Source organism: Bubalus kerabau, chromosome 4 (genome assembly GCF_029407905.1).
Source record: "Bubalus kerabau isolate K-KA32 ecotype Philippines breed swamp buffalo chromosome 4, PCC_UOA_SB_1v2, whole genome shotgun sequence".
Classification (NCBI taxonomy): Eukaryota; Metazoa; Chordata; class Mammalia; order Artiodactyla; family Bovidae; genus Bubalus; species Bubalus kerabau.
The window spans coordinates 34,718,536-34,789,592 of NC_073627.1; the positions used below are offsets into that span (position 1 = coordinate 34,718,536).

The 71,057-nt window shown below is 41.1% G+C and overlaps 3 protein-coding genes across 4 annotated transcripts in view; all 3 read left to right on the forward strand.

Moving 5' to 3' along the window:
* The first annotated feature begins 3,840 nt into the window (after positions 1–3,840).
* On the forward strand, positions 3,841–29,523 carry LOC129649272 (myosin-2). 2 transcript variants are annotated; one of them, XM_055576513.1, is made up of 40 exons: positions 3,841–3,948; positions 4,171–4,213; positions 5,660–5,883; positions 5,972–6,115; positions 7,639–7,795; positions 8,555–8,582; positions 8,666–8,774; positions 8,862–8,954; positions 9,355–9,418; positions 9,536–9,634; positions 10,088–10,191; positions 11,172–11,310; positions 11,654–11,772; positions 11,861–12,010; positions 13,611–13,781; positions 13,906–14,215; positions 14,675–14,748; positions 15,580–15,667; positions 15,756–15,873; positions 16,498–16,621; positions 16,710–16,846; positions 18,313–18,568; positions 20,412–20,654; positions 20,766–20,942; positions 21,022–21,167; positions 21,251–21,341; positions 21,428–21,817; positions 22,902–23,028; positions 23,705–23,823; positions 23,957–24,153; positions 24,863–25,046; positions 25,128–25,293; positions 25,393–25,517; positions 25,685–25,993; positions 26,080–26,283; positions 26,819–26,944; positions 27,034–27,204; positions 27,288–27,392; positions 27,512–27,607; positions 29,239–29,523. In XM_055576513.1, exons 3-40 carry the CDS (start codon positions 5,680–5,682, stop codon positions 29,389–29,391), a joined length of 5,817 nt encoding a protein of 1,938 aa, XP_055432488.1. In that variant the 5' UTR covers positions 3,841–3,948; positions 4,171–4,213; positions 5,660–5,679; the 3' UTR covers positions 29,392–29,523. The 2 variants fall into 2 exon arrangements, with proteins under 2 accessions (XP_055432488.1, XP_055432489.1); XM_055576514.1 differs by having other exon boundaries at positions 3,934–4,026.
* A 2,648-nt stretch (positions 29,524–32,171) lies between these two features.
* Positions 32,172–56,436, forward strand: LOC129649271 (myosin-1). Its single transcript, XM_055576512.1, has 40 exons — positions 32,172–32,287; positions 32,541–32,571; positions 34,266–34,509; positions 34,609–34,752; positions 34,860–35,016; positions 36,117–36,144; positions 36,913–37,027; positions 37,114–37,206; positions 37,332–37,395; positions 38,045–38,143; positions 38,237–38,340; positions 38,493–38,631; positions 38,823–38,941; positions 39,032–39,181; positions 40,265–40,435; positions 41,216–41,525; positions 41,618–41,685; positions 42,757–42,844; positions 42,924–43,041; positions 43,340–43,463; positions 43,552–43,688; positions 43,784–44,039; positions 45,852–46,094; positions 46,187–46,363; positions 46,442–46,587; positions 46,833–46,923; positions 47,018–47,407; positions 48,005–48,131; positions 49,903–50,021; positions 50,184–50,380; positions 51,088–51,271; positions 51,549–51,714; positions 51,802–51,926; positions 52,326–52,634; positions 52,721–52,924; positions 53,246–53,371; positions 53,459–53,629; positions 53,901–54,005; positions 54,124–54,219; positions 56,175–56,436. Exons 3-40 carry the CDS (start codon positions 34,306–34,308, stop codon positions 56,325–56,327), a joined length of 5,817 nt encoding a protein of 1,938 aa, XP_055432487.1. The 5' UTR covers positions 32,172–32,287; positions 32,541–32,571; positions 34,266–34,305; the 3' UTR covers positions 56,328–56,436.
* An 8,967-nt stretch (positions 56,437–65,403) lies between these two features.
* The window catches only part of LOC129649277 (myosin-4), a 22,897-nt gene continuing 17,243 nt past the window's right edge, over positions 65,404–71,057 (forward strand). The window contains exons 1-8 of the mRNA XM_055576519.1: positions 65,404–65,624; positions 65,724–65,867; positions 65,975–66,131; positions 66,889–66,916; positions 69,891–70,005; positions 70,092–70,184; positions 70,315–70,378; positions 71,007–71,057. The exon at positions 71,007–71,057 is cut by the window's right edge and continues 48 nt beyond it. Coding sequence (XP_055432494.1) covers positions 65,421–65,624; positions 65,724–65,867; positions 65,975–66,131; positions 66,889–66,916; positions 69,891–70,005; positions 70,092–70,184; positions 70,315–70,378; positions 71,007–71,057 — 856 coding nt within the window. The 5' untranslated portion in view covers positions 65,404–65,420. The remainder of the gene's footprint in view (positions 65,625–65,723; positions 65,868–65,974; positions 66,132–66,888; positions 66,917–69,890; positions 70,006–70,091; positions 70,185–70,314; positions 70,379–71,006) is intronic.

Genomic DNA, 71,057 nt, shown 5'->3' on the forward strand with positions numbered 1-71,057 from the left:
TAGACTGGATTTCCATTTCTACACAACTGTCTTCATGTAACAGTTTGTCTCTTACACCAGTTTATCTCTTTCCAGGCCAAACTACCCTTCCTCTATCAGGTAGGATAACTGAAGGAAATGTCTGGGTAAGTCCTGGGCTGGATTTCGATATACATGAGACATATGAATGATAACAAAAGAGAGTCAGACATTCCACAGTGGCAGCGGGGAGCTTACCTAAGAGCCTGACTTAGAGGAACGTTCTGAAAATGTTTAGTGAAATAATCAATGAAACGAGCATGTCTTGTCTCAGACGTGAATCAGAAAAGAAGACTACCTCACTGCAACAGAGAATTTACAATAAGAAGTAACAACAGATGGGGGACAGAGTACTCACAATTGTTAATATCCTTTGAATTAATAATGTTGCCAGACACTGTTCTAAAGTTTTAGGTATTGTATTATTTATTCTTTAAACATCTTTATGAGGTATCACTTCATTATCCATTCTATAGATCAGGAAATGGAGTCTACTGGGGAGGCTTAGTAACTGTCCAGAGACACCCAGCTTGTGTGTATTCATGGCAAATCCAGATTCCAGTTTGCTATTGGGAACAAGAATGATCAAAGAAATCTGGAATGTCAGGAGTTTGTAAGCTGGAATTGGGGGGCACTATCTATACATTTGCACCATTCTAGGTGTTGATGAAAATCAAACAGATGGCTAAAATATGGCAGCTCCTTCCCTGAAAATAACTTGTATGCTGTCTTTTTAAACCTGCCATCGCATTGTTCAGAAGGTGACCCAAGCCGCTTCATAAAGCTTTTTTTTTTTTTGGTTTCCCAGCTAGCTTGTGACTTCTGAAGACAATCAGTGCCTGACATTCGCTTTGGCTCACCTTTAAGTGCACAGGCCAGTATTCACTCTTGAATCCCCCTATTCCTGAGTTGTCACTAGATCCAAATGTGACACATATCTCAAGGGGTAAGCAATGGAAACTCAAAAGCACCTGACTTGTTAGAGCAGTGGCCAAAATATTGTTGAAATCAAGAAAAATTCCAGAAGAGAATGTATGTTTTGACTTGTTTGTAGACTGGAAAAGCAGATTATCCTGGTAGACATATTCCTTAAGCCCTAGTTCTCAGAGAACATCTACCAGGGACAAATCATGAGCCACACAGTTCCACAGGGGACAATTAGAAGTATTTCTCATCCACTGGAAATGAGGCTTTGCACTTTCTTTTTTACACTAAAATATATATTTTAGACACTTCTGTCAGTAAATACAATATTCGCCAAAGGAGTTTACAAACTGAGGAAGCATAATATAGAACCATGACAGGACTTAAAAGTGAAGGATGCTTTGTAAAGACATAAGACAGGGAGTATTTAATAAAGTATAGAGAAAATGCCCATGGGCAGCAAGAACAGAACAAGACATGTCAAAATATTGGTTTGGGCAGTAAAAATTGGTTGCTTAGTGTGGGGAAATAGAACCACAGTTCCCCTGAAAGCAGAGCTGGCAACCAGTGAGTCTCAGCCTCAAAAAGGCTACTGATGTGCCATGAAATATTGATTCCAGCAGTCACAGGGTGGCTGATGGGCAGAGGCCAGAGTCTTGGGAGGTGGCCTCTGGCTGTGAGACATTAGCCAGGGGTTCCTCAGAGGGCAGTCTGGGCTGACTTAAAGTTGCATGGACCCCGCAATCCCACTGCTGGGCATACACACCGAGGAAACCAGAATTGAAAGAGACACGTGTACCCCAATGTTCATCGCAGCACTGTTTATAATAGCCAGGACATGGAAGCAACCTAGATGTCCATCAGCAGACGAATGGGTAAGAAAGCTGTGGTACATATACACAATGGAGTATTATGCAGCCATTAAAAAGAATACATTTGAATCAGTTCTAATGAGGTGGATGAAATTGGAGCCTATTATATAGTGAAGTAAGCCAGAAAGAAAAACACCAATACAGTATACTAATGCATATATATGGAATTTAGAAAGATGGTAATGATAACCCTGTATGTGAGACAGCAAAAGAGACACAGATGTATAGAACAGTCTTTTGGACTCTGTGGGAGAGGGAGAGGGTGGGATGATTTGGAAGAATGGCATTGAAACTTGTATAATATCATATGTGAAATGAATCGCCAGTCCAGGTTTGATGCATGATACAGGATGCTTGGGGCTGGTGCACTGGGATGACCCAGAGGGATGGTATGGGGAGGGAGGTTGGAGGAGGGTTCAGGATGGGGAACACATGTACACCCGTGGCAGATTCATGTTGATGTATGACAAAACCAATACAATATTGTAAAGTAATTAGCCTCCAATTAAATACATTTATATATATTTTTTAAAAAGTTGCATGGATATTGTACCCTACAACCCTTAAAGCAGGCAAGCACAGTGATAGCATTCACCATGTGCTGAGTGGAACCAGGAAGGGCATGTACTTAAGAGCCAGCTGAGAGTGTGATGCTGCCAGTTGTAGGCAGGAGACCCCTGGAGTTTCTGGGAGGGCTGCTGTTCCAGGATGCCTGGAACAGGGCATACCGCCAGAGAGCTGCCAGCCAGCGCAGGGGTGCTGGAAGGCCAAGGGATTTTTCTGGTGGAGACAGTTCCAACTGGTAGCTCCAAATTCTGGACTTTGACTCTCTCAGGTACTTCTCTGTATTTGTGGCCGAGGTGCCCTTTCAGTGATGACCATCCTGCTACAGGATGAGTCCTCTAACACGTGAAGATTATGGCTTCATCACCTTTTGAAATACTTGACATGAAAAAGAGTTTAAGTGGATTCAGAATTTATTCTCATTATCCTTCAAATTTCAGCATTAAACTTGTCAATCAAGGAAAAAAAGCTACACATTTTTACAATTTCAACAGTTGTTAAAAAATATACACATATATGTGTGTACACACACACACACACACATAGTTTTATGTTAGCACAGCCTTTATGGGCAAAGTTACAATGGTAATTATCAGGAATGCACTTACTCCACATTCTCATTTACTATTTTTGATAAGGGAACATGTCATGGCTTCAAGTACAAGTCAGATATAAACAAGTTTGATTCATGGCATCAAGCTGAAATTTCTCCTTAAAAGATTTTTCAAAATTATTTGGAAGTTTTAGACACATTCAGTATTTAATATATTCCTTAATGCTGTGTATATTTATTCTATTCATATAACATAAAGAAGTATAAAGACATGTTCTCACCATGGCCTGTATATATTAACACATAACCAAATCACACCCCCATTTTTCTAGCACAATACCCAAACGTTATTTTTTCCCCAGTGTGTTGTCATGAAAAACACTGGGGTGTGCGCCCGAAAAGCCCTTTGAAATATTCAGCTTTTCTCTTTTTCTGCAGGCAATTCAAGTGAGTAGGTGGACAGGAAACGAGTAAGGGTACACCCCAAACTACAAGAAGACTGGAAAAGAGGACTTTCTTTTTAAATCGTTGAGGGCATGGAGCTTAATTTTACAGGGCTGGAAGGAAAGGATCAACAGGTGAAAATTAACCCTTGCAAAATTAAAATAAATATTTGTATTTTATTTCTACCATTTAATCTGTCAAATATGAAAAGTGATGCAACAAGCCCGAAAGGCATGCCCAGCAAGGCCAGGAGGAATTTAAGAGAGAAGCCAGGTATTCTGGATGCCTGGCCACTGCCTTTATCCACCAGCATGAACCTTCCTTTCAGATCATCTTCTCAAATTATCCATATGAGATTTATCCACATACTCAATAAGAAAAATATTTCTAATTATATCCAACCATTCTTAACATGAATGACAATTATGCGGGGACACAAGATTGCCAAGACTTTTTTGCCAAACAATTCCTTTTGACTTTAGAAAGAAGAGGCAGCTGCATTGTTTCCATAGCTATCCATATAAAAGAGCCCTTGGAATGAGGCTGACTCGTCCTGCTTTAAAAAGCTCCAAGGTAAGTGGGAACAAGGACCAGACTCTCAAGAGGGACGCTAGCCGCACCAGCCTGTGCCGGCTGCAGCTGCTGCCTAGGGTACTGCTCCTTCTGCACATTTTACATCCATGGCTTTGGTTGCCCTCTGTTAACAACAGCCAGTGTTGTAGCAAATGGAGTTTTTGGTTTGCTTTGTTTTCTTTTTGGTTAATTAATCAAGTGCTTTTCCTTTTTCTTTTATAGAACCGTCTCATTTCCGGGCTGCGTCTTCTCACTTGCTAACAAGGTAAGATTTGGATTAACCAGTCCCTGGAGAAGGCAAGAGCCTCTGGGATGGATGTGTGTCACTTAGCAACCTTTGAGAAAGTGCTTGTCTCAGTAAATACCTAACAACTGTATTTCAGGAAAGATGCAGGAGAGGGAGAAGGGGACGGAGGGCTTGCCTTTTAGAACAATGCACATAGTCTTAGGACTCTGGCACTGGTAGGATGACATTTTAGCAAGGAAAAGTTTGTGAAAAGAATATCATTTCCGTAGGGGAAAAAAACATCTGCACTGATTCCCTGGTTAAAAATCTCAAATTTGTAAAAATGTGTCCTGCTTTTAGAATTCATTTAGCAAACATCGATATCTAACAAGTAAGAAAAGAAGAACCTAGGAAAGCGGGCTGCTTTTACTTCTGTGAAGAGTTTTAAAAAGTCACCTTACCCAACGCTAGGTGTTATATGAAACCAGAACACTGAAATTTTTGTTACATAAATAATGAAGGTATTAGTCTGCCCACTACTACACACTGCATTTCTAAAGGGAGAGGCTGGTGGGTAGATGATTAAAGTGAGTTTCAAGTAACTCGATCACTTAATGACTGAAGTAGCATCCTCTGCCAAGCCTTTCATTCTACTGATGTCGCCGGTGATCTGCAGACAACACTGAATGGAACAGCCTGAGCCTGTGTCCTTCGGAAGGAGATGTGGAACAGGAAAGTGAGCCTTCAGTGCAGAAGAATGAGGATAATGTTTGCTTTTATCCTCAATTAGTTTAACTGGGTTAAGCCGATTAACTGGATTTAATATGCAAAGAAATTATGCTAGAGAATTCTACTAAGCACCTAACTCAAAAAAAAAAAAAGATAAACAAAATTATAACGTGACCTCCTGCCAAATCCACTGAACATGAACACTTACAGCTGAACACCTAAAGGAGGAAATAAAGTTCTCATATTATACGGCAAAAAATGGAATTCTCTTACATTATAATAAATGACATTTTCTATCTTAGTCATAGCCTGAACTTTTTCAAATTGCTTTCTTACTCAAATTTTAACTTTTTTCTCAAACTGTCTTCACGCTGTCTCATGGGCTGTGGATACAAAAGGCAATATTGTGATCCCTAAAGATGGAGATGCTGAGGCACAGAGGATCAAGGGCAACCCATGGTCACAAGCTCCTTAGTAGCTTGTGAGGCTACCCATCAGCTCTCTTATTAGAACAGCAGTCTTGAAGGATGAAAGAAGGTAGCCCTAAGTCCACTGCTGGGTGCACAGTGACCCCAGATGCCTTTGAGTCCTGGTGATTTCTTGTGATTATGTTTGCTTCAATAACTACAGCGTGGAGTACAGTGCATCTGCCTGGTGAAATTTCCAACTGGGTCCATGAAATATCATCAAGGTAGAGATTTATGTGTATAGATGACAATTCAGAATCTCTAGTAAGAAATGCTTCATCGCCTTTAGGACCTCTGAGTTCAGCAGCCATGAGTTCAGACCAGGAAATGGCCGTCTTTGGGGAGGCTGCTCCTTACCTCCGAAAGTCCGAAAAGGAGCGCATTGAAGCCCAGAATAAGCCTTTTGATGCCAAGACATCTGTCTTTGTGGCCGAGCCCAAGGAATCTTTTGTCAAAGGGACTATCCAGAGCAGAGAAGGTGGGAAAGTGACAGTGAAGACTGAAGGAGGAGCGGTGAGTAGTCCAGGAGCTGACCACATGCTACTGATTATTTTGTTTGGCCACTTGGTTGACATAAGCAGTTATCCTTCCTGTTTACTAGACTCTGACAGTGAAAGAGGATCAAATCTTCCCCATGAATCCTCCCAAATTCGACAAGATCGAGGACATGGCCATGATGACCCACCTTCACGAGCCCGCTGTGCTGTACAACCTCAAAGAGCGTTATGCAGCCTGGATGATCTACGTGAGTGCTCCCCAAACCCCAAAGTGGTTTTGATCACTGGACCCTGTCAGCTCACTGTACTACAAATTGGTCACAGATAGTGATTCACTGTACTTTCACTAGTGATGTAACTAACTAAGAGGTTCACGATTGCTACTGTAAGGCCCAACCCAACAGCTGGCACATAATCTTTTGTCTTCCCAGGCAAAGCCAGGCAAAGCCACTGTCCACATGGACTGGGTTTGCCACAGATCCCCTGAACAAACACGGTAGCAGCTACTGTTTACATCTCAACCACATGCCTGCGTCTCCCCTCATCCCCATTCCTGCTGCAGAATCATCCAGAGGAAAAATATAAACTTATGTTTCAAAGACCAATTTTCAATCCTCCAAAATAACAGCAATTTGTATCTCTGTGTTCTGGTCCCTTCTGCGTGGAGCACTTCCTTGATGGAATCTTGCCAACTTCCCCAGGCAGAGTTCAACCTTGTGTCCTGGTGTTTCTGCCCTGCAATAATGCTGACGATGTTTTTTCAGCATGAATCATTTACATGTCCATCTCCTACACAGACTGGGAGTTCCTCAAGGAACAGTATCATATGTTCAAAGAAAGATAACGTTTATATTTCATTCTTAGGGCCTTGCAGAGACTTTTCACATAACACAAACTCAGTAATACTAATTGAATTTACTACGTTAGGTTGACATTTCTGTACAGTTTTGTGGTTGCTGCTTTGGCCCCACCACACAGCTTACAGGACCTTAGTTCCCCAACCAGGGATTGAACTCATGCCCCCTGCATTGGGAGTTCAAAGACCTAACCATGGGACCATCAGGGAATTCTCATCATTTCTGAATGGTGTAGTCACTGCTGCTATTCAGCTGGACAACACCTACCCAAGTGCACCTGTGATTAGTGTCAGAATCCCTTCTGTTTGGTTGGCAGTTATCCTAGACCAGATGTCAAAAATATTGGAAATCCAGCTGTTGTAATTGTAATGTATTCCCATCATTCTGTGTTCTGTTTCTTCACAATTCAGGAGTAGTTTACAAATATTTCCCCAGTATTGCTGCGTACCTTCATGTTTGCCTTTTTAAATGTCTGGATCATACTATCTTAAGAAGATTTTCCATAGTTCACCTACCTATTTCATGCTGTTGAGTACTTAGGTACCATACATTCATTTTCCTAGATCATAAATTCATTTTCATGAATTTGAACTATCTTAAATATACTCCTATTTTCTAAACTACGGTAAAAATGTATTAAACATTTTTTAAAAACCCACAATTTTGGAGCTTCTACTATGTGAAAAATCACTGTGACAAATCCCAAGAGGAATAAGGATCTAAACTGTATTCCTCACCCTCAAGATTTTGCTATCTTGTTGAACCTTTCAACTAGTTTCCATGCTGATGCCTTGAAGATGTATAGACCACTTACTTAGACTGTTCTTTTTCTGTTAAAATTCATTAAATAACTGAGCTGTGCAAATAACAGGAAAGGTGTCTGGTTAGTTATTCTTTCTTATTCGCTTGCATAGACCTACTCAGGCCTCTTCTGCGTCACCGTCAACCCCTACAAGTGGCTGCCGGTGTACAACCCTGAGGTGGTCACGGCCTACCGAGGCAAAAAGCGCCAGGAGGCCCCGCCCCACATCTTCTCCATCTCTGACAATGCCTATCAATTCATGCTGACTGGTGAGTTGGATGTTTTCCATGTGCATCTTTTTAGGAGATGAGACTCTAGGAGAGAGAGACTAACCACAGGAGAAAGAGATTCTACTCATCTCAACACACTCTTTGAGGTGGTCCCCGAAATGCCATTGCCCTTTTCCCAGAACCAACCAAAACATACTCCAGATTATAAGGTGTATCTGGAATTAGAGCAGTCAAACTATGAATCTTCTTCCTGGAATGCTGTCTCAGCTAGACCATTCTAAGGCACAACGGCACCTTGGGGAAAGGACTGAGAGATTTCCTCTTCAGAGAGAGCAGAATATCAACATGAGCCTTTAGTTTTCCCTGAAAATACGACTAAGGCTATGATTACTTCCAAAGCTACCACCTTTACTATACTGACTCCTTCTCCCACACTAAAAATATCTCTAATGCCTTTTTTTTTTCATTACTTCTTGTACTTAAAATAAACATGCTACTAACTTGTCATCTAAATCCACCTGAAAACCCAAATCCACTTGGCGTGCATTTAGTGTGGAGTATAAAAAGAGAAAGTCTGCTGCTTCCTTGCAGTGTTCTGTTTGAGCAGTGGTCTGTAAGCTGATGCGATGAGGGGAGCCTCAGGGAGCAGGAGAGAGGGGAGCTGGAAAAGATGCTGGGCCTGGGGACCACCAAGCCCTCAGGATGCTGAAAAATACTAGCTTCATACCATTTTATTAATTTATCATTTACAAATATATTAGAAAACAATATTGACTGCTTATAATTTCTCTTTTATAGACCGAGAGAATCAGTCAATCCTGATCACGTAAGTAGACTTGATGCTTTGTTTTCACGACTGCTATAGCTGCTGGCTTTGGGACCTCTACTGACTTGGTTTTTATTTGACAGCGGAGAATCCGGGGCAGGAAAGACTGTGAACACGAAACGTGTCATCCAGTACTTTGCAACAATTGCAGTCACTGGGGAGAAGAAGAAGGAGGAACCTGGCAAATTGCAGGTGGGTCTGATGGGCATGTCAGAATCATGACGGAAAGGGTGCTCAAGAAGCCCCACATGTGAGCACTGCTCTTGTGTTTCTCTGCAGGGGACTCTGGAGGATCAGATCATCAGTGCCAATCCTCTGCTGGAGGCCTTTGGCAACGCCAAGACCGTGAGGAATGACAACTCCTCTCGCTTTGTAAGTCTCTTGGACATAACCATGGACACTACTCACTGGTCAAGATTTATGGGATGTTTGTGAATACATTCTCTGAGTCTTTTTCATTCCCATTATACCAGGGTTCTTTCCTTTTCCTCTAACCACGTAGTAACATGGATCCAAGCCTTGTCTAAAAAGAAATGTGACCCTATATCTGAGTTCTTATCTTTCATTACCTACAATTATTCACAGATTTTTAAATTAAAATTATTTTATCTACAAAATAGGAGATACAGCTTTTTGTAAACCTGATACCAATAGTGTCTGAATTGATTTACTATTAAAACTTTAGCACTTAGTGCGATTGTTAGTGTTTTGAGTTTCTCAAAGATTTGATATGATTCAAGAACGAAGTAGTAATATTAACTTTTCCTTCAAGGGTAAATTCATTAGAATCCACTTTGGCACTACAGGAAAACTGGCCTCTGCTGATATTGAAACATGTAAGTGCCTGGATAGTCTTTACCATCATTTCTATTTCTTATGACCTACAACACTGAACAGAAATAAAATTTGCATTTCATATGAATTTTTCTTGTTTGTTATTAATTTCTTTTCAGATCTGTTAGAGAAGTCTAGAGTTACTTTCCAGCTGAAGGCTGAAAGGAGCTATCATATTTTTTACCAGATCACATCAAACAGGAAACCAGAACTAATTGGTAAGAAATGTCATCCTTTCTTTACAAAATTTACCTCACCTACACCTATTGATGCCTGGTCAACTTGGTATTCCATGATGGAATTTTGTTAACTGTATACATTATCATTATTTTGAAAATTGCTTTATAAGTTTGATAGAAATTTATGTGTGCTCTTCATAAAAATTCAAAGTGAAAACTGAAAACACCTCCAAATCTTATCACTATGAAATAACCACTATGAACACTTGGATGAATATAATTGTAGTCATTTTCTGTACATATATCTTTAAATATATACATACATACAATATCTAGAATCAGAGTTACATGCTCTTCCATCATCTGCCTTTTTTACTGATCAATAATATATCATGGCTTTTTCCATTCTAGTGCCTTAGAATTTGTCTCATAATCTCTCATTTTAATGAAGAGGATATTTCTGCTTACTTTTGCTTTCTTCCATTTACTTAGAGATGCTTCTGATTACCACCAACCCATATGACTACCCATTCATCAGTCAAGGGGAGATCAGTGTGGCCAGTATTGATGATCAGGAAGAACTGATAGCCACAGATGTAAGTAAAACACAAGAAAATTAGAATAATTATTTTGGACGGAATGATGGTCCCTCTAGATAAACATTCAGTTTCCAGTAGAAATCACAAAACTTCAAAGATGGGCATGACCTGGAGTCCACTGAAAAGACTGGCGTGTGCTCCTACAACATCTCACTTTCCCTTAATAGTCTTAATGATCTATCCTTTCTGAATTTCCCTAAACCATTTTTTAAAATCTGTGTGTGTGTGCTCAGTTGCTCAGTCATTCCAACACTTTTGTGACCCCACAGACTGTAGCCTGCCAGGTTCCTCTCTCCATGGGATTATCCTGGCAAGAATACTGGAGCAGGTTGCCATTTTCTCCTCCAGGGGATCTTCCCAACCCAGTGATAAAACCTATGGGTCCTGCATTGGCAGGTGGGTTCTCTATTGCTGAGCCACCTGGGAAGCCTCGTAACAGTAATAAGTGCTCTTTTATTGGAGCACCCAATAAAAGAGCACCCCCCCCACCCCTCCAGTGCCCTGCTATGGTTGCTTATTTTTCCTTTTCTTGTCTATCAGTCATTTTGAAACTGGCAATTTGATTCAAGTTAAACAATTTTCCTTTGAATCCAGAAAATAAGTTAAATGCAGGGTCATTATTCTCCCATTCTATATTTCCACTTACTCGAAGAATTTAGAAACAATCATTTGGATGACTTTATGTTATCTTACAAGAATCTGTTCCACCTCTCAAAACAACAAGTTAAATAACTATCCGTGTTCTCTATTTTAAATCTACTTTTGGCATCTTTAGAAGGTATGCACCTGGGATTCGCATGCTCTGTGCTGGCCTCTGACTGACCAGCTCCCTAGGTCTCGAATCTAAGGAGTTTCTTGCTCTGCATCAGTACTGGTAGTTTCCTCGGTTTGACCAAAAACCCAGGAATCCAAATGTGAAGTATTGATAGTACACATGTGGATCTAACTTGACAGTTATTCTACGGTTGTATTGGCAGAGTGCTATTGATATTTTGGGCTTTACTAATGAAGAGAAGGTCTCCATCTACAAGCTCACGGGGGCTGTGATGCATTATGGGAACCTGAAATTCAAGCAAAAGCAGCGGGAGGAGCAAGCAGAGCCAGATGGCACCGAAGGTACCAACCCAGTCACCCGCCTGACTTCACGTCTGCTTGAAAATCATGTTCTTAACTTGCTACTCTTGAGCTCTCCCAGAAGACAAATTCATTTCCAAGAATTGCATTCAAAAGTATACCTAGATAAGATATATGTGGCATGGGTATTAGACACATGTTGCTTTGGGGAACACTACCCATAATCAAGATCTTGAACTTATTGGGGGGTGAGTGGAGAAGGTAAGAATACTCAAAAGATATTCTTAAAACACTGCACAAAATGCCTGTAGCTTATTTTTTTTTTTTTGTTAAGGAAGTGGACTGCTGTGGGCAATAACATCATTCTATCCTTTCTTCCTTTCAGTGGCTGACAAGGCTGCCTACCTCCAGAGTCTGAACTCTGCTGACCTACTCAAAGCCCTTTGCTACCCCAGGGTCAAGGTTGGCAATGAGTATGTCACCAAAGGCCAGACTGTAGAGCAGGTAGGTACATAATTCAAATTCACCACCAGGGATGCAGGCATTTTGCAGTCCTCTATTAACCTCAAGAAATACTCCTTTCTTTTTCAAGGTAACCAATGCAGTGGGTGCTCTGGCCAAAGCCGTCTATGATAAGATGTTCCTGTGGATGGTCGCCCGCATCAACCAGCAGCTGGACACCAAGCAGCCCAGGCAGTACTTCATCGGGGTCTTGGACATCGCTGGCTTTGAGATCTTTGATGTGAGTTGGTAATCAGTTCATAAGGGGTTTTTACAATAAAGCAATGGATACTTAGTAAGAAGAAATTTGTGAATATTACAACCTTTTATTACCACTGTCACGAAGTTATGCTAAAATTTAAAAGAGAGTGAATGGGTAGCTACTAATTATTTATTGTAGTGGCAATTCCACTACTCTGAGAAATAATCCGCTTAATGAGGATGCTTTAACTCACTACATGATCTAAAGGGAGTCAGGAATTAGGTTGGTGTAATGAGAAGTCTAAAAATCCCACAATGCAAAGTGAAGTTAATATAAAACATCAAAATAAATCTGTGCAATGTATAATATGCTCTCAATATATGGTAGAGAAACCACTCAGAAACATATAGGCAGATGATAAGAGCTGAGAAAGTGTCAGTAATTTAGAAATAGCATTAATAAATTCAAAGCAAGGAACTCTTAATTCTCAATGTGATATGGGGTAAAAATTCGAGTTTGATTATAAAATACATTTTTTCTTCCTTATAATTTTAAAGAAGCTTATTTTCTTCTAATTATAGACACAACACTTAGGCATGGCAGAAATCATTGAAAATCAAAGAAAAGAATTCCACACTGATTCCACTATATGTGAAAGTCATTCAGTCGTGTCTGACTCTTTGCAACCTCATGGACTACAGTCCATGGAATTCTCCAGTCCAGAATAGTGGAGTGGGCAGCCTTTCCCTTCTCCAGGGGTTTTTCCCAACCCAGAGATCGAACCCAGGACTCCCACATTGTAGGCAGATTCTTTACCAGCTGAGCTACCAGGGATTCCACTATATATATCCACTTAATGTCAACATTTTGGCTTTTCTTTTCCAAAAAAATATGAGTGTGTGTTAATATATTGTACATGATATTAGATACTTGATTTTTTTAAATCTCACATTAAAAAATAAAGGTGGTGATTATTGCTCCCTCGCAATGTTGACTATGACCGCTTCCACACAACAGAGAGAACATTCCAGTCAGCTTCTAATAGGTTGCAAACTAGCTGCTAAGTGAGTCAATAGATGGAGAAGGCAATGGCACCCCACTCCAGTACTCTTGCCTGGAAAATCCCATGGATGGAGGAGCCTGGTAGGCTACAGTCCATGGGGTCGCTAGGAGTCAGATACGACTGAGCGACTTCACTTTATTTTTTCACTTTCATGCATTGGAGAAGGAAATGGCAACCCACTCCAGTGTTCTTGCCTGGAGAATCCCAGGGACGGTGGAGCTTGGTGGGCTGCCGTCTATGGGGTCGCACAGAGTCGGACACGACTGAAGCGACTTAGCAGCAGCAGCAGCAGAGTCAATAGAAAATGCAAAAGATAGGGGAAATAAGTACAGAATGATTAAGCAGGAACTCAGAAAAACACCTGAGTCAATTTAAGCAAGTACAAGAAAAAAGAATTACTAATGATTTAAGATTTTGGATAAAATGACCGCAGAGAAACAGTAGATTTCATAGGTCCCCAAGGATTTTGGTATCTATAATCTAAAGGCTATTCGATATACATTTTTAAATTAAAAAGTCCTATATTTTAAAACGCCCAATATGCTGAGAGAAAAGTAAACCCATCTGTTTATTTAGTTCAACAGCCTGGAGCAGCTGTGCATCAACTTCACCAATGAGAAACTGCAACAGTTTTTCAACCACCACATGTTCGTGCTGGAGCAGGAGGAGTACAAGAGAGAAGGCATCGAGTGGACGTTCATTGACTTTGGGATGGACCTGGCTGCCTGCATCGAGCTCATTGAGAAGGTCTGTTTCAAGTTTCAGAAACTATGTTTTGTGATGACTATATTATTCATGCATCTTTTTAAGTCTATAGACAGAGAAAAATGCTTACATAGAGTTGTAACATTGTGTTGCGGGCTGCTTCCAGCCTATGGGCATCTTCTCCATCCTGGAAGAGGAGTGCATGTTCCCCAAGGCCACGGACACCTCCTTCAAGAACAAGCTGTATGACCAGCACCTGGGCAAGTCTGCCAATTTCCAGAAGCCCAAGGTGGTCAAGGGCAAGCCTGAGGCCCATTTTGCCCTGATCCACTATGCGGGTGTCGTGGACTACAACATTACTGGCTGGCTGGAGAAGAACAAGGACCCCCTGAACGATACTGTGGTTGGGCTGTACCAGAAGTCTGCGTTGAAAACTCTAGCTTTACTTTTCTCTGGGACTCCAACTGGTGAATCAGGTAATGTTCAAAAAAATCCCAATGTTTTCTCCTGATATTACAAAACGTGGTGTTAGACTGAAGCTAGTGATACCGCAGCCCAGGATGAAGTGTTGTGGCCAAATCCACTGTGCCTCCAAGTTCTGAGGAAGCAGGCTGCATCATGACATTCACTCCAGCACTGATGAAGGCCCTGCTGCCAAGAGCCAGAAAGGAACTTTCAACATCTTAAGCAATGAAAAGGCTTGGCTTCTATCATTCTCTCCTGCTTCTTCCTCCATATCTGCTGCTTACTGAGTATCACTGAAAAATGGATATGAACTTAATTGACATATAAGATTCATTAAGGCTCAAACAGACAGGCCAACTGCATTGAAAAAAATGCTCCATCTGAACACAGAAAACAACAAATGGGCAACATATAGCCCTGTCAATTTAAAATTATATCTGAATGACATCTTTTCTGATTTTTTTCTGCAGAGGCAAGTGGTGGAACTAAGAAAGGTGGTAAGAAGAAGGGCTCTTCTTTCCAGACGGTGTCTGCACTTTTCAGGGTAAGGAGGAAATTGTTTTTGACACTCTCTTGTTACTTTGTGAATTTGTTTTCAAAAGCACAAGTCATTTAGGACAGGATTGACCTTAGCTAATGATTTCTGTTAATCGAGTTTTGGAGAGAAGAGCTTTAAATTACTTGGAAATTATTAGGTCATCTTTTGTGCTAAGCCAAATAGTAAAAAATATTTTATATGTTATAAAACGTAGTGCTCTGCTATTCATAATCTAATTGAGTTGTGGAAATAAGCAATGGTACATACCCAAAAAACTAAGTCCTCAGTAGCTCTAATGAAAATCTGACAGCTAGTCTTTAAGGAACCTAATGTGGTATCCTTGCTCTTAATCTAGTCAATTCTCAATTGTAACTGGTAGGTTCCCCTTACAGATAATCTTTATGCCCCCAAAGCTGACAGAGTTGAAAAGGGGAAGCTATATTTATGAGAAGTAGACCAAATGCAGTGCAGGCATGTTTCCTTACTGGAGAACCATAGAGTTTAGCAGAAGAAGGGTGACCGTCTAGGATGGGAAGCTAATGGCTTTGTGAAGGCTTGTGGGTGGCCAGGGGCCAGGGCTAAGAGGACGATAGTGCTTGGATACTGAAAAGATTCAGCTGTCAAGACTGCTTTATATGTGTAACTCCTGCAAACTCGAGTGGAACAAGAGGTACTAAGAAGGAAACTGCCTCTCAGGAGAAGCTTACCAAGGTGCTATCTTAAGTGAAAATGGTCCACAAGGGTCATTCAACTCAGATGGACACTGATTTTATCGACATTGCCAAGCTTTCATAAGCATGTCTAAAACTCAGATAACAGGGTTTCCTGATTTTACAGGAAAATCTGAACAAACTGATGACCAACCTCAGGAGTACCCATCCTCACTTTGTGCGCTGCATCATCCCCAATGAAACGAAGACCCCTGGTAAGACGTTCCAGAGACGAAGAACAAATCATGACTGCCATACCTCCCTTTAATAAAACTCTGCAATGACATGAACATGTATTTGTAGGGGCCATGGAGCACGAGCTGGTCCTGCACCAGCTGAGGTGTAACGGCGTGCTGGAGGGCATCCGCATCTGCAGGAAGGGCTTCCCCAGCAGAATCCTGTATGCGGACTTCAAACAGAGGTCAGCCTCTCCTAATTATGGGGTATCCTGGAGTTCAGTATACATATACTTAGTGCAAGCAAAGCAATTTAGTAAAAAACATGCCTCTATTTGTTATTTTTAATTTGCCACAAAAAGTGTAAAAAGTTATAAGCCTCAAAGCACCTTTAAAATAAAGATACACCATATGGTGGGTACTTTGTGGACTTTTCACTGGATTTACCATGCTCCTAGCTTAGCTCACGGATGTCCACTGTAACTTCAATAATTAGGGAACATCATTTCTGAGTGCTTAATATATTTGGGTTATTTCATTTAATCCTTCCAAAACCATAGTAGAGATTAAGCACTACCAATAGCAAATGCATTTATTGGTCATCTACACATTAATGTGAACCAGATTATAGAATCCTTTCCTGAGAACAGGGTCTGATGAGGCAGAATGGAAAGTTGCAACTGCACAGAAAGGTAAAATGGAATAAAAAGACAGCAGGTAACTAGATTGGCCATCTATGTATACAATGTCCTTCTTGTGAAGAAAATAATTGTTTTAAAGCTCTGACTTTTAAAAATCAATCATTTATGTTAGCTACTTCTAGTCTCATCAATAAACCAAGTTTTAGAAAACTATATTTACTTTATCAGATACAAGGTATTAAATGCAAGTGCGATCCCTGAAGGACAATACATCGACAGCAAGAAGGCTTCTGAGAAGCTCCTTGCATCCATTGACATCGACCACACCCAGTATAAATTTGGTCACACCAAGGTAATGGTCTCTAAGGCCCACCTGGCACTGTGTCTGTCCCTTTGGAGTCTGTGTAAAGTTTCTGATCTGCAACTCTGGCCATACACAGGTCTTTTTCAAAGCTGGTCTTCTGGGGCTTCTAGAGGAGATGCGAGATGAAAAGCTAGCCCAGCTGATGACCCGAACCCAGGCCAGGTGCAGAGGATTCTTGGCAAGAGTGGAGTACCAGAAGATGGTGGAGAGGAGGTATACAAGCATATTGCTTATTTAGTCATACTTTCCTTCTTCAGAAACACATTTGAGGTGGCTTACAATTAAGACTCAAATATCATAAGTCTACCAGAGTAAGAGGAATGAATAAGAGTCTGATACTGAACTGGAGATACACATATACCAAAGTACTTAAGGTAGCAATCACCATAAATAAATAAACTGAATGAATAAACTGAATGCTCGGGTAAAAAAGAAAAAGTAAGAAAATTAAAAAGAGAGAAAAGCATAATAAAAAAGAGAGAGAGATGTGTCAGTCTCATCTAACGAGAAAACATACCATTGAGCAAGCAGAGGCAAAATGTTGCCCCAGCATTTGGTTCTAATATGAATTTACTGGGTCGATAATTAAATAATATATTGAACTGCAGAGCACATGTTTATTTTCAACAGCAGTTTTACATAAAGTGCAGAAACAACTTCTCTGTCTGATCACTTATATTATTGAATTATTATGATTTAAAGTATTAAGGGCAAAATAGGTGAAAGAACTTTTTCAATAAGTTAATACAGTTTCACCAAGGTATCTCACTTTTTAGTGATCTACTCTGATGCAGTGACAGCGCTCTAGGGCTACAGGTCAGGTGTCTCAAACTGTAGGACACATATGAATAGGATCCACAGAGAGAAATGTATTTTACACTGATCCCTGTATATGCATGCATACCTGTGTGTGTAAATACATAATTTACGTGAAACAGATTTTCTATCACCTGTAGTTCTGTTAATATTTTCTACTATATTCTATTTCATTAAAAATAAGTTTGGTATAACCCCCCTATACACACACACACACACACACACACACACATACATATATATATACACTTGGGCAATTGACTATATATGAAGGCAATTTTTAAGAATAATTATATTAAAACAAATGTAATGATATTAAAGAATAGCATGCAAAAATCATACAACATTAAAATATAAAACCAGAGATTTTTCAAAGAAACTGAGTTTTTAATGAGTCTCTTTATCCTGCGCCTCACACCTGGCAGGGGTCTGGTTTCCCCTTCGCTGCTCTCAGCGGTGTTCACATAGGAAAGTTTGCAAAGCACTGAAGCAGAGCAGTACTTCTCAAAGGGTGGTCCTTGGACCTGTATCATCAGCATCTCTTACAAACTTGTTAAAAATGCACATTTTTGGCCCCATCTCATATCTGCTGAATCTGAATCTCTAGGGAAATAGCCCAGGAATCAGTGTTTTAACAAGGTCTTAGCTGATTCTTATGCACACCAAAGTTTGAGAAGCACCAGTGAAGAGAAATGAATGACTGATGAGTCCTTGATCACCATCCCCAAATACAATTTATTTCGTTTGTGTTTTTGAAAGTGGTGAGGAACATGGTGGAAGGCAGAACCTCCAACTCTCATTACCAAGATTTCATCTCATTCCATCATCCACACAGCATCTAATTTGCATTGGTTAAATTTCAGGGAGTCCATCTTCTGCATCCAATACAACATCCGAGCCTTCATGAATGTCAAGCACTGGCCCTGGATGAAACTGTTCTTCAGGATCAAGCCCCTGCTGAAGAGTGCAGAGACAGAGAAGGAGATGGCCACCATGAAGGAAGAGTTCCAGAAAACCAAGGATGAACTGGCCAAGTCAGAGGCCAAAAGGAAGGAACTGGAAGAAAAGATGGTGTCATTATTGAAAGAAAAAAATGACCTGCAGCTCCAAGTTCAGGCTGTAAGTAGTGGTATCAGCCTATGTACTGCTGCTAATCATGCAAACGTACAACTCTAGTCACTAGCAGCAGTGAGCTGAGTAGTCAGCATGAGAGACATGCGCTGGCAGGAGAAGGTTAAAGTGCCCTGATGGTGTTAATAAAGTCCATATTCCTTCATCACCCAGTAAATGCCCCCAAACCAGAACCAAGGCAATGAGTTAGAACTGGCCACTGTCTTCTATTCTGTACAGTTTCATCAAACTACAGTGTTAATGACTTCTTTTTCCTTTGAAAACAGTCTTTGAAAGGGATTTTACCATGAAACTAGCCCAAATATGGAGAAGGCAATGGCACCCCACTCCAGTACTCTTGCCTGGAAAATCCCATGGGCGGAAGAGCCTGGTAGGCTGCAGGCCATGGGATCACTAAGAGTTGGACATGACTAAGCGACTTCACTTTCACTTTTCACTTTCATGCACTGGAGAAGGCAATGGCAACCCACTCCAGTGTTCTTGCCTGGAGAATCCCAGGGACGGGGGAGCCTGGTGGGCTGCTGTCTATGGGGTCGTACAGAGTCGGACACGACTGAAGCGACTTAGCAGCAGAAGCAACAGCCCAAATACAAAGGGGGAGAACAGCATGGAGAAAGCGATTTGTTTTCTCTGAAACTTCCTTGAACTTCTAGATGTTTATGGATCTTAAATCACAGTGTGTACAGCTGATAAAGGACAGTACTCTACATCAGTTTTTACTGAATTATTGTTTGTTATTGATCTCTAAAATGAGACTTGCTCTTTCCAATCCATCTCCATAGTCAGTGCACATCATATAATGTGCGGGTTCCTGCATCAGCACCTAACTTGCTCTACCTGCCCCCAATTCTCTCCCTCCATCCAGCCTGCTCATTGCTATGCCTGAACCAATCATTTTACAACTGCTTTCATCAACTCTGAAATGTAATTTATGAGACTGTCTTTCATTTGACGTGAACTGAATTGGTTTGGTATAATTTACTCATCACAAAATCATATATTTTTTCCTGCTGATTAAGATTGGTCTCTTCTGTCAAGTTGGGGTGGTGTAATAACTCCTTCCTTTAGATTACAGAAGGGAAGAGAGCTGTTTTTCTGTCCCCATTCCCTTCAAAGCTATCCTGAATTCTCTTCTCTTGTCCCTAGAGAATCACTTAGATACTGTCCTATATTACCATGCTCACTACCTGTCTATGTGCAGCACATTTTCTTCTTTTATGTATCCAAAGACTGATATGGAGGCTCACTGATACATGTATCTATCAATTTCTCTCTCCTTTCCATCCACCCCCAACCCTCTTAAGTAGAAACATAGGTTGCTAGGAATTTGATTACTTAATGCCTCAATTAGAATTTAAAGTATCATAACCAGGATCATCCTCCAAGACTACAAAGGGAAATAATTTGCTAATAGTGGCTACATCTGGAAACTTCTGAATGCTTTCCCTTCTCCTGATCCTTCCCCCAATAAGTTCATTTCTACAAAACCAAGTCCTACCCATCTCTCAAAGCCCAACTCAAATGCCACTTCATTCATTAAATCATATCTGAAACAACTTCTCTGATCTTTTATGTCACTAATTGCTTTCTGAATTAATCGTAGCTTGTGGGGGTTAAGCTTTCTAACCTACTGTAGACTATACTCTTCTAAATGAACAGGACAATACCTGATACATTTTGTTTTTCCCAAAATGTGGAGCATCTGGCAATCACACATGGCAAGTGGTTCATAAGAGTTTAATCCAAAGAATTAATGGGGGAGATTTATACCATTATCATTGTATAATATTTCATTCTTACTTCCCAATTTTGATTTTGCTTTCAACTCAAGGAAGCTGAAGGCTTGGCTGATGCAGAGGAAAGATGTGACCAGCTGATCAAAACCAAAATCCAGCTGGAGGCTAAGATCAAGGAGGTGACTGAGAGAGCAGAGGATGAGGAAGAGATCAATGCTGAGCTGACGGCCAAGAAGAGGAAACTGGAGGATGAATGTTCGGAACTGAAGAAAGACATAGATGACCTTGAGCTGACACTGGCCAAGGTTGAGAAGGAGAAACACGCCACAGAAAATAAGGTATGAAACATACAAAGAAAGTTTACGTTTTTATCATTACTAGGCAATACAAGCGAAAAATGGAAGCCACCAAAATGTAACATGTAATGCAAAGTGTTTTTACTTCCAAAGGTGAAAAACCTCACAGAAGAGATGGCAGGTCTGGATGAAACCATCGCCAAGCTGACCAAGGAGAAAAAGGCCCTCCAGGAGGCCCACCAGCAGACCCTGGATGACCTGCAGGCAGAAGAGGACAAAGTCAACACTCTGACCAAAGCTAAGACCAAGCTAGAGCAGCAAGTGGATGACGTAAGTCTAGGATTGTCAAGGAAATTTTCTTTGAAAGGAAGCTAAGCAATTCTTTTGACTCAGCATTATCTGTATTTAGCTTGAGGGGTCCTTGGAGCAAGAAAAGAAACTTCGCATGGACCTAGAGAGAGCCAAGAGGAAACTTGAAGGTGATCTCAAGTTGGCCCAAGAGTCCATAATGGACATTGAAAATGAAAAACAACAACTTGATGAAAAGCTCAAAAAGTAAGTATGAAAGAATTGTTTATGGACTTGCTTCCAATGTTGACTATGGACTCAACTGTTATCCTTTACTACTTTTCAAAAAGGAAAGAGTTTGAAATCAGCAATTTGCAAAGCAAGATTGAAGATGAACAAGCACTTGGCATTCAACTGCAGAAGAAGATCAAAGAGTTGCAGGTAAGTTCATATTTCTATCAGTCTGGCTCAAAGAGCCATAGTTATGAGCATAAAGGAGCTCACAATGAGCTTCTCCCCACTGCCAGGCCCGCATCGAGGAGCTGGAGGAGGAGATCGAGGCCGAGCGGGCCTCCCGCGCCAAAGCAGAGAAGCAGCGCTCAGACCTCTCCCGGGAACTGGAGGAGATCAGTGAGCGGCTGGAAGAAGCCGGCGGGGCCACTTCCGCCCAGATTGAGATGAACAAGAAGCGGGAGGCCGAGTTCCAGAAGATGCGCAGGGACCTGGAGGAGGCCACCCTGCAGCACGAGGCCACGGCGGCTGCTCTTCGCAAGAAGCACGCGGACAGTGTGGCTGAGCTGGGGGAGCAGATTGACAACCTGCAGAGGGTCAAGCAGAAGCTGGAGAAGGAGAAGAGCGAGATGAAGATGGAGATTGACGACCTTGCTAGCAATGTGGAAACAATCTCTAAAGCCAAGGTACTGCAGAGTCTGAGAAACTGTTATTAACAGCAATGACCCATTATGTGCACAGTCTGCATAGGGCCTTTACACACAGGTGATTTGTTCTTGGCAGGAATCCAGGCGGTAAACAAGAAAGATACCAGTATTATATTATTTCCACTCAATCATAGGAAGAAACTAAAATTCAAAGAAGCTGAGCATATTAACCCCACCACACTATTAACATATGACAACATCTGCAGCGAACCAGGCTGTCCGTGTTCTCTAGCACTCCAACTGGGGAACACAGGTCTCCAAAATTCTCAACTATCCAACATGCAATTTCACTGTACATAAGTAGGCAGTGAAGTATTTATAAATGCTTTTTGAAAATATGTCACTACATTTTTCACAAAATCTTTAGTACATGATCTTTAATTTTTTTTTTATCACAGGCAGACCTCAGAGATATTGCAGGTTTGGTTCCAGACCACCACAATGAAGCAAATATCAAAATAAAGCAAGCCACTCAAATTCCCTGGTTTCCCAATGCATATAAAAATGATGTTTACACTATAATGTAGTCTATTAAGTGTGCAACAGCATTATGCCTAAAAAAATGCATCCCTTCATTTAAAAATGCTTTTTCTTGCTTAAAAAAAAATGCTAACCATCAGTGAGTCACAGTGCCAACACCAAAGATCACAGATCACTGAAACAAATATAATAATGAAGAAAAGCTTGAATATTGTGAGAATTACCAAAATGTGACACAGAGGCATGAAGTGGGCCAATACTATTGGAAAAATAGTGCTGATAGACTTACTGGATACAGGGTTGCCCAAACCCTAAATTTGTTTTTCAAAAAAAGTGATATCTGTGAAGAGCGATAATACAACGAATGCCTGGAATAATGAATGAGGCGTCACAATGAGCTTTTTAAAACTCCCAATGTGTGTCTTCACCTTAGGACAGCAATATTATAAAAGATAAAGAAAAAATTCCTATATATTACATACAAGATAATTTACTTTATATGTCAAAATAAATCTTTTTCTATTTTAGAAGAAATGGTAGCTGTCAATGTCTGCACTTGCTTCTTCCACTTTTCCTCTCACAGGGAAACCTAGAGAAGATGTGCCGAACTCTGGAGGACCAACTGAGCGAGCTGAAATCCAAGGAGGAGGAGCAGCAGCGGCTGATCAATGACCTGACAGCCCAGAGGGGACGCTTGCAGACTGAATCTGGTAAGTCTCTCCTCCTCCATGAGGCCTAAAAGTGGAAATGATGCGGTCTAAAACAACTGATATGTGAGAGCCTAATAAAAGCAACTGAGAACATGTGATTCACCGGACAGCTCAGACTCTCCCCCACGTACAAGGTTACTTAGGGACGATGCTGAGGTGAAGACTTCCATAGGACTGGGCCAAGCTCTGCTCCACAAAGGCCTTGAGGATTTGGCCACATAGAAGGGATGCCTGGGGCCAAGGGTCTTTCCATCATGGGTCCAGGGCTTCTGTGTTAGATCGTGCTTCGTTTTAGCTAAACCAGAATGAACCAAATTCCTGCATAGGGCAATGGATAACCCAGTCTCTCAAAAGTCTTATGAAACAGGGCCACTGTGGAATTAAAAAGTTTAACTCCCTTCTTTGACAGTTATTAACAGGTTTTGCACAATAATGTAACCCGAAAGAATCAGTTATGGAGAAGACAAAGAGAAGTTAAGCTGTATTTATTCGTTTAGGTTATTTTCACCATAAAAATCAGAAATTTGACGTCAAGCATGACACTGTCAATAGAGAATTCAACCACCCGAGCACTCAACTGAAAAGGGGGTGTTGAGATTTTCAACTTATTTCTCATACGGTCTTGCAAAACCTTTTCTTCACTTTAACAAGTGGTGCCATATCATTTGCCTATCAGGTGAATTTTCACGTCAGCTAGATGAGAAAGAAGCTCTGGTGTCTCAGTTGTCAAGGGGCAAACAAGCATTTACTCAACAGATTGAGGAATTAAAGAGGCAACTTGAAGAGGAGATAAAGGTAACTAGATAAGACTCATTTCCCCCTAACCTGATCCTAATTGGAGTCCATTATACCAACTTTTACAGGGTTTTGAAACTTAAGAATTAAACACTAAGTATTCAGTAAAATGAACATATAACTCTCTTTGCAGGCCAAGAATGCCCTGGCCCACGCCCTGCAGTCCGCCCGCCACGACTGTGACCTGCTGCGCGAACAGTATGAGGAGGAGCAGGAATCCAAGGCCGAGCTGCAGAGGGCGCTGTCCAAGGCCAACAGCGAGGTGGCCCAGTGGAGGACCAAGTACGAGACGGACGCCATCCAGCGCACGGAGGAGCTGGAGGAGGCCAAGTATGTGCTCAGATATAAGAGAATGTGCAGAGAATGTAGAACATTGAATCACAGAAACAGAACCTTTGAGGATTCAGTGAGTTAACTCACAAACATTCATTAATTAGCTCCTATCTGCAAGGCATTATCAGCCCCTGAGAACAGGATATGAATAAAGCAAATACCATCACTGACCTCTGAGCCTAAAATCTAGTTAAAAAGAATAACAAGCACTCACACAGATAATCAGCCTTATTGCTGGCTGTCAGGCACACCAAGCTCATTGATGCTTCAGGAATTTGTTAGCCCCTCTTGTGTCTGGAACAATCTCCCCCAGCCAGATCTCCCTCTGGCTCTCTCTGACTTCTTTTAGATCTTGACTCAAACATTACCTCCTCAGAAAGGATTTCCCTGAATATCTAAGAATAGCTGCCCACTCCTTACTCCATTTTATCTTCCTTCACTGCACTTTACATCTGCAATAAGTTGCTATGCATTTTCTGACTTGCTTATTGTTTCTCTCTCTTGTTTGGAAGCTTCATGAGGCAGGGACCTTTTCTGTCCTATTTGCTGCGGTGTACTCAGCATCTGGTTCATAAAAGGAGCTCATAAATATTTTTTTGAATGAAGGAGATTTTTAATATGAAGTTCCCCACACTTTTCAGCATGGTAACAGTTCATAATTCTCGGTTTGGTTTCCCTCTCTCTACAACCATGTGTAATCTTCAAGGAAGAAACTGGCCCAGCGTCTGCAGGCTGCTGAGGAACACGTGGAAGCTGTGAACGCCAAATGCGCCTCCCTTGAGAAGACCAAGCAGAGGCTCCAGAATGAGGTTGAGGACCTCATGCTCGATGTGGAGAGGACAAATGCTGCCTGCGCGGCCCTGGACAAAAAGCAAAGGAACTTCGACAAGGTAACTTCTGCACAGCCTCTGGCTTCCACCGCTGTCCTCTGTCCTTTCCAGCCAGATAACCTCTTTTGGTGCGTGTTTCAGATCCTGGCAGAATGGAAACAGAAGTATGAGGAAACCCACGCCGAGCTCGAGGCAGCTCAGAAGGAGGCCCGCTCTCTGGGCACCGAGCTGTTCAAGATGAAGAATGCCTATGAAGAGTCCTTGGATCAGCTAGAAACTTTGAAACGAGAGAACAAAAACTTGCAGCGTGAGTCCCTTTCACTTTGAATAGTTTTCATGCCTTGGAGGTACCTTTCTCTTGTGTTTTCTGTCTGATCAAGTCTCTTCCTGTCTTTCACCCAAACAGAGGAGATCTCTGACCTCACGGAGCAGATCGCAGAAGGAGGGAAACGTATGCATGAACTGGAGAAAATAAAGAAGCAAGTGGAACAAGAAAAGTCTGAAATTCAGGCTGCTTTAGAGGAGGCAGAGGTATGAGTCAAAAATGTACATTGTAAACAAATTCAGAAAAGAATTAGGACTAGCCACATACACTGAACAGAAGAATAAATGGCACAAAATTAGCGGAAGGAAAGGTATGCAGAAAAGCTGCTAAATGTGTGCATTCCCTGCTAACATCATCTCTTGCTGTTGTTAAGGCATCTCTTGAACACGAAGAGGGAAAGATCCTGCGTATCCAGCTGGAGCTGAACCAGGTCAAGTCTGAAATTGACAGGAAAATTGCTGAAAAGGATGAGGAAATTGACCAGCTGAAGAGGAACCATGTTAGAGTCGTGGAGTCCATGCAGAGCATGTTGGATGCTGAGATCAGGAGCAGGAATGATGCCATCAGGCTCAAGAAGAAGATGGAAGGAGACCTCAATGAAATGGAGATCCAGCTGAACCATGCCAACCGCATGGCTGCTGAGGCCCTGAAGAACTACAGGAACACCCAAGCCATCCTCAAGGTAAATGGGTTCAGGAGATGGTCCCAGTACAGGTGGGTGACTTCAGCCCTGAGAACAAGGTGTCTCAATGATCGTTCATTCCACAGGATACCCAGATCCACCTGGATGATGCTCTGCGGGGCCAGGAGGACCTGAAGGAGCAGCTGGCCATGGTGGAGCGCAGAGCCAACCTGCTGCAGGCTGAGATTGAGGAGCTGAGGGCCACCCTGGAGCAGACAGAGAGGAGCAGGAAGATCGCAGAGCAGGAGCTCCTGGATGCCAGTGAGCGCGTCCAGCTCCTGCACACGCAGGTAAGATTCAGCACAAAGAATTCACCTTCAGTAAATGCCTAGGTCCCAGAAAAGATAAACTTGAATTTTTTATATAACAGTCAGGTTTTATACTTCTACCAAATTTTCACTGCATTATTGAGAAATCTTTCGCTATTTCATCTTGCAGGTATTATTAGTGATTAACTTCTTAAAATATGCTAAGACTTGCCATATTCTTTTGTGTTAGTATCTTTATTGACCCTGGCTATCAATATTGACATTTTTATTGTGGTAAAAGAAATACTTGAACATGTTATAATTTTATCCTTGTGAGTGGTTTCACTGGTAAATGGCAGTTATAAAATTATAGAGATATTTGGTCTAATTATAAGAAATGTATAAAGATGCTAAATATTCTATAACATTTCTATTTTAATTAACTGTACTACATAACAGAATAATATTCAAGGGCATTTGACTTCCAAATTTTTATCTGAAATTTTTTTCAAACAGTGGCTATCACTAAGTACTTTGGTAACATGATTAAAAGAGCATATAACTTACTTTCAAACAGAACACCAGCCTAATAAACACCAAGAAGAAGCTAGAGACAGACATCACGCAAATCCAGGGAGAGATGGAGGACATTCTCCAGGAAGCTCGAAACGCAGAAGAGAAAGCCAAGAAGGCCATCACTGATGTGAGCAGAGGGCCATCCTGGGTGCTCAAGCTAGAATCTTGATGGGCTGTCTCACCTTTCTCAACTAGTTTTATTTTACTGCTAATTAGGCGGCTATGATGGCTGAGGAGCTGAAGAAGGAGCAGGACACCAGCGCCCACCTGGAGCGGATGAAGAAGAACATGGAGCAGACGGTGAAGGACCTGCAGAACCGTCTGGATGAGGCTGAGCAGCTGGCCCTGAAGGGTGGGAAGAAGCAAATCCAGAAACTGGAGGCCAGGGTGGGTCTCCCAGTATCTATCTATTTCCATTTATTCCCAGTGCCTTAGTGGATCAAAGTTCTTAAGTGCCTACTCCTTTGCAGGTGCGTGAGCTGGAAGGAGAGGTAGAGAGTGAGCAGAAGCGCAATGCGGAAGCTGTCAAGGGTCTGCGCAAACACGAGAGGAGAGTGAAGGAACTCACTTACCAGGTGCAGCAACAGTTTCCATCAGCTAAGCACTCCTTGTATATATAGGAAATGCTCCCATGTAATGATACAACAGTAGTGTGCTTTTGAACTAAGACTCTGTGGTTTTTATCATCTTTCAGACGGAAGAAGATCGGAAAAATATTCTCAGACTTCAGGACTTGGTAGACAAACTTCAGGCGAAAGTGAAATCTTACAAGAGACAAGCTGAGGAGGCTGTAAGTATTCTTAAGACAAAGGGAAGAAAGTCCTCTGTTAAGAAAAACTCATAAATAATTAGATTTACTATCTACTTGTAGTAAATAAGCTGTCTGCATTATAGAAGACTGAGTACTTCTTAAAAATATTTGTACTTTTTTTTTAATTTTTAAAGTTAACCTTCTATCCACAAAGAAACCTCAAAAAAATCTCAAAGCAGAAATAATACAGGCTACATTCTCTAGCCCTAGTGTGATAAAGTTGTAAAGTGATGAGAAAATATAAAGAAAAATTTCCAAGCATTTAAATGTTAAAAAACTGACTTTCCTAAAAAATTTTTGGATTAACTTGAAATAAAAACACAATTACTGAATAGTTTTTAACTGTAAATAAAATTTCATGGAAGATGAGACTTTTATAAACCTTGAACGTAGTCTGAGCTGTCCTTGAAGGACAATTCATTTCTTTATATGCTTTCATTATGAATCAAAAATAAAAATAAATGAAGAAACTGACAGTCCAATAAAGAAGTTAAAAATAATAGTAAAATAATGAAGAGGTACTGTTAAAGGTAATGTAGAAATGAATGAATTAGTATATCCTATTTTCAACAGCTAATCTCAGTAATATCTTGGGAATTAATAAAAATAAATATATAATCAAAGAAAAAGTGAGTGAAAGTAAAAACTCACAACATTACAAATGAGAAAGGGGACAAACCATATGAGGAAGAGGATTATTTTTTTAAATGCAAAATATGTATCTATCAAGGTGGTTGAAATCTTAAATAAGAGAATATAAATTATTAAATTGGCTGAATAAGTTACTTCAGAATTCCTTCTGAAAATGAACTCATTCCAGATAAGTCTTTCAAATTTTGAAGGAACAGATAATCCCTGAGCTATGTAAGCCACTTCAGAGCATGGGAAAAGATGAAAAGCTTTCCAAATCATTTTAAGAAGCTCGCATAACCCTCATACCAAAACCTGTCCAAAAGAGAACAGGGGTGGGGAAAGACACTAAAGGCAGTTTTATTCATGAGTATAGTTGTAGTGAAGATAAATTACTAGGTCACTGAAACTCGTACTTTATTAAGGAAATTGTCCATCAGTGATTAAATATATTTAATTCCTACAAACTAAGGATTACTTAATATTAAGGAGTCTGTCAACAGAATCATTACATACAAAATAGGAGGGAAAAAGTGATTGCTTTGAAATGTGCCAAAATAACATATGATAAAATCCAACATTTATTTCCACTTAAAGAAGCTATTAAGAAATGCATCCTTAGTGATGAAGAATATCTAACTCAAGCGAACAGTCATCATCTTCCAGCAAGCATTAACAAGCATGATTTTATCCTTGCCTTCTTTCCTGCTTTTATATTATTTCTTGCTTTACTTGTGGTACATATTTGTTACCCTGTTTTGGTTGCAAAAGTAGAGCTGCAATTCTTTATGAAACATAAAGCCCCAGATAAATCTTAAAGTTAATTTCAATGATAAGCAAAGTCCAGGAGGTGGTAGGATAATAATGTCTCCTGTTGAGTATTCTAACTTTGTAGATGCCAAGTCCTTTCTTTCCTTAGGCCTACAGAGTCTACGAAGATGCTCAGTATGCGTTCCTTACAATTCCATTTTTATTCTCAGGAGGAACAATCCAATACAAATCTATCTAAATTCCGCAAGCTCCAGCATGAGCTGGAGGAAGCCGAGGAAAGGGCTGACATTGCTGAATCCCAGGTCAACAAGCTGCGGGTGAAGAGCCGGGAGGTTCACACAAAAATCATCAGTGAAGAGTGATCATGTCCTGATGCTATGGAATGACTGAAGAGAGGCACAAAATGTGAAGTCTTTGGTCATTTCTCTCTGTAATTATCATCTATCCTACCCTACTGCAAAGGAAATAAAGAGCATAGGGCACTGTATAAGCAATACCCTTAGACTGGTCTTTTCTTTCTCTCCTGAAGCAAAGTCAAAACTGAAATAATCATAGGCTATAAACAATCCCATTTGATCTGCCGCTAAGAAGTAATTATGCACTTGCTTTTATTTTAGGTCTATAGTCATACTTTGGGGCTTCCCTGGTGGCTCAGCAGTAAAGAATCTACCTGCAATGCAGGAGATGTGTGTTCGATCCCTGAGTTGGGAAGATCCCCTGGAGAAGGAAATGGCAAACCACTCCAGTATTCATGCCTGGAGAATCCCATGGATAGAGGAGCCTGGCAAGCTACAGTCCATGGGGTCGCAAAGAGTCAGACACGACTGAAGCAACTTAGGGGGAATAGTCATACTTTAAGACCATAAGGTTGTCACTGATCAGGGAAGCCTGTTCTGATGAACAGAAATATGGAAATTACTTTTATTTCTTCCTAATCTTTCCTTGATACTGGGGTCTAGTAGGAACTCGGAAAGCTCCTACTTCCCCTAACATGAATCTACTTTCCAGGTCTATGTAAGGAATGGCCCTAGTTATATTCTCACACAGGGGTTCCTCCTGAAGCATATCATGAATTCTCCTTGCTAATTCTCCTTGAATTCATAGCTAAATGAATTCCAAGTATGGGTATTATTCCAAGTATGAATTCCAAGTATGGGTATTATTAGCACAGAAAGATTTTCATCATTAATACTAGTACACAATATATTCATAGTATATGTGCTGGATAATAGGCAACCATATGAAACAGTGAGATGAGACTTTTCTCTCTATGAAAGCCAAAGTCTGGAGTCAAAATATTATTCTATACATTATGTAATATCAATAGGCTGTTTATTAGCCTATGTTTCCAGACTTTATGGCCTCCTATAATTATGTAAAGAGTCAAAATAAATGATTACAAGTATCAATAAAATATGATCCCAAATAAATTATTCAAATGTATATTAAACCCACAGAAAGATAAGAATTTGGTGCAAAAGCTAGATATAGTAGCAACCTGAATTATTTAGAGGAGTTTCCCAAGAGAATCAAGATTTTTTTTAAGCTGGATTTAATTGCGATGCATAGCCAAAAATATAACCTTCTTGGACAGCATAAAGTAAAGACTAAATGATGATTTCCCATCTGAATAAAAAGCACATCAGTCTAAATGGCCCTGCGAGAGAACTGACTTAATCATATGTGCGGAAGTAGTTGCACAAGTAATTTGGATCCACACTGTCACACTGGCTCAGGAAGGATGTGGAATCACTTCTCACTGCCCTGGCCCCTTTCACTGTGTTCCCACACCACCTGTAAATACTTGCGTGCCTCAGAACTTGGCAGTAATGACCAAAACCAACGTCTATTTTCTACTTATTGGAAACTCTATCCAGAGTAGTCCAAAGGCTGTCTTAAAATTCCCACAGAACTCTATTGAGAGCATTATTAAAATGTTCTCTCTTCCTGAAAATACTCAACATTTTCCTGATAAAGTGTGTAAAAAAGCAAAATGATACACCCATGGTTACAAAGTAGATGAAGGGTAGCCTAGGGAAGCCCCTCTCAGACTCAAGTCTCCAAAGACCCTTCCTGAAGTCACCGGACTGCGAATCAGGTGCCCGGTGTCTACACTGCTGTGTCATTTGTGAACTCTCTTCTGTTCTTGGAATCTCAGTTACATTATTAGTGAAGTAAGGAATAGCGGTTAGATAGTCCATTACAGCAATAAAATCATGTGACTGTTACAAACAGTATCTCCAGATATCTGCTTTCATAAGGCAGCCTCTTTGCACTGAATCAACTGAAATATCAGTACAATAATACAGGAATGGTTGCCAAGCAGGGTATATTAAGCAAATTTTGTCTCAGTCCCAGATAAACAATGCTGACATAAGAGATGCAAGACCACAGAGACGATAAGCCAAATTTTTAAAATTAAAAACCAAAATAGAAAATAATGTACCGGTATTGTTTGTAAGCAAAATGTGAAATATATACCATGGATAAGTGATAGAGAAGTCACAGATGTTACATATTTAGACAGAGAAATGCCCTGTTTTCTAGTGTTTTCTATGGTGAGTTTCATAGAGGAAAACAGATTGCAGAAAGCAACTTGCATTTAAAAAATAAAAGTGAAGGAAAATGATTTTGCTGGCTTGGCAAAAATGATTTGACAATGAATCAGAAGTGACTAACCAAAGGAAAAAAAAGAAGCTGTGTATCTTTGGCTGCTCTTCATGAAGAAAATTGTAAAATTAAATTTCCAAGCATCCTTGAAAAAGTACAATAAATTGGGAGAAAAAAACCATGGCTTCTTGGGAGAAACTATCTTTTTCTGATGTTCTGGTAAAGAGCAGAAACTTTGCTCCCTAGTATAATATCTGCAATTGTGCAGGCAAGTTGAAAAGACTCACACAGGCGATTCAGTGAAATACAAGAGCAGCAGGCAACAAAGTCCAGGGAATCCAGCTCATAGCTAACTCTGAAACAACACCTTACATTATTCCAAAGGCAGTCACTTTCAGGTTGCCAACAACTCAACTTATTTATAGGAGATTGATTTATACACTTAACCCAATGTGAGAGGAAATATTTCTAATTATATCCAAACATCTTTAATATGAAGGGAATTATGCTTGGAGACCTTCATTGCCAAAAACACGTTTTGCCAAATATGATTTAAGAAAGAGGAGGAGGCGACGTGTTTTCCATATTTGACCCTATAAAAGTACCCTGGGGATGAGTATGACTTGTCTTTCCTCATAAAGCTTCAAGGTAAGTGTGTGTGAGGACAGGGCTCTGTCTGAAGGGCCAGCAGGGATGCCTGGCTGCCCGCATGCATGCCACGCATCCTGGCTCCTGCTGCCCCTGGGAGCCCTTCCAGTGATGCACCAACTTACTCCACAGCAATTTTAATTAGATGTTTTAGTGTTCCCAGTCATTTCCTGCTTCTCAATTCAGAATCATTCTTGCTACTATTGGGAATTGTTCACATTTAATCAGAGGACATTTGCTCTTTTTCTTACAGTTCTGACCCACTTCAAGGTTGCATCTCCAAGGTAAGGCACTGGCTTGTTTTTCACATTCCTTGCAAGGAGTAGGAAACCTTCTGCAGTGGTTTGGAGAGTGGTTGAGGGTAAGGGCTACAAAATAAAAGCATTTCAATTTCATGGCTGTTCATGAAAAACTCAGAGGGAGACTTTAGAAACTGGTTCTCATTAATCAGTATCTTTTGCAATAAATACAATGCTTCAGGAGTTTTTAGATACATTGTTTTTTCTATTTCCAGCATTGCAGATTATCTTTTAAATAATTCAATTACAATATGCAACATAGCATTTCACACCATTATTGCTCATTTACAGAGAAAATGTAAATGTCGCATACTACAGCTCTTACCACTGTATATAATATAAAAACCCTTGAGATGCAGCATTACTGGATTAATAAAATGAAGTGAATCTTTGACTTGGAAAAGTGGTTGAAATCTGCATGCTGTTTCACACTCTGTAAAATGAACATTTAAAAAAATATATGATACGAAAAATGATTGTGAGCATTTTTAGTAGGACAAAGGATTTTTAAAATATACGTTTTGCTGTGGACCATTTTTAAAGTCTTACTGAATTTGTTACAATATTGCTTCAGTTTCATGCTTTGGGTTTTTGGTCCTGAGGCATTTGGCATCTTAGTTCCCCGACCAGGGATCGAACCTGCATCCCCTGCCCTGGAAGGTGAACTCCCAACCACTGCACTGCCAGGAAAGTCTAGACAATGGACTTTAATTGTGCTATCCAAACCACTGTGGTTTGAATAGAAAAATATTTGGAAGACGACTCAAGTGCTTTGAGTTTTCCTCAATAAAATATCTTTTTAAAATTATAAAATAGGTTATATATGATCCTTATTGACAGGATTAATGAATGTTAAAGTGACAAGAGACAGATTTTGAAAAGAAAAAATTTCCTGAAATTTTTATGAGAATACTAGTAATAAAGCAAGAAAACTTAAGTAATAACTAATGTCTTTGAGAAATACTAAAGACAGGTGAAGAAACTGAGTTTCTCAAAATTATGGCACTAGAACAAGAGTAGTGGATGTAAAAACAGGATTTTTTAACTGAACAATGCAAAACAAAGCTCCTCACATTTATGCTTTCCTTTATTATTATGTGGTCCTTGTAAATTCCAAATCTATAATGAAAAGGTTTTCACCATGCACTAAATAGTTCATATAACTTTAGCAACATAGTTGTATTGATCTTTTAATATATAAAGCCAACTCTGGTCCTTACCCACACCCAGCATGTGTTCTAAGAGGTGTGGAGGATGCTGTAAAAGGAACATACTCCCAGTCTGCAAGGTCCCTGTAATCTGATTGGAAGACAAGAACTACAGGTGAAAGAGCTCGAGAAATCCTGCTGTCATCTTAGCATTGTGTCTGTATAAGCTGATGATAAGCGGCTTTCTTTTATGCAAAAGAAACAGAGAAAAGAGTTATAATATCGTATAGAAGATGAGCCAGAACCAACAGTCTCTTGCCAAATAAGTATCTGTCAGCAATGGTACAGAACACAGAGGCTGCCATTTCACCTCCAGGCAAGCCAGGGAGGTAGTCATACCCAACAAGATGCTAGCGCTCAACTTGTCAAGGAATAAGGTTGGGTGTTTTTTTTTTAAAAAAAAAAAAAACCAAACATGAATCTAATGATCCAGTTTCTGAATTTCTGTAATATGTTTTCTTCCTCTGCCAGGCAGGGTCTTTGATTGGGCTGCCATCAATAAACTGCAGCCATGAGTTCAGACCAGGAAATGGCTGTTTTTGGGGAGGCCGCTCCTTACCTCCGAAAGTCTGAAAAGGAGCGCATCGAGGCCCAGAATAAGCCTTTCGATGCCAAGACCTCAGTCTTCGTGGCGGACCCTAAGGAGTCCTTCGTGAAAGCGGTTGTGCAGAGCAGGGAAGGGGGGAAGGTGACAGCCAAGACTGAAGCTGGGGCGGTGAGTAGAGCATCTGGAGGGGATGCAATGGGGCCCCACTACCCATTAGGAGAGCTGACACTTCTTTACTAACCTGGCTCCTCTTGTTTGACCTGACAGACAGTAACTGTGAAAGAAGACCAAGTCTTCCCCATGAACCCTCCCAAGTTTGACAAGATCGAGGACATGGCCATGATGACCCACCTGCACGAGCCTGCTGTGCTGTACAACCTCAAAGAGCGTTATGCAGCCTGGATGATCTATGTGAGTTTGTTCTCATGGCCCCTATTCATGCAGGCGGTTAACATTTTGAAAACCAGTATTAATGTCCTCATGAAACAATTATATTCCTTTTTTCCTTTGTGGTGCAGACTTACTCAGGCCTCTTCTGTGTCACCGTCAACCCCTACAAGTGGCTGCCCGTGTACAATGCAGAGGTGGTCACGGCCTACCGAGGCAAAAAGCGCCAGGAGGCCCCGCCCCACATCTTCTCCATCTCTGACAACGCCTATCAGTTCATGCTGACTGGTACGAGCCTTGACCGTTTTTCATACAAATTTTTTCACCATCTATAATCACCAAATGGGGAAGGTAAAACATAAAAAGATCCTTAGAAATAACCAAATCCAAATCCAAGCCCACTAGTTGCACACCACAAGAGAGGACAGAAGAGGCATACACACACTGTCAAGTGGGGAAAAAAGCTCGGTTCTCCTGATTCCACCTCCACAACTTCACCAGACCACACTGCTGCTCCAACCCAATTAAGCTTAATTTGTTTACAGTCTCCTTGCTGAGAAATATGTGATTCATTTTATATATTCAAGTCACAAAAAAGGTTAAGTTAGAGCTGAATAGTATTGTCTGAACCGAAATGAAAAATATATGTTCAATCATTTTAGTACCCAAGTTTCTTGTTGATTTTGAATTCGATGGTTAAGAAGTGTTGTTATGTCTTTAAAGTTATCAGAACCCATTTCAGAGATGGCAGCCTCTCTCTGAATGAAATGGTATTGGGGGACTGCAGCATTCAAATGGAAGCTGTTACTGGCCCCTCTCCAAAAGACTTTATTCCGATTAAGGCATCCTCTCTGATCCGTCTTGGACCCAATGGCCTGCTCTGGGAAGCCTGATCAGAGTTAGGGTTGCAGTCTAGGATCTTGAGACAGATAGATGTGTGTATGTGTGTGTGTGTGTCTGTGTGAGATTGATCCATAGAAACTAAATCTCAGTCTTGGCCTAATTAACACTATTTGGAACTATGAAATACAGTCCACATCCTTAGTGTACTGTGCATTTCTCAGTTATATGCATTTGTCCATGAAGAGCAGGCCATTGGAGCCTAGAGATAACAACGAACAGCTGTGCCTCTGCAAAGACCTGCTCTTTCCTTCAAACTAGAAGGACACACTTTCTGTGGAGTTCAAGGAGTTTAAAACGTGACAACATTTTAATGTTTCTCTTCCCCAACTTGAGAGATATAACAACATCGCATGCACCTTTATAATAATATACTGAAAAATTCTCCTGAATATGACATTTACAGTCAATGCCCTCAGTGTTTCCCTGTAGGAAGTTCTGTGTAAGTAGCTGGTAGATAATCTGATTGTCCACTGTTTTTCTTCTAGATCGGGAGAATCAGTCTATCTTGATCACGTATGTATTATTATTCTGACACTCCAATTTTATTTTCACTGGGAAAATGACTAATCAAAGGAATAAATTAGTTCATGCCCCCGTATTAAAGCAATGGCAAATCAGCCAGGAACTAAATACCGTTATTGTTTATTATAGGGTTCGGATTGCATCCGAATGTAAAATAGCAATGTCCTAAATTACATCATTTGCTAGACCAACCTTAAAAGTCCCAGAGCTTTCCAGGGATTAGATGTAAAACACTATGTCCACACGTGGCCAGAACCCAGTACTGGACAGCAAGCATATATACCTTCTAAAGGCTGGACACTTTGTGAATAGTACCAGTGGTTCATTTTCAAGGCTTACTGGAGGAATGTCTAGTCCTTCAAAGACCTAACTTGGGAGTATCTTTAGTCTAAGGAAGCAAAAGAACGCATGCATTGCTTCAGAGAGTTTTTACTAATCGTTTCATTTACTACATAATGGTTGAGTTAGTTGCTTCTCGGACTCCTCAAGTCCTGGCCTCAGTACATAGAAGAGAGTCTGACACATTTTAAGCACTCAAGAAACAAGTGCTGCATGATTAATGATTGAATGTCTCAGCTTTTCATCAATGCAAAGCAACAGAAATAATACGAGCTAAACACGGGCTGAAGAGAAAAACCTAGGGGGCTCTGACAAAGACATATAAAGACAGGCACATTGGCTAGTCAAGGGTAATAAAGGAAGCAGTTTCACTTGTCATAGAGCTTAAATTCTCACATATATTTGATAACTGTCTGACAGCGGAGAATCCGGGGCAGGAAAGACTGTGAACACGAAACGTGTCATCCAGTACTTTGCAACAATTGCAGTCACTGGGGAGAAGAAGAAGGAGGAACCAACTTCAGGCAAAATGCAGGTGGGTCTGGTTGCCAGGTCAGCGTGTGGGCTGTCAGGTGAGAAACTCCCAAGCCCCAGATGTGAGCACTGCTCTTGCCTTGGCAGGGGACTCTGGAGGATCAGATCATCAGTGCCAACCCCCTGCTGGAGGCTTTTGGCAACGCCAAGACCGTGAGGAATGACAACTCCTCTCGCTTTGTGAGTCTCTGGTCACGGAAGGGTGTTCTTTTAGATGCCAGAGAGGGCTGTCTGTGTTATTATTTCAATCTCTTTTACTGTGTGCTTCCAGTTTTATATATACCATCATCTTTTTCACTTGCAAGGGTAAATTCATCAGGATCCACTTCGGTACCACAGGGAAACTGGCTTCTGCTGACATTGAAACATGTGAGTAACAGGACCTCCTAAACAGCATCCAGAGTGACAGTGATGGATTGGAGGAACATCTTACAGCTCATACTGGGCCTGGAGCCTGTGCAACACCACTCACTGCCAAACACACCCCTCGGAAATGCCAGTCTAACTAGATCCAACGGTGTGCTTCACCCACTTCAGTCAGGGGCTGCAGAAACTGCCAGGAGTTGCTGGGCTTGTCAGAAGAATTCCAGCCTCACAAGACATTTCAAACTTTTCCAAGAAAAGACTAAGATTAGGGGTGCATTAGTTGGGTTTAGTGTATGAGATTTCTTCCTTAGTGTGAGCTTGATAAATGTTGCTCTTAGTAATAACCCCTCTGTTATAAAGTGAGCAGAGATGCTGAGGAGGAACAGGTTATCAAGAATCAATTATACCCAAAATGTCAAGGATCCTCTGCATGAGAGGTGAATATGTCTTGAGCCAGAGAACATGAGTTTCCTTCAAGAGGTGGTAAGAGTAACCACAGTGGTAGAGACAAAATTACGTGGTACCTCATGGGACCATTCAGCTGAAATCACAAGGGGCCAATGAAATTTTTAGTTCATGACCCCAAGAACCAAAGTCACTCCCAGAACTTTATCAGTTTTCCCTCTAATCCCGTATCCACTTGCCATTGCAGATCTTCTGGAGAAGTCTAGAGTCACTTTCCAGCTGAAGGCAGAAAGAAGCTACCATATTTTTTATCAGATCATGTCTAACAAGAAGCCAGAGCTAATTGGTATGCAAGACCTTAAATGTATTAAGTTAAAAGCTAACATCTTTATTAGTCCCTTCTAATGCAAAACATACACCCTAAATTCTATGTACCCAGAAATGCTCCTAATCACCACCAACCCATATGACTACGCCTACGTGAGTCAAGGGGAGATCACAGTCCCTAGCATCGATGACCAAGAAGAGTTGATGGCCACAGATGTAAGTTTCACATGCAGTTTTTAAAACGAATCAGTATATATGGGAACGACAGTGACAACCCTGCTGTAGGTGTGGTTCAGGACACAGAACAAAGTCTCCTAAATAAGTTAGTGTCTTATGTCCTAATTCTGTCCTCTCATCTCTCATGGCAGAGTGCCATTGAAATCCTGGGCTTCACTTCTGATGAAAGAGTGTCCATCTACAAGCTCACGGGGGCAGTAATGCATTATGGGAACCTAAAATTCAAGCAAAAGCAGCGTGAGGAGCAAGCAGAACCAGATGGCACTGAAGGTACCAATGAACCCCCAACTGGGTTGAATGAGAGAAAATAGGCAACTCCAAGCTCATGTCTCCTTTACACCTGAGCAACTGATGAACACACAAATCAAACTCCACATAGCAGTGATTCCCTCCTTACTCTGCCCCTAGGTGTTGTGGGGCCACAGTAAGTCATGATGGATGTCTGAATTGTGTCTCTGCAGTTGCTGACAAGGCTGCCTACCTCCAGGGTCTGAACTCTGCTGATCTGCTCAAAGCCCTCTGCTACCCCAGGGTCAAGGTTGGCAATGAGTTTGTCACCAAAGGCCAGACTGTAGAGCAGGTAAGTGCACAACCTCTGTGAATCACATCCTTCCCAGGCCTTCACATCATGCCTTTATTAATGGCAATGATCATTACTTTGTCCATGAAGGTATATAATGCAGTGGGTGCTCTTGCCAAAGCCGTCTATGATAAGATGTTCCTGTGGATGGTCGCCCGCATCAACCAGCAGCTGGACACCAAGCAGCCCAGGCAGTACTTCATCGGGGTCTTGGACATTGCTGGCTTTGAGATCTTTGATGTGAGTAAGCAGAAACTTAGCAGGAGGAAAACTTACAAATCTTGCTGCCACAGTAAATGTTTAAAAGATCCATGAAAATAACTACACTACAAACTGAACCAACACATGAAAGGACATCAAAAGTCCATGAACGGACATCAGCTTTGGGATGAGACAGATCTGGGCTCAAACTGCACCTCTGTGAACTTAGATAATGAAAATGGTATTGACCCCAAACAGGGTAAATTCATCTAGGACCTGTATAGAAAGCTCCAGATAACACACTTATTTCTGTAAATCTTTTGCCATTGTAAGATTTCTGGATTTAAAGACCTAAGCACTGTCCCCCAGCACATAGTTTAGCATTTAGTAAATGATAAAGAACGTGATAAGGGTGACAATGGCAGAAAAGATGGCCATGGGGAAGATAATGACAAATTCAAAGCAGATTCTCACCTGCCCTCCATGGCCAGTAGAGGGGATGGAAATGGCATGGTAAAGAAGCTCAAATTCATTTGCCTGAGACAGAATACCTCCCATACAGTTTACCCAAGTATTCTCCCCAACAACAGTGTCTCAGTGTCTGATCCAGAGGTCTGATTTCCACACCTTTCTCTATGAGTGCATTCATGGACACTGGATGAGATTTTCTGGGTTTAGGAACAAAAGTATTTCCAGAAATCCTCAACCCAACATGGGAAGAAAGGAATAATCTGGTACCAAGCAATAATATGAAGAGTAATCCACAAGCTTTCAAATAAGAGTGCTAAGGACAGTGCAAACCTGCAACCTCTTTCTCATTTCCCTCTTACTTCACCCCCTAGAAATCTGTTTCCTGTCTGTAAGGATATGCTTAATCTGGACATTTCATGTAAATGACATCATACACTACGTAGAGCTTTGAACCCGGCTTCCTTCACTCAGCCTAGTGTTTGCAAGGTTCACCCGTGTCTTAGAACCTCTTTGGCTTCTGTGTATGGGGACATCGCTCTGAGTCAGGTTGTGTTTTCATGCAGGGAGCAGTTAGGCTATGTCAGAAGAGTCCTTTCAAAGAGAAGCTGTTATCACAAGAAGAATGTTCACTTGTATTTTCTACTTATTTAGTTCAACAGCCTGGAGCAGCTGTGCATCAACTTCACCAATGAGAAACTGCAACAGTTTTTCAACCACCACATGTTCGTGCTGGAGCAGGAGGAGTACAAGAGAGAAGGCATCGAGTGGACGTTCATCGACTTCGGGATGGACCTGGCCGCCTGCATCGAGCTCATCGAGAAGGTTCGCCTCCCTTTCTCAGACCACAGGTCACACTGCTGACCCGTATTTAGAGGAAAATCACAAATCTCACTGCACACTCTGGTAAAAGGTTTCTATTGGTAACTAAGATCAGGGAAGGTCCTTTGGCCAACTCTGAGGTAGATGATCTGATGAAAGGAGACTGAGTCTTTTCTAGAGTCCAGAACTCGACCCTTCCTCATAGTCTGATGACAAGTCTGATTCTTAAACCATCTTTCCTTATTAAAGAGCTCTGAGGAGAGCATGATTCACTTATTTCTCTGTCAGTTTTGGAGCCATTCCTGCTGGCATTTGAAGGTGGAGTTCCTAGTACTTGAAAGCAGGGGCTCTCAGTTGTGCCAAAGACCCCACAGGTACTGAGTAAACCTGCACATTCCCCTAGGCTCGCTCCCAGAAACATTTTGGGGGAACGGTGGCGTAGAGCCTCGGGATCTGCATTTTTACCAGGTGTTTCTGACACAACCCATTTGCAAGTCACACTCGGAGAAACATTGCTCCAAGGCTTTGGGGCAAAGACACAAACTCCACCGGAGGTCCTTCCTTGTTCATCTTACTCTCCATCATATCCCAGAGCCCAGCACACGCCTGGGTGTTGATAGACACCCAAGTAATCCTTGCCATTTAACAACTTCTGACCAAAGAAATGAGTTTTCACTAACTGTAAAGAATGATATGATGTATTTACTCAAGTAGGATCAGAATGCTACCCATTATTTCTGCAGGCAGACAATTCAAGTGGCATGTTGCTTTTCATTCTCTCAGCCTATGGGCATCTTCTCCATCCTGGAAGAGGAGTGCATGTTCCCCAAGGCCACAGACACCTCCTTCAAGAACAAGCTTTATGAACAGCATCTTGGAAAGTCCAACAACTTCCAGAAACCCAAACCTACCAAGGGCAAGGCTGAGGCCCACTTCTCCCTCATTCACTATGCGGGCACCGTGGACTACAACATTACAGGCTGGCTGGACAAGAACAAGGACCCCCTGAATGAGACGGTGGTTGGGCTGTACCAGAAGTCTTCAGTGAAGACTCTGGCTTTGCTGTTCTCTGGCCCAACATCTGGTGAAGCAGGTAATTACCAACAGAATTCATGTCTACTTAAGGTATAAAATGAGACAAAGCAAGCCTGTACTATGAGTGCCTGTGGTTTATCTTCCCCTCAGAGGGCGGTGGTGGAAAGAAAGGCAAGAAGAAGGGTTCTTCTTTCCAGACCGTGTCTGCTCTTTTCAGGGTATGGACCTCATTTTCTCTCTCTCATTAGATTCAGGAAATTCCATCTGAATTTACTGTGTGGGGAAGGGGAAGTAGTCTTGCAAGTATTCTAGAACTGAATGTAACTTAAGGAACCAGGGCAGCAGAGGTAGTGGTGCTGAGTCTCTCAGGAAGGTTTGGGGCAACTTGGAAGAGACAGTCAGCAGGTAGGAAATACAGGTGCCAGAAGGTCGGACTCAGTATAAGATGGTAACACTCAACATTGGGGCTGGGAAATATAGTCATTTGCAACATAAAAGGTTCTTCTTGGAAAAGCAAATCAGGAGATTTTCTTGAGTTTCTGGGGGCATCTAACTGAGGTAGAGGCTTAGGTGCATCTTGGCACAGAACTAAAATGAGTGGATTTTGAAAGGTGAGGGTAGAAAAATAGTGGCAGGACTTGGAGGCTGTTCTAAAAGAAGAGAATAAGAAATCAGAGAAGGTGTGCTAAGAAACACCTCTTAAGGAAAATTTATTTATCTTTTAAGAATTCTATCTATAATAACTGAAGTTCCAGTTATTCTGAAAACTCAGGATTTCCATAGGGTGAATGATTTCTCACACTTGGTAATATGGCTGTCCATTTTCTGCCAATTCCCAGAAGCAGGCATTATAAGAGCCCTTTCTATGAAACCAGCAGGAGGGCACAGCTATGTAATTATAAAGAATAAATTGTGCTAGAGAAGCAGATACAATTGAAAAGTTGGGAAAAGAAAGAAAGGGGTGAGTTGGAGGAAGACTCTGAATTTGTAAATCAGGCTCCGAACCTCGGTAAACCATAATGGGTTGAGTATTTCCATATGTTAATATGCCATAAATTTACACAATAAACTAGGAAATTCAACAGGAATGAACAACCACTTCAACAGCAAGTTTCTAATGCACAAAGATAGGGAAAATAGAGCTATTTTCAGAGACAACCCTTGGCAAATTCAATCTAGATACTATTCACTGGAATTAAACAAATGTCATGGATGGTGACAATTATGTCTATAAATATGAATATATAAAAATGCTGCATTTTTAACCAGATATGCATATGGGTCCACAGGAGAACCTGAATAAGCTGATGACCAACCTGAGGAGCACTCACCCCCACTTTGTACGCTGCATCATCCCCAATGAAACCAAAACTCCTGGTAAGGCACATCTGATACCCAGACAAGCTCCAGCATGACTTCTCAGGAGATTATTCTATGGAAAACATCTTTTTTTTAGGGGCCATGGAGCACGAGCTGGTCCTGCACCAGCTGAGGTGTAACGGCGTGCTGGAGGGCATCCGCATCTGCAGGAAGGGCTTCCCCAGCAGAATCCTGTACGCAGACTTCAAACAAAGGTCAGACTTTCTCACTGTGAATTATTTTACAAGGTTCTTGTTATTGAATTTTTCAATGAAATAAGCCTATCCTTTATACCTTCTATTAAAACTGGAAAAAGCAACAAATTTAACAAATTCCATATTGATATACCAAAAGTTTGACACCCTTTGAATATACAAAGAATAGATAGAGAGGTAGATATGATTACTTGGTTATGTGTTAGACTACTCAACCTTTCAACTGTTTCTGTAGTAAGGCAGGAAGAGTTCTTGTTGGTGACAATAGCTATATCACTTATTTGTTTGGCTCAAACAGATACAAGGTATTAAATGCAAGTGCGATCCCTGAAGGACAATTCATTGACAGCAAGAAGGCTTCTGAGAAGCTCCTTGCATCCATTGACGTTGATCACACCCAGTATAAATTTGGTCACACCAAGGTAATGGTCTCTAAGGCCCACCTGGCACTATGTCTGTCCCTTTGGAGTCTGTGTCAAGTTTTTGATCTGCAACTCTGGCCATACACAGGTCTTTTTCAAAGCTGGTCTTCTGGGGCTCCTAGAGGAGATGCGAGATGAAAAGCTAGCCCAGCTGATGACCCGAACCCAGGCCAGGTGCAGAGGGTTCTTGGCAAGAGTGGAGTACCAGAAGATGGTGGAGAGGAGGTACTATATGGGAAACTTTCTAACCCCATCAGCCTATGCCCTGTAATTCCGTTTCCTGTTATACCTGACTTTGAACATTTCTGCTCCTATCACAGAGAGTCCATCTTCTGCATCCAGTACAATATCCGTGCTTTCATGAACGTCAAGCACTGGCCTTGGATGAAGCTGTATTTCAAGATCAAGCCCCTCCTCAAGAGTGCAGAGACAGAGAAGGAGATGGCCAACATGAAGGAAGAATTTGAGAAGACCAAAGAAGAGCTGGCTAAGTCAGAGGCGAAAAGGAAAGAACTGGAAGAGAAAATGGTGACTCTGACGCAAGAGAAAAACGACCTGCAGCTCCAGGTTCAGTCTGTGAGTGTCAGAAGCCATTGTCTACTATCTGATGCTAAAATTCCAATTCAGCAGCTACTAGGGGAGAGTCTAGATGGCACCTTATTGAGGGACTGATCACCAGTCTTTCCTAATTCCCATCCTCAAAGTGTTCCATAAAATTTCATATGCACTATTATGAACAGCTCTGTTGGAGGATTCTGTGCTGTTGAGAAGAGAATAATAAAAGTGATTTTCCTTTGCCCCTGGTGTTTTTCCTAGCAGAATACGGGCAGGAAATAAAGTGATCTTTGTTCCCTAAGATTCTCCCCACTGAAAAATGCAAATAAGAACAGTGAAGAAAGAACAATATAGACAGTAAAGAGGGTGGAGACTTTATGATGAAAATGTACCAACTGGAAACCAATATTGTGAATTTTTAAATCTATGGCCTCCTGGCAACTTCCCTCTCAACTATCTCTTTAGGAATCCTCCAGTACCTGAAAATATAAGATCGTTGCCAAGACAATGGCAGCACTTTCTATAAATAGTGTCAATTAGGCAAAGCATGAGTTGATGCTCTTGTTCTGATGTCCTAAGAAATCTCCAGAGGCTTGGGAAGAGATATTTGATGAACATCGCTGTCTATCCCATTTCTGTGACTCAAATGACAAGAAAATTTCAGCTGCTACCAATAAAATCAACAACAGAAATATTAAAAGTTACTCTCTAGTTCTCTGAATTCAGAAGGGAATCTACATTGCTTCTAGGGAGTGCACACATTTTAGACACATAACTAGAAAAAATAAAAATGAATTACAAATACTTGGGTTGGCACTGTGACTTCCCTTGTGGTTTATGGAGTTCAAGATTTTTCAAACTGAGGACGGATTTATCATACCTTCAAAAATCAAGGGATAACTACATGGGAATTAATTCCTCTCAGTATAATATGCTCCAACCTTTTCCTTTTTTTTCATTTACTAAACCTTTCTGGAAAACAATACTAAATAAAGACAGCTAACTGAAATTATGGGAATCAGGTTTGGGCTTCCCTGGTGGCTCAGATGGTAAAGAATCTGACTGCAAACACGGGGAGTTATCATGTAGGGGAGTAAAAAAATTTCATTGACCCTTTTAGGGTTCCTTGGCTCGGTCTGAAAATTAAACTCACAAAGATAGATTGATAGGAGAAAAACATACAAACTTTATTTAATTTTTATGTATATATGTAAGCCTTCATAAGAGAATGAAGACTCAAAGAAGTGACCAGAGCATGAAGCTTTAATACCTTGAGACAAAGAAATGATAAATACGTGAAGAACTGACAAGACAAGGGGGCCTGGACTGGGGTAGTAAGTGATGAAGAAACAGAAAGATAAGAGTTAGTTTAACAAGATTTGTTTATACAGCCTTCTCAGCTCTTGTAATAAGAATGCCTTCTTTCCTCCCAGTACAGAGAGGGAACCTTCCACGTAGAAGGTTAATGGCTTGTTTCAGGGAAAAGGGGCAAGAGGAATAGTTCAGAGTGGTCTTCCTGTTTCTGCTTTTTTCTCAAACTCCTTTAGCTTAAGATATTCATTGTGCCAAGGTACCATATTTTGGGACAGTGTATCCTGAAACTCATCATTAATAAGTTTATTTTATTACAATTTCACCAAGAATTGTAACTTAAATTCCTTTTAAAAATCTCCAGTGCCTTAAATACCCAATAAATATTTCCTAAATGATGGAAAACTAATAAAAATTAACCTAAAGCTTTAAAGTACAATTTATTTATTTGGTTTCAATTCTTAATAAAATCTGAAAAGGTCCACAGAACAAGACCTAAAAGTGTCTACCATCCCTTCTCAGGAAGCTGATGCCTTGGCTGATGCAGAGGAAAGATGTGACCAGCTGATTAAAACCAAAATCCATCTGGAGGCTAAGATCAAGGAGGTGACTGAGAGAGCCGAGGATGAGGAAGAGATCAATGCTGAGCTGACGGCCAAGAAGAGGAAACTGGAGGACGAATGTTCAGAACTAAAGAAAGATATAGATGACCTTGAGCTGACACTGGCCAAGGTTGAGAAGGAGAAACACGCCACAGAGAATAAGGTATGAAATATACTTCTATACCGCATATAGAGACTCTGCCATCTAATTAGGCTGCTTTACAGCAGAGATCATCTCTTTCTTAACCTTTCTAGGTGAAAAACCTCACAGAAGAGATGGCAGGTCTGGATGAAACCATTGCCAAGCTGACCAAGGAAAAGAAGGCCCTCCAGGAGGCCCACCAGCAGACCCTGGATGACCTGCAGGCAGAAGAGGACAAAGTCAACACTCTGACCAAAGCTAAGACCAAGCTAGAGCAGCAAGTGGATGACGTAAGTCTAGGACTGTCAAGGAAATTTTCTTTGAAAGTAAGCTAAGCAATTCTTTGACTCAACATTATTTACATTCAGCTTGAGGGGTCCTTGGAGCAAGAAAAGAAACTTCGCATGGACCTAGAGAGAGCCAAGAGGAAACTGGAGGGTGATCTAAAACTGGCCCAAGAATCCACAATGGATATAGAAAATGATAAGCAGCAACTGGATGAGAAACTCAAAAAGTGAGTATGAGAGAATACAATTGTAACCCACTCATTGTCTGGATCTCAAAAATATTACTTCACAGCACACAGAAAAAAAAAATAACACTTTGACTTTTGATTTAAAGAAAATGGTACATTTCTGACTTGTAAAACACCCACTTAGCACTTCCTCATCACCAGCCATACAAAAATGTTCAGTTACACAAAGAAAAGAAGACTGGCAAGAGGACACGGCGTGCGCTAACATGCTGCTCTCCTAACAGGAAGGAGTTTGAAATGAGCAATCTGCAAAGCAAGATTGAAGATGAACAGGCCCTCGCGATGCAGCTGCAGAAGAAGATCAAGGAGTTACAGGTAAGTCCGTGGTTTCTGTCAGTCTCATCCATCATGACAAAATTACCAATTAGCTTAAAAAAGGAGCTCACAATGAGCTTCTCCCCACCTCCAGGCCCGCATCGAGGAGCTGGAGGAGGAGATCGAGGCTGAGCGGGCCTCCCGCGCCAAAGCAGAGAAGCAGCGCTCAGACCTCTCCCGGGAACTGGAGGAGATCAGTGAGCGGCTGGAAGAAGCCGGCGGGGCCACTTCCGCCCAGATTGAGATGAACAAGAAGCGGGAGGCCGAGTTCCAGAAGATGCGCAGGGACCTGGAGGAGGCCACCCTGCAGCACGAGGCCACGGCGGCTGCTCTTCGCAAGAAGCACGCGGACAGTGTGGCTGAGCTAGGGGAGCAGATTGACAACCTGCAGAGGGTCAAGCAGAAGCTGGAGAAGGAGAAGAGCGAGATGAAGATGGAGATCGACGACCTGGCCAGCAACATGGAGACTGTCTCCAAAGCCAAGGTACAATCATGATTTAAGTCTTAAAAGAAATTTCTGTGGGACAGGTGAGAGCAAGCCTTTCAGAAATTATCAACTGGCAGGATGAGACTATGACAGGAGGCTAGTGGCAGGAGGGGCTAACCCCAGTGTGATGGGGCCGAGTGTTCCCTCTTACACGAGATTAGCTGTACCCCAAGACTGTGCATCCTGAAAACTCAAGTTCTTTCCAATAAAAAAATACAATTCAATGGTATATTTTGAAAATTTAAAAACACCTCACTTTGAATAGGCTCTTTGTTTTCCCCTTAAGCACAAATACATAATTTGTTTCTCAAAAAAATTTCATGAGCTGAATCATTGACTATCACTATTCTCATATCACAGATAAGCCAACTGAGTAAAGGTTTTGAGTCACAAGGCAATTTCATGGCAGTAGGTTTAGACTGTTACATTTTGACTCTTTCCATCACAGTCTAAGGCCTCAGTTGGTTTTGTTTGTAAAGATAGCTTATTCTCGAAGGAAATGAGTAGAGCAGCTCCTATGGAATCCTGGGATTCCTGCAGATTTCCATGATCCAAATACTTGAGATGATGCCATCTACCACTTTTTGAATGCAGGGAAACCTCGAAAAGATGTGCCGCGCTCTAGAGGATCAACTGAGTGAACTTAAGGCAAAAGAGGATGAGCAGCAGCGGCTGATCAACGACCTAACGACGCAGAGAGCGCGTCTGCAGACAGAATCAGGTGGGCATCTACCAGTCCTGACTTTGAATGACCAGTTTACCTGGGATTCTCAACTGGCTAATAAACCCTGCACTGAGTTACTTGAGCTCATGGGAGGTGCTGCTAATATGAACACCTTAGCTACCACTGGCTTGGACATGTATTCACCAATGCAATGGACATGAACTTGGACAAACTTTGGGAGATTGTGAGGGACAGGGAGGCCTGGCATGCTGCAATCCACGGGGTCACAAAGAGTCAGACATAACTGAACAACAACAGTATTTACTTTCACTTTTTAAAATGCTTCCACACGTTAATTACTTTTTTACCCTCATTAGTCTGTGTAATGTTATCCCCATTTTAATGATGTCAGATTACGGTTGCAGAGAAATGACCTGTCCAAGAATGCTTACTCCAGTCTTTTCCCTGAAGTCTTGACAATTTCTGGTAACACCACATTTAAGTAGGGAACTATTCAGGACCATGATCTAACCAGGAGCTTGCAAGTGAGATTCAAAGAGTTCTGATTATCCAAACTGGAGAGTCTCTGCATTTACTCCTCCCCGTACATACCAACTTGTCCAACTTTCTTCCAAAGTTCTGCCTCCCCAAATGAGAGGTAACAGGTGGAAATTGCTTTATGGGTCATTTGAACCAGTAAAGCAATGGGTAGATCAAATTGTTGGAGAACCAGTTTTACTCTTTCATATTCATTCAAATAGTGTTCTTTGTAGAACAAAACTCAAGTAAGGCTTGTTATTACTGTTATATAGGTGGTAAGTACATTTCATGAAAAGAAAAAATTGTCTTCTCAAAGAATCAAAATGCCCCTTGTAGTTTCTTTTCCTCATTACATGTTTGTTCCTAGTAATCCAGTGGTATGAAAAAAATTGGAAGTTGTGATTCTTATTAAATGTTAAACAGATAAGGCTTCCAGGTTATCTGTTCAAAAATGGTGCTGAAAGGGTTTTCCCTCTTTTTAACATAATACATTTGACCCTTGAACAACATGGGTTTGAAGAGTGTGGGTCCACTTATACGTGAATTATTTCCAATAAAAATGCACTATAATACTAGATTATCCACAGTTGGTTGAGTCCATGGGTGTGGACAGAGAGGGCTGACTGTAAAGTTATATCTGGATTTCTAACTGCTGAAAGGGCTGAAATCCCTTGGTTGTTCAAGGGTCAACTGTATAGTATATTTTCAAATTATGGTGCTTAAAGAATGGAAGACAAACTTAAATGACACTTAGTTTAGGAACTGATTTGTTATCCACAAACCAACTCATTCTTGGGGTGGAAGGACACTTGACTGTCTTGATATAAAAATTCTTCCAGGATTTCTCTTTGAACATCAGTTCAAAGGGTGCTGCTCAAAGTCTCCTATTTTCCACAGAATAAATTCTGTTTCAGTCAAGTTTCAGTGGAAGGTAAACTAGTACAACACCGTTGGCGTAGACAAAAAACACTGGAATGCTTTTTGTTAGTCTGATTTATATTTCTTTTCACATATTTCTTCATCTATTTCTACTGTGATCAAACAATTTTAAATATCTCCTGAAATCTTTTCTGTTGTTCAGAAGAGTGTAATCTGCCTTAAGGTCTTCCCTACTTCTCATTTTCACATGGATGTGCTCACCAGGGTTGAAGTAGAAATTCGTGGTTTGCTGTAATCCACACTCTGCATCATGTTTCAACCCCAGCTCCCTTTCCCCTGCTCCAGTTTGTAACTTGGGAGTTTTAATTTCCACAGTAAGGTTGAGTTTTCTGTTTCTTGGTCTTTACAGGTGAATTCTCACGCCAGCTAGATGAAAAGGACGCACTCGTTTCTCAGCTCTCAAGGGGCAAACAAGCATTCACACAACAGATTGAAGAACTGAAAAGGCAGCTGGAAGAGGAGATAAAGGTTAGCCCTACTTATTACTGTTGTTGTTTCTGTCATTGTACTTGATTTTAAGGTTGTTTTCTGCTTACTTCTACAGATTTTCTTCTTGTGGCCTACAGGAGCTTAGGGACTAAACATCACTTTAAAGATGATAGATTAAGTCACCAATTGCTATGTTCTCAGGCCAAGAGTGCCCTGGCCCATGCCCTGCAGTCAGCCCGTCATGACTGTGACCTGCTGCGGGAACAGTATGAGGAGGAGCAGGAGGGCAAGGCCGAGCTGCAGAGGGCAATGTCCAAGGCCAACAGCGAGGTGGCCCAGTGGAGGACCAAGTACGAAACAGATGCCATCCAGCGCACGGAGGAGCTGGAGGAGGCCAAGTATGTTCTAGACTTACTTAAAATGGAAATAGAGATAACAATCAAAGTGCCCTTATATTAAGTTCCATATGAACAAATGTCCATTGCTCCCCAAACAAAAACTTAGGAATAGATCATACATGATATAAACTTAAGCAAGTAAAACAAATACTCTAGGTTATCTGGGGAAAAAATTAAGTTAGAGGGTAGAAGGAAGAAGGACATGAGCAACAGGAAGCTGAAAGATTATTTTTTAAAAAGGAAACTTTTGATGTCATCTTATATAGAGTAAGAGTCAATTATACTGTCCTGAGCTTCTCCTTCTTAGCCACTAATGAAAAAATTGATCCAAAGTGATAGGTATGTAAGAGAAAAAAACATCTGGCTTTAAACCACAGGTCCTCCTTTTGAGATGTAAAAGTACAGCTACTTGTAGAAGGAAAAAGAAATCTATTATTAAAGACTAAAAAGTAGACATTAAATTCTGCAATAAGAAAGAAAACATTCTTATATAAAGATTTAAATGCAATCAAAAGTTCAAGACTGAACTTAACAGGGAGAATCTTATTCTACAGAAAGTTTAAGGAAGGGACCTGCTTATTCAAGAGAAAACTTAAGCAGAGATCTAGTCATTTATCCTGTGAATAATGTACAGCCAGACAGGAATGATAATGTTTTAGTGGATGCCTTAGAAGAGTATCTGTGTGAGCCTTTATTTCACATTTTAGGAAGAAGCTTGCCCAGCGTCTGCAGGATGCTGAGGAACATGTAGAAGCTGCGAACGCCAAATGTGCCTCCCTTGAGAAGACCAAGCAGCGGCTCCAGAATGAGGTTGAGGACCTCATGATTGACGTGGAGAGGACAAATGCTGCCTGTGCAGCCCTGGACAAAAAGCAAAGGAACTTTGACAAGGTAACTTCTGCACCAATTTCTGCCTCAGCATTCACATGTGGCTGAGGACAGCTAGTCACCTTCTGTGTGCCTATTCAAACCATCCACGGGCTGTGCTCAGCAGCTCCTGCCATAAGTAGGTGGGGAGGAGGGGGCACTCCTGTGGTTTCTACTTTTCTCATTCATAAGTATTTTTCAGTCCCCAACCATCTCAACTCTGTTTGAAAGCTGCCAGAAAAAATGGTTTCATCCCATCCAACTTTCTCCACCAATTTCCTGACCATTCCTTGCCCCTCAGATCCTATCAGAATGGAAACAGAAGTATGAAGAGACTCATGCTGAACTTGAAGCCTCCCAGAAGGAGTCTCGCTCCCTTAGCACAGAGCTGTTCAAGATCAAGAATGCCTATGAGGAGTCCTTAGACCAACTGGAAACCTTGAAGCGGGAAAATAAGAACTTGCAACGTGAGTACACTTTACCTTTTCTCCAACAAGGAATTTGAAAGAATGTTTTCCTCAGTGAATGAATTTTTTAATTTTTTTCACCAACAGAGGAGATCTCTGACCTCACGGAGCAGATTGCAGAAGGAGGGAAACGTATCCATGAACTGGAGAAAGTAAAGAAGCAAGTGGAACAAGAGAAGTCTGAAATTCAGGCTGCTTTAGAGGAGGCAGAGGTACACATTTTACTGTAGACTCTAAAACCATTTTGAAAGCAACTGAGATCGAATACATGCAATAACAGGTGAATCAAGATAAAAGAAAAATAATTTTCACTCTGTAATAATAAATATGAGGATGGAAAATTGACCATGCATACAACAAACATAACTGGAAATCAGTAAGTATGTGCTAGACACTGAGAAAACAAAGATGAGGTCAGGGCCCTGAACTCAAGGGCATGAGCTAGCTGGGAAGATAGAATTATACAAAACCAACAACTCCACATCGCAGAAATTTCTGTAACAGTGGAATAAAGATGCATTATGGTAGCACAAAGGTAGGAGCTAATTCCTATCTCCAGAATACTAAACACTTCCACTCCCTGCTAATGTCACCCCCTTGCTGTTGTTAAGGCATCTCTTGAACACGAAGAGGGAAAGATCCTGCGTATCCAGCTGGAGCTGAACCAGGTCAAGTCTGAAATTGACAGGAAAATTGCTGAAAAGGATGAGGAAATTGACCAGCTGAAGAGGAACCATGTTAGAGTCGTGGAGTCCATGCAGAGCATGTTGGATGCTGAGATCAGGAGCAGGAATGATGCCATCAGGCTCAAGAAGAAGATGGAAGGAGACCTCAATGAAATGGAGATCCAGCTGAACCATGCCAACCGCATGGCTGCTGAGGCCCTGAAGAACTACAGGAACACCCAAGCCATCCTCAAGGTAAATGGGTTCAGGAGATGGTCCCAGTACAGGTGGGTGACTGCAGCCCTGAGAACAAGGTGTCTCAATGATCATTCATTCCACAGGATACCCAGATCCACCTGGATGATGCTCTGCGGAGCCAGGAGGACCTGAAGGAGCAGCTGGCCATGGTGGAGCGCAGAGCCAACCTGCTGCAGGCTGAGATTGAGGAGCTGAGGGCCACCCTGGAGCAGACGGAGAGGAGCAGGAAGATCGCAGAGCAGGAGCTCCTGGATGCCAGTGAGCGCGTCCAGCTCCTGCACACCCAGGTGGGCATAACAGAACAGCAAAAGATACTGGAAATGAAAATCTTGCTCAAATCTTCATATTATTTAAAAATTTATTCACAGTGTTATATGGGGGCTTAAAGTTTAAAATATGTAATATTTTTTAATTAACATTTTTATTAATATGAACTATGACATTCAGAGTTGACTGTCTTGTAAAAATATATTGTCAACTCAGATAATTTATGGAACAAGAAGGGATACTAATTAGTTATCTTAATTAATTAGCTTGTGGGTTCATTAGAACATTGGACTGATTTTGCTCTCATGTATTAATATTTCTAAATTTGGTATTTTAACCAGAACACCAGCCTGATCAACACCAAGAAGAAGCTAGAGACAGACATCACGCAAATCCAGGGAGAGATGGAGGACATTATCCAGGAAGCTCGCAACGCTGAAGAGAAAGCCAAGAAGGCCATCACTGATGTGAGCAGAGGGCCACCCTGGGTGCTCAAGCTAGAATCTTGATGGGCTGTCAGCTCTCTCAACTGGTTTTGTTTTACTGTTAATCAGGCAGCCATGATGGCTGAGGAGCTGAAGAAGGAGCAGGACACCAGTGCCCACCTGGAGCGGATGAAGAAGAACCTGGAGCAGACGGTGAAGGACCTGCAGCACCGTCTGGATGAGGCTGAGCAGCTGGCCCTGAAGGGCGGGAAGAAGCAGATCCAGAAGCTGGAGGCCAGGGTGGGTCTTCTGATCAGCCTATTCCCATCTCATTCTAATCTAATGCGCGATTTTTTTTTTTAGAACCTCCCACTGTTAGATGATGTGGGGCATACAAAGATTCAGAAGAGATATTCTTTGTAAGAGCTTATAAAGGGGGTGACTAGACTAGGACATCGTATACTACATATAAAGCAGAGTAAAAGCAGCATTACGGTTCATCTGAAGAAGGAGAAATCCACTGAGTGAATGGACCAGAGTAAACATCTCTAAAATACTCATCTTCTTGCAGGTACGTGAACTGGAAGGAGAAGTTGAGAGTGAACAGAAACGCAATGTTGAAACTGTCAAGGGTTTACGCAAACACGAGAGAAGAGTGAAGGAGCTCACTTACCAGGTAAGGAAAATATCCTGTCTTTGTTTTCCCCTCGGCTACAAGGGATCAAAAACCAAATAAACAACAAAATGGGATGGTATCTGTGCTTTCAAGAAACTCACTCTTGGAAATATTTCAGACTGAGGAGGACCGCAAGAACATTCTCAGGCTCCAGGATTTGGTGGATAAACTACAAGCAAAGGTGAAATCTTACAAGAGACAAGCTGAGGAAGCGGTGAGTTCAGACCCCCTCGGGGTGATGGGGCTGCCTCCTGTTCTCAGATACATCCAAGCCAATTTAGTTCAAGGGGTGAAAGAAATAAGGGTAAAATAAGGAAGGATCAATGAAAGATGATTCAATGAAGATGTGAAGAATGAACAGAAACCAACCACTTGACAAGAGAGTGGAGAGTGTTCTAGGAAGGAGGAACAGAAATGCAAATCTGTTGAGTGGGAAAGAGCCTGGTCTGAGAGGTGGAAAGAATAGGGGAACAGCAATAGAGACCCCACCCCCCCCCCCGCAGGGGGTGGGTCATGGGGTCTTCTAGGCAATGATAAGAAGTCTGGTTTTTATTCGAGGTACAGTGGAACACTGGGGAAGCCACAGCAGAGTTTAAGCTGGTTTGGTCATGCCTTGATTTATATTTTTTAAAAAAGAATTCTGACTACTATTGGAGAATGGATAGTGAGACAACACTATTAGGTATAAGAAGACGTTTTAGGAGGATTTTCAAGTGGTCCAGTGGTTTGTGGAGAAAACAGAAGTAGAGAGATTCAAGATATATTTTGGAGGTCAAAACTAGAAGATATACTAATAGGTTTTGCTTGGAAAGACAGAGAAAGGAAAACAAAGATAATTAATCAGATTTATGATTTGAGTAACTAGGTACATGACATAAATTTACTAAAATGAGAAACTAAGGAAGGAACATATGTAGGCCAAGAAGGAAACAGGAATTCTGTTTTGGAAACATTGTTTGAGATACCATTATATATACACAGTGAAGGTGTCAAGTAAGCCTTTAAATATCAAGTCTCAGAAGGTCTTGGTTATATTCCAACCACTAGATCCTCAGCACTCCACCTCATCTCATTTCTTCAGCCTGTGAATTATCTGAAATAATAATAAAAATATGAATTTCCAAGGTATAGAAGTATAAATAGATACATACCTAAATATCTCAAATTGGTTCCTCTGACCATCTCTGGTTTTGTTTTTCCCCTGATCTAAGGTCTGAGAGAGACAGAACATTTCTCTGGCTCCTACTCTTTCATTTATAAGAGGACCATCTGGGGTTTTTCTCAAGTTCTATTTTTTAATGACTCAAAGTTTTCTAAACGTTCTAAATTGGAAAGCCTTACTTTGGACAGTTCTTAATGAGCCTTTAAAAAAAGAATGACTACTAGAGACTAAACTAGAACTGGCCTTCTCAGATTTACTGCTATGTGTTCAAATATTCATATAATCAGGGAACACGTAGACTGTTTTGGCAAACAACTTCCTGTTTAATTTTTAAACTGCATTAAGTGGCAATAATTTATACTCAAGTGACAATAATAATTTATGGGGCTTCCCTGGTGGCTCAGTGGTAAAGAATCCACCTGCAATGCAGGAGTCACAGGAGATGAAGGTTTGATCCCTGGGTCAGGAAGATCTCTTGGAGAAGGGCATGGCAACCCACTCTAGTATTCTTGTCTGGAGAATCCCATGGACAGAGGAGCCTGGCAGGCTACAGTCCATAGGGTCGCAGAGTTGGACATGACTGAAGTGACTTAGCATGACAATAATTTATAGTCAAGAGTACTAGCTTGGTATAGTACAAATTGTATACATGTATTTTTAAAAGGTCTGGTTCCATTCTCAGAATTCTGGGAGGTAAGCGGAAAGAATAAGAGTCTGGAAAGCTGGCATATTTAGCAGTAGTTCTAAGATGTTTAAATGTTATAAAAAGAGAACTTTTAGTTAGAACAACTTGGAGACAAATGTCACCTGTCCTTCCTTGCTACCCATGACTTCAGAAGCATGAGAGAAGTTAATTTTTTTTTTAATGCAAGAGCATTTCTCTAAGCTAAAAAAAGGTGTACTAGAGTGAACTGTTTTTAAGTAATAAGAAATTCAAGACCCACTGATCTAAGAAACTAGAAATTTTGAACTTTCCCCCTCTTAAATGCATTTCCATTTATTCTCAGGAGGAACAATCCAATGTCAACCTCTCCAAATTCCGCAAGCTCCAGCACGAGCTGGAAGAGGCTGAGGAACGGGCTGACATTGCCGAGTCCCAGGTCAACAAGCTGCGGGTGAAGAGCCGGGAGGTTCACACAAAAATCATCAGTGAAGAGTAACTCACCCAAATGCTAAGAAGTGACCAAAGAAATGCACAAAATGTGAAAATCTTTGTCACTCTGTTTTGTACTTATGATTTTTGCAGATAAAAAATTTATCTGCAAAGAACTTGTGAGTCTCTTTTTTACACTGTGTCAGTTTATCTTTTGGTGCCACAAGAAACAAAACATATTACTTATAACTTATGGAGAAGTATTTAGTCACCAAAAATAAAACATGGAACGAGCAGCCAAGCCAGTCCCTGTTAGGAAGAGCCCTAAACACCCCATGGCCCTGTGGGAAGAGCAGGTGAAGCCTAGAGGCAGATCTCAGACATACAAAACAAGAGTATGCAGAGCTGAGTGTAAATCGCAGCCAGCAAAGCATCAGCTAGTTATCAGGAGAAAAGGATTTCTCTTCGTGAATTTACTGACCTTCTTCATAAAATGGTAGGAAATCCTTGATCCTAAGACTGAGAACAAATAAAACAGCAATTACCTACATACAAGAAAAAAGTTGAAAAAAAATTGGAATAGACACGCAAAAGTATTTAAAATGCAAACTTTATATCCACTAAGTTGGGACTAGGACCCCTTGAGAGGGAAATATGTTTTATAGATTTTCTGGAATTGTTAGTTTTTTTGCTACCTACAGATGTTCTGTTGTTTGTTTTACTGAGTCTTCTCACTTGTTAAGAATGAATATATTTTCAGTAGTTCTGTCTCTTTGGAAATTTCTGTGCTTTTTATAAGGCTTTCTCCTAGTACTTCTACTAGCAACAGAAGGTCAATTGATATTTCCAAAAAGTCAGTTCCCTACCGTCATTATTTGATCTTTCGTTCCCACACTGTGCCTCTCTACAGTGCACGGCAATTACTATCACTACTCTAACTGGTATTACTGCTACAGATTTACATGTGCTGAGGCCAGCATGGGCCTTCCCCTTATTTTTCACAGGCAGGGAGCAGGTTAAACAGCATTATCTTGTCTATTAGGAATATATACAACAAAGGTCTTACAAGAACATTACACACCTATTTAAAAGGAACAATACAAAATTAAATGTTTTTAATTACATTATCTAGTAGGTTAAGTTATCCAACTGCACCCTCTGGATCTCAGCTCCTGGGGACGATTCCCTCTGGGGTATTACACACCTCCATCTGCTTTCTACCAATCATTAGAGACAACTGTTTAATGCTACACCTCGAGTTGTACTTTAAAATACTTTATAAAGCAGTTTTTAACAGTCCTTAATATATTATTCAATTCTCTGCTAGTGGTTACAACCTAATATTCCAATCTCACATTGCCATTTCATTTGGCTACTGACTTAATGAGAAAACTGAATAGGAAAATGGACAAATGTTAAGCAGAGACACAGGAAAGAGAGGCAGGCTCTGACAATGGCAGCCAGTCTTAGTGGGACCTCACTGAATACTGACTCTCCTGGAAAACATGAGATTCCTCATGCCTCTTGGAACATGCTCCACCTCTCGGCTTGAACTAAGATCTGCTACCCACCAAGATCAGTGCTTCTCCGGAAGCTCTTGTAAGAGCTGACCATTATTCCCTAATGCCTTAAGAATGCCTTAGTCCTAAGCTAGAAATGATAACCCCCTTGACCCCCACTGCTGTTTATCCTCTTACAGAAAGCTCTTCCTTGAGAATCATGCTATCCCTTTATTCAGCATACCTATTGATGACACCTAATGACTTCTCATTCATTGAAGATTTTGGCACCTCTCCTCTCTCCATGCAATTTGCACTACATTCCTGGTAGATGTCAGTGCCCACATGGATGGTTCGTCCAATACACTGACTCCTGCCTCCATTCCATCTCTTCCACAGCCTTACTCTAGAAAATGCCTAACCTTCTAAGTCACCAAATCAAGCATCTCTCTCCTGATTTTCTAGCTTGCTTGTTGGACTATTCTCAACATAACAATTCTTCAACTCCATTGACATCTCCAATATTTTGACTTTTTGTTTCTTCCATATCCATCAGCCCCTATTTCATCTTTATTTCTCCCCCAACTAAGCAAATATTCATAATTTGGCTTTTTGTCTATTCTACTGACAGAGTCCTAAACGTCCTTGCCATCTCCTATCCCCTGTCACACTTGAGAGCCAAGACACTAATGAATCAAACAACTCATTACTCCACACTTCAGAGAAACTCCCAATCACTTACCCCAGTGAGCCTTCAGTGCGGGAGTTACGTAGTCAGCTTGATCACTCTTATTTCTCTCTACTTCAAATCTTCCCACTCTCCTCAAATTTCCATTTCCCTCTTTGCCTGACAAAATGATCTCACATCCTGATTAAAAGAAAAAAGAAACTGGATGTCAGCAGATGTAAAAGGCCACCCATTTTTACTGCAAAACTGCTTCTAATGTGGAGGTCTCTCCACCAATTCAGGGCCCTCTCCTCTGCCTGGCTCTGAGTCTCATCCCTTCCCCCTACTTAGAATATTTCTACGATGGACTATCCTTTTCTTTCAGTTTTATTTCCAATCTCTCCCACTCTACTATATCCTTCCTTAAACTCTCCCTTGACTCTATTTTTTTCTCCAGCTATTGAGTCATTTCTCTGCTTTTCTTGACACAGATTCTCAAAAGTGTTATATATACAAACCGACTCTACTTCCTCACCTTCCACCTACTCCTTGCTTTAGACTTTTTAAGAACTGCATGATCAATCTATCTACAACTGGGCAAAGCTGTGACTTTTAGGTAGAGAATCCCCAATAGCTCTACCTGTATCAGATCAGATCAGTTGCTCAGTCGTGTCCTACTCTTTGCGACCCCATGAATCGCAGCACGCCAGGCCTCCCTGTCCATCACCAACTCCCGGAGTTCACTCAGACTCACGTCCATCGAGTCAGTGATGCCATCCAGCCATCTCATCCTCTGTCGTCCCCTTCTCCTCCTGCCCCCAATCCCTCCCAGCATCAGAGTCTTTTCCAATGAGTCAACTCTTCACATGAGGTGGCCAAAGTACTGGAGTTTCAGCTTTAGCATCATTCCTTCCAAAGAAATCCTAGGGCTGATCTCCTTCAGAATGGACTGGTTGGATCTCCTTGCAGTCCAAGGGACTCTCAAGAGTCTTCTCCAATACCACAGTTCAAAAGCATCAATTCTTCGGTGCTCAGCCTTCTTCACAGTCCAACTCTCACATCCATACATGACTACTGGAAAAACCACAGCCTTGACTAGACGAACCTTTGTTGGCAAAGTAATGTCTCTGCTTTTGAATATGCTATCTAGGCTGGTCATAACTTTCCTTCCAAGGACTAAGCGTCTTTAATTTCATGGCTGCAGTCACCATCTGTAGTGATTTTGGAGCCCAGAAAAATAAAGTCTGACACTGTTTCCACTGTTTCCCCATCTATTTCCCATGAAGTAGTGGGACCAGATGCCATGATCTTCGTTTTCTGAATGTTGAGCTTTAAGCCAACTTTTTCACTCTCCACTTTCACGTTCATCAAGAGGCTTTTGAGTTCCTCTTCACTTTCTGCCATAAGGGTGGTGTCATCTGCATATCTGAGGTTATTGATATTTCTCCCGGCAATCTGGATTCCAGCTTGTGTTTCTTCCAGTCCAGCGTTTCTCATGATGTACTCTGCATATAAGTTAAATAAGCAGGGTGACAATATACAGCCTTGACGAACTCCTTTTCCTATTTGGAACCAGTCTGTTGTTCCATGTCCAGTTCTAACTGTTGCTTCCTGACCTGCATACAGATTTCTCAAGAGGCAGATCAGGTGGTCTGGTATTCCCATCTCTTTCAGAATTTTCCACAGTTTATTGTGATCCACACAGTCAAAGGCTTTGGCATAGTCAATAAAGCAGAAATAGATGTTTTTCTGGAACTCTCTTGCTTTTTCCATGATCCAGCGGATGTTGGCAATTTGATCTCTGGTTCCTCTGCCTTTTCTAAAACCAGCTTGAACATCAGGAAGTTCACGGTTCACATATTGCTGAAGCCTGGCTTGGAGAATTTTGAGCATTACTTTACTAGCGTGTGAGATGAGTGCAACTGTGCAGTAGTTTGAGCATTCTTTGGCATTGCCTTTCTTTGGGATTGGGATGAAAACTGACCTTTTCCAGTCCTGTGGCCACTGCTGAGTTTTCCAAATTTGCTGGCATATTGAGTGCAGCACTTTCACAGCATCATCTTTCAGGATTTGGAATAGCTCAACTGGAATTCCATCACCTCCACTAGCTTTGTTCGTAGTGATGCTTTCTAAGGCCCACTTGACTTCACATTCCAGGATGTCTGGCTCTAGGTCAGTGATCACACCATCATGATTATCTGGGTCATGAAGATCTTTTTTGTACAGTTCTTCTGTGTATTCTTGCCACCTCTTCTTAATATCTTCTGTTTCTGTTAGGTCCATACCATTTCTGTCCTTTATCTAGCTCATCTTTGCATGAAATGTTCCTGTATAACTCAGCCTATATGTCTTGGTCTCATCCATAGTTTCTTCTTTCATCTTTGAGTTCCAAAACTAGTGCACATGTTTGATAACATTTATGTCTATCATTTAGATATTAAGGTCAAGAAAAAGTAAAAATAAATAAGTTGTGAAAATCTTAAATTTGAGAAAAAAATCAAAAGATGTCTCTTCTTTCTGGCTTCAAGACTAACATTTTGGGTAAGTCACTAGACTTCTGTGAATCATTTCCATGGAGACTGGGGGAGGGGAGGCGGGGAACAGACTGACCAACTCTTCCACAGTAGTGTATCAAAGAAATAAAACCTGTAAAATATTCAATCTGCAAATGTATGAAAAAGAAATTCTAAGTTAATAGGACATTTGAAAACAGTAATCACACATGGGTCATTTAAGCTAGCAGATGATAGCCAAAAATATCAAATCAGATCTCAGTCACACCGAGTAGATAGGTTTCCTGTCATGTTCAGCAGCAGCTGTCTATGGCAAAACCACCAAAACCCAATTTACATGTACTATGGGCGTATGTGACAGCCCACTCATGTTCTCAATTCAGAGAGAGACAGTCTTATGGATACCATAGCTTTCCTCCCACCTTCAATAAAAATGTGTACTACCCACCTCATTTGAGCAACAAATAGTCATGAGGATTTTCCTGTTAACTAGGAATGTGTATTATGTCTCCTTCCATTATTCAGTGGAAACATACATGGAGTATCACATGGCATCTTGTTGTTTCCTCAGTGAAAACATGTGAACTGAAGACAGCTATGTCCTCCAGAAAAGGAACAAAAGTGTTTATATCCACTCTAAATTCTATATGACTCCCCCACTGATCTGTCACTACTGTCTACTCTGAGAATCTGCCTAAACTTTCTCCCTCATGTTTAGGTGCTCAGACTTGAAAAGAATCCATCACTAGTGTTTCCAAGATCTGGACCTGGGCTGGAAATTTTCTGCTTCAATATCCATCACTCACTGCTTCCAATCATACTGTCAGATATAAAATTCATCCCAGCTCCTTAATGGCTCTAAAGGCTAACAAATCCATTAGTTCTAAACTCCTCATGTCAAGCTCATTCTGTTGGACCAGTTTTATAGGAGAATAGTGGGAACCTGGCTTTGAATGCTGTGATGAGTGATGCAACAGCAAAGCTGGAGAAATAGCCTTAGAAGCACTGAATCCCCATCCCTATCAAATGCCTATAAAGAACCCTAGATCATCCTCTGTCAAATTTTTTATAGGTGTCAAGAAATATTTCTAATTATATCCATTCACAGCCACAGTCAGTGAATATTGTGCAAAGAGATTGCCAAAAAAGGTTTTGCCAAGTAGGTTCCCAGATGGGACAGCTGAGGTGGCTGCTGTGTTTGCAAAACGGTCTCTATAAAAGTGGAGCTGGGATGCCTCCATCCTGTCCTTCCTCAAAAGCCTTTAAGGTATGTATACGTGGAAGAACACTTGGCTAGTCTTACACTCCTGATAAAAATGATTATTCACTTAAGGGAGATGGCTAATATTTCCCAAATTTTAATTTCTCTCTCCGACACTCCTAAGTTGACATCGTACACAATATAGTTACTAATGTTTTGTGATTAAGTGGAAAAAAATGAAAGAATCTGCATTCTCTTGTTTGTCTTTCAACAGTAGTTTCTGCTTTGAGCCTGCTACCTTCTGCATCTGGTAACACAAGAGGTAAGAGTAATTTATTATTACACTCTAAAGAATAAAGAGATTTCTATATTGCTATGTCTTAAGGAGCTACCAGTTAATTTCCTAGTTTAGTATTGGGAATAGGATACAAGAAGTAGTTCTTCTTTAAAACTGGTTTCTCATAAAATTCTGGTTTTTCAGGCCACTTACCCACACAAAATCTAGTAACTCTTCTCTTTGACATGTGAGAACTTCAGAAAGAATGCAAGGATCACATCTAATATTTAATATGAACTATTACTGCAACTTAACCTCTGAGGATATTATCAGGAGGGATAAAATCAACAACGTGCAACTATAGAAGTCAAAATTCCCAGGTGCCAATCCAGGCTTTGCACCAACTCTAGTTGCCTGGGTCAAGCCAGTTGGCTTTGTGTATCTTAAAATACAGCATGTTGCAGTGGAATTAGCACTGAACCTGGACTTAAGACAACAGGGCTCACATCCTAACACCACCAGTCACACCTTTGGAACACTGCATGACTCTTCACCTTTCTGGGCCTCGGTTTCCTCATCAGTAAAATAAGGAAGCTGAATCCTACATGACTACTCAGGGGCCTCCAGCTCTTATAAACTATGATCTAAGTCAGTGGTTTCAAGGACTTCTCCATGGAACTGAAACATTTAACGGATCTCCCTCACTCCATGTATTGGAACGTGTACTTTTACTACTACACTAGAAATATAAAATATACATAATGATAAAAACATACTATATATTTAATAACTATTTTGAATGAGTTTATATTAAATATAGCAGCTATATTAGATATATTCATTAAAAGAAGAGAAAACATAGTTTGGGAATGTTGCTTGTTTGAACTTGAGACCATTATCACTGTGCGGGTGGATTCAAGGACCTTGGGGATCCTTGGGGGTTTCTGACCCTCATGTTGGGAAATGATTTATCTCAGACCGAAATGAGAAGCATCCTTTCCGAGTTCTGTGGATACACTGCATCGTAGTAATCTCTGTAGATTGTTGTTAATTCAAAACTGCCTGGTGTGAAAACAAACACAGAAACAAAAAAAGCTTTTCTCCTTGCAAGAGAAAGCCCTAGCATTAAATGTTCCAGTATCTGAAAATACGTCTAAATTTCAGAATTGTCAAGAGACTATTAGAGGTACAAATTAGATAGATTTCAGAGATACAGTACATGGCAAACACCCAAACTTTCTTAGTCGAGGGAAGTTTAATCCTAATGATTAAGGATCAAGACTTCTTCTGGAAAGCCTACAAAATGTTGAGGCTGTTGCTGTCTTTGCTGTTGGCAACCAACACATGGCTTTCCACCTTCTTTAACTCTGGTCACTCATCTGGGCTAAAGGACTTATTTTCTCATAATTAATTTTTGAGTGAGAAAAAAAGTTCACTTTGGCTTGAAACTTTATACTGGCTATCCATTTCAGAAGAGAGATTTAGAGGACTGAAGGAAAGTTATGACCAACATAGATAGCATATTCAAAAGCAGAGACATTACTTTGCCAACAAAGGTCCATCTAGTCGAGGCTATGGTTTTTCCAGTGGTCATGTATGGATGTGAAAGTTGGACTGTGAAGAAATCTGAGCACCAAAGAACTGATGCTTTTGAACTGTGGTATTGGAGAAGACTCTTGAGAGTCCCTTGGACTGCAAGGAGATCTAACCAGCCATTCTAAAGGAGATCAGTCCTGGGTATTCTTTGGAAGGAATGATGCTAAAGCTGAAACTCCAGTACTTTGGCCACCTCATGTGAAGAGTTGACTCATTGGAAAAGACTCTGATGCTGGGAGGGATTGAAGGCAGGAGGAGAAGGTGACAACAGAGGATGAGATGGCTGGATGGCATCCATGTCCATCAAGTCCACCGACTCGATGGACATGAGTTTGGGTGAACTCCAGGAGTTGATGATGGACAGGGAGGCCTGGTGTGCTGCATTTCATGGGGTCGCAAAGAGTTGGACACGACTGAGCGACTGAACTGAACTGATATTTTTTTAAAAGAAAGAGAAATGGGAAGATAAAGATATAGATATATACCTAAAATAATAAGAATCAGATAAAAGCAACTGGTATGCTGAAATCTAGCTTTAAAAAATCATAGACCAAAGATATACAATCACTATGAAATTTTACTAAGAATTCAGATGTTTTAATTCAAGAGTCTTTTAAAGTTATCTTATGTTTAGATAAACCACTGACTTCCACAAATTTTAAAGACAGATTATAGAAAAAGACTTTTATATGACTTAGGACAAAATCATTTGTTGCATTTTCAGCTTTCACTGTACTTATCCTTTTACTTACCTAATACCTTTGAATTAATCAAGAGTATATTTGTGTTTATCAGACGTTTTCAACCTGGAATTTTGTTCAAATAACAGATTTACCTTTTCATACATCCAATTTTAATAATTTTCACATTCAATTAATAAATCTAGTTTTAATAATTTGAGGCAGGAGGAAAATTTCCCTGAGTAGTTGAGTTTTTAAAATAAGTTCATTTAGATGGTAAAGCCATTAGAAATAGTTATTTTCCATTTCTTTTATAATCACAATGTCAAAAAAAAGGGGAGGGGGCAGGGGGTTTGGAAAAGGAAACAACAACAACAAAAAAAAAAGGAGAAGAAAAAATTCTGAACACATTGGAGAGGTTGCTGGTTGAAACGTCAATTACTCCACATTTGTCAAGGATGGATAATAATGCAGAGGATAGAATACAGGCTTAAATATCACAAATACTAAACTATCAAGATAAGACTTTCAAATCAGTGATCTGCTCTACCAGCACACTGGCATAATACACAGAAGTCCTCAAGTCAGAGTGAGGAATAAGCACAGCCACTGAAGCATACTGACCAAAAAGCAATGGGAAGAGACCCATCTGCACCCTGGTTCACCGTCCAGCTCTGTCTCTCCATCTAGGTATCTGCTGTTCTGCTGCCACCAGTAACCTGCAGCCATGAGTTCAGACCAGGAAATGGCTATTTTTGGGGAGGCTGCTCCTTACCTCCGAAAGTCTGAAAAGGAGCGCATTGAGGCCCAGAATAAGCCTTTTGATGCCAAGACCTCAGTCTTCGTGGCGGACGCTAAGGAGTCCTTCGTGAAAGCGACCGTGCAGAGCAGGGAAGAGGGGAAGGTGACGGCCAAGACCGAAGCTGGGGCGGTGAGTAGAGCATCTGGAGGGGATGCAATGGGGCCCCACTGCCAGTTAGGAGAGCCGACACTTCTTTACCGACCTGGCTCCTCTTGTTTGACCTGACAGACAGTAACTGTGAAAGAAGACCAAGTCTTCCCCATGAACCCTCCCAAATATGACAAGATTGAGGACATGGCCATGATGACCCACCTGCACGAGCCTGCTGTGCTGTACAACCTCAAAGAGCGTTATGCAGCCTGGATGATCTACGTGAGTTTGTTCTCATGGACTCTGTTCACACAGGTGGTTAATATTTTGAAAAACAGTATTGATGTCCTCATTAAATAATTATATTCCTTTTTTCCTTTGTGGTGCAGACTTACTCAGGCCTCTTCTGTGTCACCGTCAACCCCTACAAGTGGCTGCCCGTGTACAATGCAGAGGTGGTCACGGCCTACCGAGGCAAAAAGCGCCAGGAGGCCCCGCCCCACATCTTCTCCATCTCTGACAACGCCTATCAGTTCATGCTGACTGGTGAGTTGGATGTTTTCCATGTGCATCTTTTTAGGAGATGAGACTCTAGGAGAGAGAGACTAACCATAGGAGAAAGAGACTCTACCCATCTCAACACACTCTTTGAGGTGGTCCCTGAAATGCCATTGCCCTTTGCCCGGAACCAACCAAAACATACTCCAGATTATAAGGTGTATCTGGAATTAGAGCGGTCATACTATGAATCTTCCTGGAATGCTGTCTCAGCTAGACCATTCTAAGGCACAACAGCACCCTGGGGAAAGGACTGAGAGATTTCCTCTTCAGAGAGAGCAGAGCATCAAAATGAGCCTTTAGTTTTCCCCGAAAATACGACTAAGGCTATGATTACTTCCAAAGCTACCACCTTTACTATACTGACTCCTTCTCCCACACTAAAAATATCTCTAATGCCTTTTTTTTTTCATTACTTCTTGTACTTACAATAAACATGCTACTAACTTGTCATCTAAATCCACCTGAAAACCCAAGTCCACTTGGCGTACATTTAGTGTGGTGTATAAAAAGAGAAAGTCTGCTGCTTCCTTGCAGTGTTCTGTTTGAGCGGTGGTCTGTAAGCTGATGTGATGAGGGGAGCCTCAGGGAGCAGGAGAGAGGGGAGCTGGAAAAGGTGCTGGGCCTGGGGACCACCAAGCCCTCAGGATTGCTGAAAAACACTAGCTTCATACCATTTTATTAATTTACCATTTACAAATATATTTAAAAATTGTATTTACTGCCTATAATTTCTCTTTTATAGACCGAGAGAATCAGTCAATCCTGATCACGTAAGTAGACATGATGCTTTGTTTTCATGACTGAAATAGCTGCTGGTTTTAGGAACTCTACTGACTTAGCTTTTTTTTTTTTTTAATCTTTATTTATTTTATACAACTGTAAAAATTATATATTATACATAGCATGCCTGCTCAGTCCATGGGATTTCCCAGGCAAGAATACTGGAATGAGTTGCCATTTCTTACTTCAGGGCAAATATTTATTTTCATTAAAAAATTTTAATGTACAAATACATCTTTGTGTATTCAAATTAAACTATTTTTTGTAGCTTCTTCCTTTTGTTTCACAGTTATTAAGTCCTTTCTCATTCCAATGGCTCAATAATAGTTAACTTTGTCATTCATATTTGTTTTTCATAATTTTTTTTATTTTTTATTTTTTTTACCATACAATATTGTATTGGTTTTGCCAATCAACATGAATCTGCCACGGGTGTACACATGTTCCCCATCCCGAACCCCCCTCCCACCTCCTTCCCCATACCATCCCTCTGGGTCATCCCAGTGCATCAGCCCTGAGCATCCCATATCATGCATCGAACCTGATCTGGCGATTCATTTCACATATGATATTATATATGTTTCAATGCCATTCTCCCAAATCATCCCACCCTCGCCCTCTCCCACAGAGTCCAAAAGACTGTTCTATACATCTGTGTCTCTTTTGCTGTCTCGCATACAGGGTTATCATTACCATTTTTCTAAATTCCATATATATGTGTTAGTATACTGTATTGGTGTTTTTCTTTCTGGTTTACTTCACTTTGTATACTTCCCTGGTGGCTCAGACGGTAAAGCGTCTGTCTACAATGCAGGAGACCCAAGTTTGATCCCTGGGTTGGGAAGATCCCTTGGAGAAGGAAATGGCAATCCACTCCAGGACTATTGTCTGGAAAATCCCATGGACAGAGGAGCCTGGTAGGCTACAGTCCATGGAGTCACAAAGAGACACGACTGGGCAACTTCTCTTTCACCTTTTACACCTTGTATAATAGGCTCCAGTTTCATCCACCTCATTAGAACTGATTCAAATGTATTCTTTTTAATGGCTGAGTAATATTCCATTGTGTATATGTACCACAGCTTTTTTATCCATTCATCTGCTGATGGACATCTAGGTTGCTTCCATGTCCTGGCTATTATAAACAGTGCTGTGATGAACATTGGGGTACCCGTATCTCTTTCAATTCTGGTTTCCTTGGTGTGTATGCCCAGCAGTGGGATTGCTGGGTCATAAGGCAGTTCTATTTCCAGTTTTTTAAGGAATCTCCACACTGTTCTCCATAGTGGCTGTACTAGTTTGCATTCCCACCAGCAGTGTAAGAGGGTTCCCTTTTCTCCACACCCTCTCCAGCATTTATTGCTTGTAGACTTTTGGATTGCAGCCATTCTGACTGGTGTGAAATGGTACCTCATAGTGGTTTTGATTTGCATTTCTCTGATAATGAGTGATGTTGAGCATCTTTTCATGTGTTTGTTAGCCATCTGTATGTCTTCTTTGGAGAAATGTCTGTTTAGTTCTTTGGCCCATTTTTTGATTGGGTCATTTATTTTTCTGGAATTGAACTGCAGGAATTGCTTGTATATTTTTGAGATTAATTCTTTGTCAGTTGCTTCATTTGCTATTTTCTCCCATTCTGAAGGCTGTCTTTTCACCTTGCTTATAGTTTCCTTTGTTGTACAGAAGCTTTTATTTTAATTAGGTCCCATTTGTTTATTTTTGCTTTTATTTCCAATATTCTGGGAGGTGGGTCATAGAGGATCCTGCTGTGATTTATGTTGGAGAATGTTTTGCCTATGTTATCCTCTAGAAGTTTTATAGTTTCTGGTCTTACATTTATATCTTTAATGCATTTTGAGTTTATTTTTGTGTGTAGTGTTAGAAAGTGTTCTATTTTCATTCTTTTTTTTTTAATTTTATTTTATTTTTAAACTTTACAAATTTGTATTAGTTTTGCCAAGACCCATTTTCCCAGCTGCTGCTGCTAAGTCACTTCAGTCGTGTGTGACCCCATAGACGGCAGCCCACCAGGCTTCCCCGCCCCGGGGATTCTCCAGGCAAGAACACTGGAGTGGGTTGCCATTTCCTTCTCCAATGCATGAAAGTGAAAAGTGAAAGGGAAATCGCTCAGTCATGTCTGACTCTTCACGACTCCATGGACTGTAGCCCACCAGGCTCCTCCGTCCATGGGATTTGCCAGGCAAGAGTACTGGAATGGGGTCCCATCACCTTCTCCATTTTCCCAGCACCACTTGTTAAAGAGATTGTCTTTTCTCCATTGTATATTCTTGCCTCCTTTGTCAAAGATAAGGTGTCCATAGGTGTGTGGATTTATCTCTGGGCTTTCTATTTTGTTCCATTGATCTATATTTCTGTCTTTGTGCCAATACCATAGTGTCTTGATCCTCTACATAGAAAACCCTAAAGACTCCACCAGAAAATTACTAGAGCTAATCAATGAATATAGTAAAGTTGCAGGATATAAAATCAACACACAGAAATCCCTTGCATTCCTATACACTAGTAATGAGAAAATAGAAAGAGATATTAAGGAAACAATTCCATTCACCATTGCAACGAAAAGAATAAAATACTTAGGAATATATCTACCTAAAGAAACTAAAGACCTATATATAGAAAACTATAAAACACTGGTGAAGGAAATCAAAGAGGACACTAATAGATGGAGAAATATACCATGTTCATGGATCGGAAGAATCAGTATAGTGAAAATGAGTATACTACCCAAAGCAATCTATAGATTCAATGCAATCCCTATCAAGCTACCAACGGTCATTTTTCACAGAGCTAGAACAAAGTATGGAAATACAAAAACCTCGAATAGCCAAAGCAATGTTGAGAAAGAAGAATGGAACTGGAGGAATCAACCTGCCTGATTCAGGCTCTACTACAAAGCCACAGTCATCAAGAGAGTATGATACTGATTTGGTTTTTATCTGACAGCGGAGAATCCGGGGCAGGAAAGACTGTGAACACGAAACGTGTCATCCAGTACTTTGCAACAATTGCAGTCACTGGGGAGAAGAAGAAGGAGGAACCAACTTCAGGCAAAATGCAGGTGGGTCTGGTTGCCAGGTCAGCATGTGGGCTGTCAGGTGAGAAACTCCCAAGCCCCAGATGTGAGCACTGCTCTTGCCTTGGCAGGGGACTCTGGAGGATCAGATCATCAGTGCCAACCCCCTGCTGGAGGCTTTTGGCAACGCCAAGACCGTGAGGAATGACAATTCCTCTCGCTTTGTGAGTCTCTGGGTCACAGAAGGGTTTTCTCGGGTCTTAAATGCCCTCAAAGGCATCTCTGAGTCATTATTTCAATCTCTTCTTACTCATGTGCTGTTTTGTATGTAACATCATCTTTTTCACTTGCAAGGGTAAATTCATTAGGATCCACTTTGGTACCACGGGGAAACTGGCTTCTGCTGATATTGAAACATGTGAGTAACAGGACCTTCTAAACAGAATCCAGAATGACAGTGATAGACTGGAGGAACATCTTACAGCTCCTGCTGGGCCTAAGAGCCTGTGCAACACCAAACATGCCCTTGGGAAATGCCAGTCTAACCAGAGCCAAAGGTGTACTTCACCCACTTCAGTCAGGAGCTAACTCTGCTATAGAAACTGCGAGGAATTGTTGGGCTTGTCAGAAGAATTTCAGCCTCACAAGACATTTCAAATTTTTCTAAGAAAAAAGTAAGACTAGGGGTACATTAGTTGGGTTTAGTGTATGAATTTTCTTCCTTAGTGCGAGCTTGATAAATGTTGCTCTTAGTAACTATTATTAAGTGAGCAGAGATGCTGAGGAGGAACAGGTTATCAAGAATCAATTATCAAGGGTCCTATGCATGAGAAATGAATATGTCTTCAGACAGACAACTTTAGTTTCCTTCAAGAGGTGGTGAGAGTAACCACAGTGGTAAAGACAAAATTACATGGTACCTCATGGGACCATTCAGCTGAAATCACAAGGGGCCAATGACATTTTTAGTTCATGACCCCAAGAACCAGTCACTCCCAGAACTTTATCAGTTTTCCCTCTAATCCCATGTCCACTTGCCATTGCAGATCTTCTGGAGAAGTCTAGAGTCACTTTCCAGCTGAAGGCAGAAAGAAGCT

Coding starts and splice junctions, on each gene's coding strand:
- LOC129649271 (XM_055576512.1), top strand. CDS start 34,306: ATGAGTTCAGACCAGGAAATGGCTGTTTTTGGGGAGGCCGCTCCTTAC. Junction 43,689..43,783: donor CAGAAGATGGTGGAGAGGAG/GTACTATATGGG, acceptor CTCCTATCACAG/AGAGTCCATCTTCTGCATCC. Junction 46,364..46,441: donor TAGAGCAGCAAGTGGATGAC/GTAAGTCTAGGA, acceptor ATTTACATTCAG/CTTGAGGGGTCCTTGGAGCA.
- LOC129649272 (XM_055576513.1), top strand. CDS start 5,680: ATGAGTTCAGACCAGGAAATGGCCGTCTTTGGGGAGGCTGCTCCTTAC. Junction 5,884..5,971: donor TGAAGACTGAAGGAGGAGCG/GTGAGTAGTCCA, acceptor CCTGTTTACTAG/ACTCTGACAGTGAAAGAGGA. Junction 25,047..25,127: donor AGCAAAGGAACTTCGACAAG/GTAACTTCTGCA, acceptor TGCGTGTTTCAG/ATCCTGGCAGAATGGAAACA.